This window comes from Triticum aestivum, chromosome 1D (assembly GCF_018294505.1).
Source record: "Triticum aestivum cultivar Chinese Spring chromosome 1D, IWGSC CS RefSeq v2.1, whole genome shotgun sequence".
NCBI lineage: Eukaryota > Viridiplantae > Streptophyta > Magnoliopsida > Poales > Poaceae > Triticum > Triticum aestivum.
Window position 1 is genome coordinate 485,345,656 of NC_057796.1, and position 72,089 is coordinate 485,417,744.

A 72,089-nucleotide genomic window follows, 5' to 3' on the forward strand; every position below is an offset into this window, starting at 1 on the left:
CCCGCTGCCATGGGAGGGTAGGACAAAAGATGTCATGCAAGTTCTTTTCCATAAGCACGTATGACTATATTCGGAATACATGCCTACATTACATTGATGAATTGGAGCTAGTTCTGTGTCACCCTATGTTATAACTATTGCATGAGGAATCGCATCCGACATAATTATCCATCACTGTTCCAATGCCTACGAGCTTTTCACATATTGATCCTGGCTTAGTTACTTTTTCGTTGCCACTGTTACCATTACTACAAAACTGCTACTGTTACCTTTGCCACCGTTCTCGTTACTTCCATACTACTTTGCTACTAAATACTTTGCTGCAGATATTAAGTTATCTAGGTGTGGTTGAATTGACAACTCAACTGCTAATACTTGAGAATATTCTTTGCCTCCCCTTGTGTCGAATCAATAAATTTGGGTTAAATACTCTAGCCTCGAAAACTGTTGCGATCCCCTATACTTGTTGGTTATCACAAATCCTAATCTCGATCTATGCCAACTCAACAAACACCATCGGAGACACCTGTAGAGCATCTTTATAATCACCCAGTTACGTTGTGACGTTTGATAGCACATTAAGTGTTCCTCCGATATTCGGGAGTTGCATAATCTCATAGTCATAGGAACATGTATAAGTCATGAAGAAAGCAATAGCAATAAAACTTAACGATCATTATGCTAAGCTAATGGATGGGTATTGTCCATCACATCATTCTCTAATGATGTGATCCCGTTCATCAAATGACAACACATGTCTATGGTTAGGAAACATAACCATCTTTGATTAACAAGCTAGTCAGGTAGAGGCATACTAGGGACACTCTGTTTTGTCTATGTATTCACACATGTACTAAGTTTCCGGTTAATACAATTTTATCATGAATAATAAATTTATCTTGATATAAGGAAATATAAATAACAACTTTATTATTGCCTCTAGGGCATATTTCCTTCAACACCTTCTATCACAGATCCGAAGGCAAAATATTCGTTGCTAAGAATGGATCCTTTCTAGAGGAGTTTCTCTCGAAAGAAGTGGGTGGGAGGAAAGTAGAACTTGATGAGGTAATTGTACCTTCTCCCGAATTGGAAAGTAGTTTATTGCAGAAATCAGTTCCAGTGATTCCAACACCAATTAGTGAGGAAGCTCATGATGATGATCATGACACTTCAGATCAAGTTACTACAGAACCACGTAGGTCTTCCAGAATACGGTTCGCACCAGAGTGGTACGGTAATCCTGTTCTAGAAGTCATGTTACTATACCATGGTGAACCTGCGAACTATGAGGAAGCGATGATGAGCCCGGATTCCGTGAAATGGCTTGAGGCCATGAAATCTGAGATGGGATCCATGTATGAGAACAAAGTGTGGACTTTGGTGGATTTGCCCGATGATCGGCAAGCCATAGAAAATAAATGGATCTTCAAGAAGAAGACCGACGGTGACAGTAATGTTACTGTCTACAAAGCTCGACTTGTTGCAAAAGGTTTTCGACAAGTTCAAGGAGTTGACTACGATGAGACTTTCTCACCCGTAGCAATGCTTAAGTCTGTCTGAATCATGTTAGCAATTGCCTCATTTTATGATTATGAAATTTGGCAAATGGATGTCAAAACTGCATTCCTGGATGGATTTCTGGAAGAAGAGTTGTATATGATGCAACTAGAAGGTTTTGTCGATCCAAAGGGTGCTAACAAAGTGTGCAAGCTCCAACGAACCATTTATGGACCGGTGCAAGCCTCTCAGAGTTGGAATAAACGTTTTGATAGTGTGATCAAAGCATATGGTTTTATACAGACTTTTGGAGAAGCCTCTATTTACAAGAAAGTGAGTGGGAGCTCTGTAGCATTTCTAATGTTATATGTGGATGACATATTGTTGATTGGAAATGATATAGAATTTCTGGATAGCATAAAGGGATACTTGAATAAAAAAATTCTATGAAAGACCTCGGTGAAGTTGCTTACATATTGGGCATCAAGATCTATAGAGATAGATCAAGACGCTTAATTGGACTTTCACAAAGCACATACCTTGATAAAGTTTTGAAAAAGTTCAAAATGGATCAGTCAAAGAAAGGGTTCTGGCCTGTGTTACAAGGTGTGAAGTTGAGTCAGACTCAATGCCCGGCCACTGCAGAAGATAGAGAGAAAATGAAAGTCATTCCCTATGCTTCAGCCATAGGTTCTATCATGTATGCAATGTTGTGTACCAGACCTGATGTCTGCCTTGCTATAAGTATAGCAAGGAGGTACCAAAGTAATCCCGGAGTGGAGCACTAGACAGCGGTCAAGAACATCCTGAAATACCTGAAAAGGACTAAGGATATGTTTCTTGTTTATGGAGGTGACAAAGATCTCATCGTAAACGGTTACGTCGATGCAAGCTTTGACACTGATCTGGATGACTCTAAGTCACAATCCGGATAAGCATTTTTATTGAATGATGGAGCTGTCAGTTGGTGCAGTTCCAAGCAAAGCGTCGTGGCGGGATCTACATGTGAAGCGGAGTACATAGCTGCTTCGGAAGCAGCAAATGAAGGAGTCTGGATGAAGGAGTTCATATCCGATCTAGGTGTCATACCTAGTGCATCGGGTCCAATGAAAATCTTTTGTGAAAATAATGGTGCAATTGCCTTGGCAAAGGAATCCAGATTTCACAAGAGAACCAAGCACATCAAGAGACGCTTCAATTCCATCCGTCATCAAGTGTCGGAAGGAGACATAGAGATTTGCAAGATACATATGGATCTGAATGTTGTAGACCCGTTGACTAAGCCTCCTCCACGAGCAAAACATGATCAGCACCAAAACTCCATGGGTGTTAGTATCATTACTTTGTAATCTAGATTATTGACTCTAGTGCAAGTGGGAGACTGAAGGAAATATGCCCTAGAGGCAATAATAAAGTTATTATTTATTTCCTTATTTCATGATAAATGTTTATTATTCATGCTAGAATTGTATTAACCGGAAACTTAGTACATGTGTGAATATATGGACAAAACAAAGTGTCCCTAGTATGCCTCTACTTGACTAGCTCGTTTATCAAAGATGGTTATGTTTCATAACCATAGACATGTGTTGTCATTTGATGAACGAGATCACATCATTAGGAGAATGATGTGATGGACAAGACCCATTCGTTAGCTTAGCATTATGATTGTTACAGTTTCATTGCTACTGCTTTCTTCATGACTTATACATGTTCCTCAGACTATGAGATTATGCAAATCCCGAATACCGAAGGAACACTTTGTGTGCTATCAAACATCACAACGTAAATGGGTGATTATAAAGATGCTCTACAGGTGTCTCCGAAGGTATTTGTTGCGTTGGCATAGATCGAGATTAGGATTTGTCACTCCGTGTTTCGGAGAGGTATCTCTGGGCCCTCTCGGTAATGCTCATCACTATAAGCCTTGCAAGCAATGTGACTAATGAGTTAGTTGCGGGATGAAGTATTACGGAATGACTAAAGAAACTTGCGGTAACAAGATTTAACTAGGTATGATGATTGAGGGGGTCCTGGATTAGGGGGTCCCCGGGCGTGCGGGCTATGTAACATGGGCCGGACTGGTGGGCCATGAAGATACAAGACAAAGGCCTTCCCCATGTCCGGATGGGACTCTCCTTTGCATGAATGTCAAGCTTGGCGTTCAATATGAAGATTACTTTCTCTGTAAACCGACTCTGTACAACCCTAGGCCCCTCAAGTGTCTATATAAACCGGAGGGTTTAGTCTGTAGAGGCAATGATAATCATACAGGCTAGACATCTAAGGTTTAGCCATTACGATCTCGAGGTAGATGAACTCTTGTAACCCCTATACTCATGAAAGTCAATCAAGCAGGAAGTAGGGTATTACCTCCATTAAGAGGGCCCGAACCTGGGTAAACATCATGTCCCCTGCCTCCTGTTACCCTCGATCCTCAGACGCACAGTTCGGGACCCCCTACCCGAGATCTGTCGGTTTTGACACCGACATTGGTGCTTTCATTGAGAGTTCCACTATGCTGTTGTTAGAAGGCTCGATGGCTCCATCGATCGTCTACAACAAGGCCGCCTTGAAGGAGATTTTTCTCCCTGGCCAAATTTTCGTATTCGGCGGCTTCGCACTGCGGGCCAACTCGACTGGCCACCTAGAGCAGATCGACAACTACGCCCCTGGTCATCAAGTCAGTTTCGAATATCTGAAGTACGTCGCTGACATCCGAGGAGACTTGATCTTCGAGGGGTTCGCGACGCTGACCGTCGCCCTGGCCTTAAATCCGGAGCAAATTGCTAGGTCCGAAGATGGGAGTTTGGAACCCACCGGACTCTCCACTATTAAGGAGCTCGCTACCACAGATCCAGATAGGACCGTGTCATCGGCAGGAGTGGAGCCTAGCCGCACTCCCCTCGTCATTGAAGGGCCGGACTCGTCCCCAGATCCTAACTTTGGATTCTCTTGGTCTGCGGTAGGCAGGCATGACCCAGAGGCCTTTTCCTCACTTAGCGCCAAAATTCTGGTCTCCCCGTCCAATCCTCGCCTTTAAGCGAGGCCCTGGACCTAATGCGATCCCTCGCCATTGTGGATGAATCACTGCTGAACTACGCCAAGCCCATGTTAGGGGCTGAGAGCGGGGAATTCTACGTCCCACCCACCACCCACTTCATCGCCACTGTCGATGATTTAACCGACATGCTCGACTATGCCTCCGAAGACATCGATGGTATGGAAGACGACGCCGGAGATGAGCAAGGCCAAAACCCGCCGTTCACCGGATGCTAGATGGCCGCTTCCTCATATGATGTGTACATGGTGGACACACCCAAAGAAGATGACGGCGATGGTGAGAAGGATCCAGTCGAGGACAAACCTTCCGAGATACCACCAAAGCATTGACGTCAGCGGCACCACTCTAAATCGCGTCGTGAAAAAGATAGCAATACCGGCACCGGAGACAATAATACTCCGGAGAACACCGAAGACCAAGAAGCCCCCGCTGAACCAGCATCCGAGCAGGATGATTGGGAGGAAGGGCAAGTTAACCCTGACGAACCGGTAGGGAACGAGGACTCGGAGGATAGCAACTATCTACCACTCTCTGAAGATGATGTGAGCCTCAGCGACGAAGATTTCATCGTGCCAGAGGAACCCCTCGAACAAGAATGCTTTAACCGTCAGCTAATAGCCACTACAAGATGCCTAAAAAGAAGCAGCAGCAGCTTCAAGCTGATCAGGATTTGCTCAATGACAGATGGACTAATGTCCTAGCAGCCGAGGAATACGGTCTCGAACGCCCAACTAAGATTTACCCGAAGAGCAAGCTGCTACCCCAATTCGACGATGAGGCCCTAGAGCCCATACCGCCAACGCGTAACGCTGCTGACGGACCTGACCGACCACCACATGGCCAAGACAGAGCGGCAACTCAAGCCGAACACCAGCCTGCACTGCCCCGCCGTAGAGGTAGAGAGACAACGGCTGCAGGACACACGTATGACCTACAACAGGAACTGGACAATAGAGCCGGTCAGAACAGATCAATCTATGGATCAAGGGGGCGTGCCCCAGCGCGAGAAGATGGCCATCATGCCTGGCGTGACAAGCACAACCTCACCCGGGCCAAAAACTGCATACGGATCTCATCCGAACAGCGTCGTAACGTTGCCCGATACAAAGGCGCCGCACACCCCCTATGCTTCACCGATGAGGTGATGGAGCACCAGTTCCCAGAAGGGTTTAAACCTGTGAACATTGAGTCATATGATGGCACAACAGATCCCGCAGTATTGATTGAAGATTTTCTTCTCCACATTCACATGGCTCACGGTGATGACCTACATGCCATCAAATACTCCCCTCCCTTAAAACTTAAGGGACCAGCACGGCACTGGCTGAACAGCCTCCCAGAAAACTCTATTGGTAGCTGGGAAGAATTGGAGGACGCATTCAGAGACAACTTCCAAGGTACCTATGTTCGGCCGCCATACGTCGATGACCTTAGTCACATAATCCAGCAACCCGGAGAATCAGCCCAGAAGATCTGGACCAGGTTCTAAATAAAAAAGAACCAGAATGTGGATTGTCCGGACGCCAAAGCCCTCACGGCCTTCAAACACAGCGTCCGAGATGAGTGGCTCGCCTGACACATCAGCCAAGAAAAGCCGAAGTCCATGGCAGCCCTTACCGCACTTATGACCCGCTTTTGCGCGGGAGAAGATAGTTGGATAGGCCTAGCACCTCCGAAGCCAGGGACGGCAATGGCAAGCCGCAACGCAACAAGCACAAGCATTGAAACAGTAGCGAAGGCACCGAAGACACGGCGGTCAACGCTGAATTCAGTCGCTCCAAATCCGGCCAATGGAAGAAGCCATTCAAAGGAAATAGAGATGGTCCATCTAGTTTGGACAAAATACTTGATCGGCCTTGCCAGCTTCATGGCACCCCCAATAAACCTGCCAACCATACCAACAGAAACTGTTGGGTCCTTAAACAGGCTGGCAAGCTCAACGTCGAACACAAGGGGAAAGGGCCGCCCAGCAAGGACGACGATGAGGAGCCTCGCCCACCGAACACAGGGGGACAGAAGAAATCCCCCCCCCCCCGAGGTCAAAACGGTGAACATGATCTACATCACTCATATCCCTAAGCGAGAGCGCAAGCGCGCATTAAGGAACGTCTACACCGTAGAGCCGGTTGCCCCAAAATTCAACCCATGGTCGGCTGGTCCGATCACCTTCTATCGAAAGGACCACCCGACTAGTATCCATCACGGAGGTTCGGCAGCTTTGGTCCTTGATCCAATAATCGACGAATTCCGCCTCACGCGAGTCCTAATGGGCGGCGGCAGTAGTCTTAACCAGCTTTATCAGGACACTATCCGCAAAATGGGTATTGATCCATCAAGAATCAAGCCCACTAAAACTACCTTTAAAGGAGTAATACCTGGTGTAGAGGCCCGCTGCTTGGGCTCAATAACATTGGAAGTCGTCTTCGGCTCGCCAGATAACTTCCGCAGCGAAGACCTGATTTTCGATATCGTCCCCGTTCGCAGTGATTATCACGCACTGCTCGGACGGACCGCTTTCGTTCGATTAAACGCGGTCCCACACTATGCCTGTTTAAAGCTAAATATGCCTGGTCCATGTGGTGTCATAACGATCAATGGAAATACGGAACGCTCCCACCGTACTGAAGAGCACACCGCGTCCCTACCAGCCGAAGTATAGAGCGGCCCTATCAAGCCGCACACCTCATCGGCCTTCAAGCCGCCGGACATTGTTAAACGAATCCGGGCAGTTCCACATACTGACAGCCCGGTAACTCCAGAGCTGGACTAGCAGTTTCGCCTCCGTCGATCGCCGCACACATCCGCGAAATTCGTACCACGCGTGCATAATTATGCACTCAAAATACCTTGGGCGTCAATGGAGGCACAATATGGACAGGTCTATAGTACGGTTTGACCCTGTATGACCTTCCACCTCTTTTTTCTTCAATTATTTTTATTTTTTACCACAGGTGCATTACAACCTATCAAACCTATGGACTCACAAGGACTCTCTTCGAGCCCTGTTTCGTACGGATAGCTGAAGACCATTCCCCTTAAGGAATTGACGGTGTCCTGGACTAGGGGGTGCTCACCATGTCGTCTCCCGATCTGGTGGATTGGGCCGAGGATCCCCATGGCCGCTTGCTCATGGGCCAGTTCAGACAGCCGATGTATACACGAGGAAGATTCCACAAGACTTGGTGATCAAGACAAGGACTCCTCTCCACCGGCGTATTCGACTAGGACTCTTGCTATCCTAGGCCTCTGGTACATTATATAAGCCGAGGCCAGGCTAGTCGACAGGGGATCATGACATTGCTCATCATACCTCTAGGGTTTAGACCACAACATATAATCTCGAGGTAGATCAACTCTTGTAATCTTTATATTCATCAAGATCAATGAAGCGGGAAGTAGGGTATTACGTCCATTAAGAGGGCCCGAAGCTGGGTAAACATCATGTCCCCTGTCTCCTTTTACCCATCGATCCATGATCCACAGCTTGGGACCCCCTACCCCGAGATCTACCGGTTTTGACACTGACAATGGTGCTTTCATTGAGAGTTCCGCTATGTAGTCGGCAAAAGGATCAATGGCTCGCCTGCAGATCAACTGCGACGTCGGTGTCTACGTCACCACCTCGACTGGTCACCTTGGCTTGACCGAGGACTGTGCCCTACCTCCAATCATTATGTTTGGACGAGGGCCTTCATCAACATCAACTCCGATCTCTATCAAGATCATGGAGGAATCATCCATGGAGCTCGGGGGCTCAACGTCAACATTGCCCTCGGGCGTCAGTGCTGTTTTTTCGAACAGCGAACTTGTATCCACTACCACCACCTCCTTGAGCATCGCTTTGATGATTCCTTTGGTGGAATTGTGCGGAATTGAGTCTACAACAACACTGTAAAATTTTGTCGCGCTCCGATGGAGCAATCTTCGCCGGTCTCCGATTTACTGGAGCCCCATCGAATCTGGACGGGAATCTGGACGAGTTTGGAGCGTGGTGTCCAGAACTAGCTCGGACGTCCGTTGGAAGATCCGACCGTTGATCGGCTGCGGAATTCCTATATCTAACACCCCTCAAAATTTCAGCTCGATCCGACCATCCAAACTCCGGGAACCTTCCGATTAGTCCATCACTTTTCAGATCTGTTTTCTGCGCGAGAACGAATCCGACCCGAGTTCATCTTTTTATGATGTTGATCAATCCCTTCACGGTCACTCACAAAAGTGAGATCTAATGAAGATAGTAAAGTAAATTTTTTTGGTATTTTTGTTGTATAGATTGGAAAGTAAAGATTGCAAAATAAAAAGAACGGCGACATAAATTGGCAAGTTGACGTGAAACTAATATGATGTAAAATAGACCCGGGGGCCATAGGTTTCAGTAGAGGCTTCAATCAAGATAGCATGTATTACGGTGGGTGAACAAGTTACTGCCGAGCAATTGAAAGAAAAGTGCATAGTTATGAGAATATCTAAGGCAATGATCATGAATATAGGCATCACGTCTGTGTGAAGTAGACCGAAACGATTCTGCATCTACTATTATTGCTCGGCACATCGATCGCTATCCAGCATGCATCTAGAGTATTAAGTTCATAAGAACAGAGTAATGCATTAAGCAAGATGACATGATGTAGAGGGATAAACTCAAGCAATATGATATAAACCCCATTTTTTTATCCTCGATGGCAACAATACAATACGTCCCTTGCTGCCCCTACTGTCACTGGGAAGCACACCGCAAGATTGAACCCAAAGCTAAGCACTTCTCCCATTGCAAGAAATATCAATCTGGTAGGCCAAACTAAACCGATAATTCGAAGAAACTTGCAAAGATATGAAATCATGCATATAAGAATTCAGAGAAGAACCAAATAATATTCATATATAATCTTGTTCATAAATCCACAATTCATCGGATCTCGGCAAACACACCGCGAAAGAGTATTACATCGAATAGATCTCCAAGAACATCAAGGAGAACTTTGTATTGAGAATCAAAGAGAGAGAAGAAGCCATCTAGTTAATAACTATGGACCCGAAGGTCTGTGGTAAACTACTCACGCTTCATCGGAGAGGCTATGGTGTTGATGTAGAAGCCCTCCGTGATCGATTCTCCCTCCGGCAGATCGCCGGAAAAGGTCCCAAGATGGGATCTCACAGGTACAGAAGGTTGCGGTGGTGGAAAAGTTGTTTCGTGGCTCTCCCTTATCAATCTAGGGTATAAGAGTATATATAGGCAAAAGAAGTACGTCGATGGAGCTTCAAGGGGCCCACGAGGGTGGGGGCGCACCTACCCCCCTGGGCGCGCCCTCCTGCCTCGTGTCCGCCTCACGGAGTTCCAGACTTCCACTCCAAGTTTTCTGGATTGCTTTCGTTCCCAGAAAGATCATCGCGAAGGTTTCATTCCGTTTGGACTCCGTTTGATATTCCTCTTCCGTGAAACTCTAAAACAGGCAAAAAATTAGAAACTGGCACTGGGCCTTCGGTTAATAGGTTAGTCCCAAAAATAATTCATAAGAGCATATTAAAGCCCATTAAACATCCAAAACAGATAATATAATTGCATGGAACAATCAAAAATTATAGATACGTTGGAGACATTTCAGATACATCGTCATTGAAGCCTGGTTCAGGGGCTACTGAGGGAGTCATGGATTAGGGGGTCCCCGGGCATCCAGGCTATGTGACATGGGCCGGACTGGTGAGCCGTGAACATACAAGACAGAAGGCCTTCCCCCGTGTCCGGATGGGACTCTCACCTTTGCGTGGATGGCAAGCTTGGCGTTCAATATGAAGATTCCTTTCTCTGTACAACCCTAGGCCCCTCCGGTGTTTATATAAATCGTAGGGTTTAGTCCGTAGAGGCAATGATAATCATACAGGCTAGACATCTAGAGTTTAGCCATTACGATCTCGAGGTAGATCAACTCTTGTAACCCCTATACTCATCAAAGTCAATCAAGCAGGAAGTAGGGTATTACCTCCATTAAGAGGGCCTGAACCTGCGTAAACATCGTGTCCCCTTCCTCCCGTTACTCTCGATCCTCAGATGCACAGTTCGGGACCCCCTACACGAGATATGCCAGTTTTGACACCAACAATGATACCGACGATCGAATCTCGGGCAAGTAACATACCGATGACAAAGGGAACAACGTATGTGGTTATGCGGTTTAACCGATAAAGATCTTTGTAGAATATGTTGGAGCCAATATGAGAATCCAGGTTCCGCTATTGGTTATTGACCGGAGATGTGTCTCGGTCATGTCTACATAGTTCTCGAACCCGTAGGGTCCGCACGCTTAACGTTCGATGACGATTTGTATTATGAGTTATGTGTTTTGATGACCAAAGTTTGTTCGGAGTCCCGGATGAGATCATGGACGTGACGAGGAGTCTCGAATTAGTCAAGACATAAGGATTAATATATTGGACCATGTTATTCGGACACCGGAAGTGTTCCGGATGGTTTCAGGTAAAAACGGAGTGCCGGAGGGGTTACCGGAACCCCCTGGGGAAGCAATGTGCCATCATGGGCCATAGGGGAGAGAGAGAGAGAGGACAGCCCACATAGGGGAGGCGCCCCCCCATGGGGAGTCCGAATAGGACTAGGGGAGGGGGCGCGGCCCCCTTTCCCTCTCGCTCTCGCTCTCCCTTCCTTCCCCCTTCCACCAAGTGGAATCCTACTAGGACATGGAGTCCTAGTAGGACTCCCTCTCCTTGGGCGCGCCACTAGGGCCGGCCGACCTCCTCCTCCCTCCTTTATATACGGGGGCAAGGGGGCACCCTAGAACACACACATTGATCTTTTAGCCGTGTGCGGTGCCCCCCTCCACAGTTACGCACCTCGATCATATCGCCGTAGTGCTTAGGCGAAGCCCTGCACCGGTAACATCATCATCACCGTCGCCACGCCATCGTGCTGACGGAACTCACCCTCGTCCTCAACTAGATCAAGAGCACAAGGGACGTCATCGAGCTGAACGTGTGTTGAACGCGGAGGTGACGTACGTTCGGTACTTGGATCGGTTGGATCACGAAGAAGTTCGACTACATCAACCGCGTTACTAAACGCTTCCGCTTTCGGTCTACGAGGGTACGTGGACGTTGTGGCACCCCGGCTCAGAGCAACCGGTTTACCCTGCATTGCCAGCCCAGAGGTCGAGTCTTCTGGCAATACACAACAACATGGTACAGAAACAACCGCTTTATTGATGCTAGCGGATTACATAGGTCTGATATTACATCGAGATACGAGGCCAAGCGGCACACCCGGTGCTGCTGGACAGTATGTACATTATTTAATGAACATGACGGGGCCTCGATCACACGAACTATGCGGCAGCGGAAGAACGATGAAGTGGCACTCCATAGCACAGGGACACCGACGTGGACACGGCCTAGACACGAGATGCGCTCTGATGCGAACCGACTTGCTTGAAAGCTGGCATAACATGCCAGGTTAGTACATTGAATGTACTTGCAAGCTCACAACAAACATAAGCAAGATGACAGAAAATATCATGATATTTAAACAGGTTAATGCAATGCAAAGACTACTACTGATGGAAAACCAACGATACATGCAATGAGTCCCACGAACTCGCTTACAAGACGGTTACCTCGTATCCAAACGGTGACCATACCTGGGTCACACCTGAGACCAATCACTCATGAACACCTCAAGGGTTCATGTTTCACCACGAACCAATGCAACACAACAATCACTTAGTTTGCAAGATTTATTAGAAAAGTTGATCCATGGTGTGACTTACTCACGAGTTATGCCCATAACCGAGCACGCGACCATCCATAGATTAAATACACTTTGCAGAGATAGCGCACTTTACCCACACTACGGAACACCTGGCCTCGCATTCCCATTTGGGTGGACCAAAGCACTCCGACGAAACCCTCCCTTTGTCATGCACTCTCCCCGGCCACTCCGACCAACTCCCTCTCAGGGCTAGGTCTTGGGTGGCCCCGTGTCTACCAAAGACACCAACGGCCACCGTCGTGGCAAAACGGTCCCAAACGGGGACAAGGTACCATAAAAACAAAAACGAGCACACAAGGTTATGTCTGCCTACCGGGCCAGGGTATGCACGCCCATAACCTTCCCTCGCGGGAGGCACTGGTGGGAGCCACAACAAAGTACCGAATCAAGACCTTCCCACAAGGTAAATGTGGTCGCACTGAATTAAAAACCCGATTTAGTGGCACCATGATGTGATCAACATCATATTCAAGTTGAACTTAATCAAGTTTAGCTTTGATAAAAACTTTTTATGAACAACATGATATAATGCCACAATCATGCAACTACCCGTCATGCAATGCAAACAACTCATAGTCATGGCTCTAACTTAACAACCTAAACATCTAGCAATACTTAGAACCAAAACTTCTCTGGTTATAACTCATTTTATTTATCAAGCAATATTTTTATTAGTTCTTTATTTAAATGAAACTATCACTTAGTAAAATAACCACAATTAATTTCCATAGTAATATGCATAGTGCAAAATCATACTCTACCTAGCCAAACAAGTTCATGCATCCAACCAGTAACTAAAACAAGCATATCAAGCCTGGTAAAGTAACTAGAATTTAACTAAATTTATTTATCAAATTTTAAATGCAAATAAACACTCATATTCAAGTAGAAAATCATAGATATTTAAATAACACCATCCAAATGCTGGTGTGGCTTGCCTTAGTGTAGAGGAGGATCACACCCCTCTTGGTTTGCTTCAAGACAAGCTTCTCCTTCTGAAAAAGAAGTTAAAACCAAAAAAATAATTGTCAAAGCACATTCTGAAAATCACCAGAAATTCCAGACAGCAAGGAAAAATCCACCCTTTGGTGTGCTGCTAGAGATTTCAGAAACAAAGACAATGCAAAAAGAATCAAATCATTTGCACTTATGGTTTAGAAATGGTGACTGGTCAAAGTTTGGTCAAATTTCTGAATAATATTTGAATTAAACAGAAATCCTGGGGGGTGACGTCCAAGGCGTAAAATAGAAATACGCCTCCACTCGTACCTCTTCGGGCGCGAGTGGTGAGACCGACGGGTGGGTCCCGCGCGTCAGGAGAGAGAGGGGCGAGCGAGATGAAAGAGAGGCGGAGCTTTGCCGGAACTTACGCTGGCGACGAGGGGGTTTGGGGCTAGGCTAGAGGGATAGGATTGAAGCAGGGCTCGAGGCGCACCTGCCCGTACCCGTGGCTTGGCGAGAGGTTGACGGAGCTGCTCGTGGTTGAGCTCGCAAGCTACGGTGGCAGACGGGTTTTGCCGGAGAGGTTGAAGACGACGGCTAGGGGCGGCTCCGAGGGCTTGGCGGCGTCCAGGCAGCACCAACGGACCACCAAGGCCCCGCCCAAGCAGCTGCTTGAGCTCGAGAGGCCCTGGAGAGCGGCGGCTGGCCTGCTGGGATCGCTGGAGTCCTCTGGTCGGGGTGACGGCCAGAGGCCTGCCCGACCGAGCTGCGGTCGCTCTACGTGTTCATGGGGGTGGTGTGGATTGGTGCTTGGCCAGGAGCAAACGGCGTGGGAGGGGAACGTGTCGCCGTCGGAGCCCTCTGGACACGCGGCAAACGGAGACGAGAAGCTCCAAGGCGAGGGGGCAAAGGCTCAGCGTCAACGCAGGAGCTTGCCCATGCTCGCGGACGAGCACAGGAGGCGGTTGGGGAAGTGGAAAAGCGCACGTGCACACTGTGGCGTTTTGGCCGCGACGCGCCCCTGCTTGCTGCGGCGGCTCCGGCATCGGCGAGCGCCAGGGAGCGGTCAAGGGTGATGGGTCGGGGCTTGTGGCGTGGTGCGGCAGTCGGCGGCGAGCGCTGGAACGAGTACGCTCAAAACAGAGAGGAAAGCACCAGCCAGAGGGCGTCGAGACGATGCCACGCGTCGTGTCCTCGCGCGGTCACCAAGCTGGCATGGTCAAAACGACGCCCAGGAGCGGCCAAACCTTGTCTACGCGCTCGACCATGCAGTGTTTAGTCTAGGAGAGGTGATGGTTCATGCCCAGGCCGACCAGACTTGACTCTACTAAGCTGACAAGTTTCTGTCCAGAAACTTGGTCGCCAAGTTTGGCCACCTTCTAGAAGGCCATTAGGGCTGATCTCCTGGGTTTTAGGGTTTCTTAGGAGGGTGTTTAAGCTCAAGAAAGATCAAGGCTAAAAGCTCAAGGAAAAATGTACTTGCTGTACAAACTGGAAGTTTGGTCCAGAATAGAAATGATTTTCTACAGCAAAAATATTCCAAAAAGTGGTGCAATATTTTTGCATGGGAAGGTGTACCAAGGTTCTAAGAATATTCATGAATTATCTCAGATTTTTCTGAGCAAGAAAAATTGGGGTTGCTTTGGAGCACAAGTTTCTGAAGTGAGTTTCAGAGTGAAAAATGAATATTTTTCTTTTATGGAAAATATTCATTTGATTATTTTGACGATTTATCAGAGGAATAAAGTAGATAGGTTACTTGGGTGAAAGTCAAGGATATGCCCAAGTGACAAGTCCATTTGAAATGATTCAAAATCCAAATCAAGTCAGGGCAAAAACCACGATAAAAACCAAGTCCGGCAAAGAGAGAGAAACGAAGTCCGGAAAAATAAGAGAAGGCAAAATCCAGGCTGTCACAGACACACTCTCCCCTCTTGTTTCTATGCATCTCCTAGATAGATCTTGCGTGATCGTAGGAATTTTTTTTGAAATTACTGCGTTCCCCAACACAAATACCTTCGTCCAATATATCAATCCTTACCTCTCGACCATTTCGAGACTCCTCGTCATGTCCGTGATCTCATCCGGGACTCCCAACAAACTTCGGTCATCAAAACACAGAACTCATAATACAAATCATCATCGAACGTTAAGCGTGTGGACCCTACGTGTCGTGGAATTGTCACGGCAGATGTCCTAGTGAGAGGACTTAGTCGTGAGGCCAACACATCTATGTGGTAGCTTGAGAGGGGTTGGTCGGAATCGAGAGACGCAACACAAGGCAAGAGTTTAGAAAGCTTTGGGCCCCGGGAAACATCATCCAGTAATAACCCTACATGCTGTTTGTGGCTAGGTCTCATTATGCTCATGAGGGAGTCGCCATATAAGCCGTGTCCCCTTTGTTGTATCTAGCCTTAGAGATTATTTTCTTTTGTCCCTCTTGGGGTGCCCTGCCCCTCCTTATATATGTTGAAGGGGCAGGTTACATGACTAGTCCTAGTAGGATTAGGATTACTCTATTACAAGTGGAGTCCTAGTCTTGGTTCCTTTGTAGGAGAATATTCCTTATGCCTTTCCTCTTAAGCCGGCCGACCATAACATGAGCCGGCCTTCTGGGCCTTGGGCCTAGTCCTCTATCTGACCCGCCGTCGAGGCCATCAGTGAGTCGTTAGACCAGTAAGCCGCCAGACTCGTGAGTCACCAATCCTCAGGCGGGTTACCAATGAAACGACAAGTCCCAGCCGGGTCATATATCCGGCCGGGTCATACCGCGGGGTATATCCCCGACATTAGCCCCCAGTTTAATTTGGATTTATCCATGTTAAACTGATCCTGTAAAACAAAACACAAGAATAAATTTGACAGATTGTGCTCCGGGTTAAGAATTCTTGTAAGCCAGCACCTGATCATCCTTAATTCCAATTGTCATTTCCTTCTTCTAGAAAATCGGGTCAATAGGCCAGCTTCATACTCAATTTGCTGGCGTTGGTTTCTCATAGAAATATTGTGAAGAATAATTCATTTGATTCAGCTCCCAATGCTTAAAAAATATTGGTCTTGAAATACTCATCAGTTTTTCCGCCGACTTGAAGATGCAGATCTTGCCAATTTATGATTACCAAAATTGTCGGGTTATAAACAGATGATGCCGAGTCATAATTGTTGCCGACGCCCGGGTCATATTTATTGGTGACGCCGGGTCATGATTGTTGCAGACACCGGGTCAATCTGGTTTGCTCAAAACCGAGAATTTGAAGATATTTCTAACTTATATCCGTACAACCTGTAGCCCCCAAGTCTTGAGCAGAGCAAAGTGATGACTTAAGACTTGCTTCAATATGAATACTACCACTATAAAGAAATCCATGTTGTTAATCTCAGTCACTAGTAAAAACTGAATATTCCATATATGTAGCCCCCAGGTGCCGGGTTGTCATGCTTGCAGCAACCTGCGACTTGAAATTGCCTTATGCTCATAAAAACTTCAACCAGTGTAGCCCACAAGGGCCGGGTCATTATGTAATAATGAGCAGGGACTTTGTAGATATGTAAACTTGAACAACAACGTGTAGCCCCCAAGGGCTGGCTCAGCAAGATAATACTGAACTAGGACTTTATATATACTTCATTGAAAATAACATCATATGATGTAACCGTCACCATGGGGCTTGAACCCACGTCCACAAGGTTAAGAGCCTTGTGCTCTACCAACTGAGCAATGGACCCTTCAATATGATGGATCAAGGCTTGTGTACTTTGAATTTTTGACAGGAGCAATTGGTAACCCCCAAGGGCCGGCTCATTACAATGTGATGAGTCGGGTCTTTAATAAGGTGAGCAAAAAATGACTTTGCATTAGCCCCCAACTGTCATGGTGCATGCTGGCAGTGACATGGAACTTGCATATTTGATGTAATCTCAACTTGAATAATGTAGCCCCCAAGTGCCGGGTTGTAAGCCTGCAGTGACTCGGGACTATTCCTTTCATTGTAGAATAAATCATATCCATTGATAAATACTAGCCATTGCGCTGAAGCGACTTTGAAAACCTTAATCATAATACTGGTTATTGATAACCATAATAAAATTCCAGCCATGTTGGCTATTAAAGATTTGAATAATATAACCCGTCCTGAAAACCGATTCCTGCCATATAATGATGATGCAGTGTATGATGCAATATATGATGATGTAATGATGATGCAATGTATGATGCAATATATGATGATGTAATGATGATGCAATGTATGATGCAATATATGATGATGTAATGATGATGCAATGTATGGTGCAATATATGATGATGTATGTGTATGATAACAGAATACTTCAATGAAACTAGCATGATAGCCACTGGAGTATCCTCGCTTTCTGTAAGACGGCTCTGACATGACCCAATCAATGTTTTAACCTAGATAAGTTCAGATATGACTTATCGAGAGTACACGAGGTCGGAGTAGCATCAAGCAAACACACAGGTTTAACCAAGTTTCAATGAAGGCGGCTTAGTAGCCTGGGTTCATCCTCGCTATCTGTAAGCCATGCCCTCACATGACAATCCAGCGTTTTAACCCTAACGATTTCAGATATGACTGTTAAGAGTTCGGTGGGTCAATCAGGATTACCTGATGGAGAAGTAGCTGACCTATAGGCAGGATGACCCGGAAGGGTTATGTCCTCTTTGGTGAATACACCTATGTTTGAACAGGAAGCCCCCAAGTGACATATTCGAAGTGTGGCGTTGAGCCGATCAAGAGGGATATTCACAGCTATGCTCGATGAGCAGGAAGCCCCCAAGTGACCATTGGAAGTGTGGCATTGAGCCGATCAAGAGGGATATTCACAGCTTTGCTCGATGAGCAGGAAGCCCCCAAGTGACCAATAAGATGAGCCAATAAGGCAGGATACCCATGTTTGAACCACGCATCATGGCAGCAAGTGTTCTTTGGCAACCTTTATTTTTTTCTGAGAACTCGAACTTGCGAGAGATGACTTCTTTTTTAACCAGAATTTCAAACCGGATATTGAGAGCTTCAATGCTTTGTGGGAGACAGATTTCCCTTGAACCGAATTTTAAACCGGAATTTTCATTTAGAGCTGGAAATTTTCTGACGGCCTATAAATTTTCATCAATATGTCAGCAGCCTCCAAGACAGGGTTATCTTCCCCTTCAACGTCCTGGGGTTCTTGAATTTGCTGAAACTGGCAAGATTTGTTGAGTCATGTCATTGTAGCCCCCGAGTCTTAAGGCGGCTCGAGGAATTGGCTTGAGATTCTCCATATTTGACTGTGATATAAACCGGTATGAGTCATTCAATAGCTCAGTGATATAAAAATCCCTTTTGCATTAGACAACTTGTCTTGCATTGAAACACTTGCAAGCCAGAGTCAGTGCTCTTTTAAAGAAAGCCATATATAATATAAAAATGTAAAGGATGGATTTCACCTGATATGTTAGGCAGAAAATATCCACCACAGAGTTGATGACCACCACGGTGAAGCTGAAATCAATCATGGGCGAGTCGACCGTAGTAGCAGGCAGATGAGTCGGCAGCGGTGTTGTAAGCCGGTGCAGACGGACGAATCAATCGCAGGCGCAGTAAGCCGCACGAATGGTGAGTTAATCGCAGGCGCGGCCCAGCGAGTTAATATAGACTGGGCCGCGGGGGCGCGGCACACACAGATGTCCGTTTAAAAAAGTGAGATATAGATGAATCGCCAATGCATAATATTGCCAGCGCATGCTCCATATCTGTGGTATAAACTACATTTGTAGTGAATAATTGTCCTGCGTGCAACAAATATAGCAGGGAAGAGTAGTTGTTTGTCGAAGGAAATCAACATGTACTTAACAAAATATATAGGATAAATATCACCTGATTTATTTAGGCGACAGCTCCATATGCAGACCCGGCGCCTCATAGTATTTGACCAGATTTGTTGAGCGCCGCTGTGTTTGTTTTTTATCTGCAACTGCTGGAGCGTGGTCCGTGTACCCGCCTTCTAGCCTGATGCGGACGGATGATGTTGAAGTTTTGTAGAATCACTGGCATTTTGCACTTATGGAGTCACGGATTGAACCGTACAAGGCATGCAGCCCCCTGCCATGCACGTAGGAAGCACTCATGCATAATTCCATCTTGAGGATTGACCCTCAACGGGCCGGCAGCGTATGGTAGAGGGGAGAAAATTCCCTGATATGGCTATGTTGGTCTTGGCCAGAAGCTGCCGGCGGCTCAACGTTGGGCGGCTTGGCGCACCTGCCAGGGGAGCAGTAGTGGTCGTAAAAGTAAGGTGAAATGCCCTGCACCGCACGAGGCAGGTCGACAAGGGCGGCGATTTGCAGATACGACGTCGGCTCGTCACACGGTCGAGGTGGTCCAGCGTAGACCGGCGGCTTGTGCATGGCCGTGGCCGCAGCAACTAAGGATGGAGGCTCGAGGCACGAAGAGGCACAACTGTAGTGAGAGGCGATTCAGAAGTGATGGCGGAGACAGTTTGGAAGTCCCCCAGCTACGGGCGGCTCGCAACACAGGAGCAAGGCGGAAACGTGACCCAAGACCGGCCACAGCTTGGAAACAGCTCGGGGCCGAGGCGACTTGGCAACTGTGACCGGCGTCTCAGAACGCGACTGGGCGTGTTCGAAAACGAACCAGGACGGCTCGACATAATACATGCGATGTGGGTGCCGGCTCAAGGATGAGGCAGCTGCGGCTGGTCCCCCGGCCGAACGGCTGCACCGGTGTTGTGGCTCGGCGCGCCGGCCACGACGGACATGGGCTGAGGCAGCCAGCGACTTGAGGAGGAGTGACGGGGCGGACCGCCAGCGGGGGCAACTCCAAGGCAGGCGGCTCACAGGCGTGGCTGTAACACACCGGTGGAGCCCGAGGCAGCCTGCAACAGCGGAACCCGGCGGAGGCCGAGACGGCTTAGAACGCTGGTGAGCCCAGGCGGTGCGGACGGGTAGCAAGCTGCTGACGAGCGGCGGGGGCGGCTCAACCGTAGGAGGAAGGTCGGCTTGCTGGTGCTCGGAGGCGGGTCGAACGGCGACTTGTTGTATCGGCTCCCTGATGAGGTCCGGCCGCAGGGGCACCCAAGCAAGGGCGACTCGAAGCAGCGGGTCCACAACCGGTAATTCCGGGGAGGCCGGTGGCTCGCAGACGAGGCCACAACGGCTCGGGCAGTTTGACGTAGACAGCGGTGAAGGCCATCGGGCGTCTGCAACGGCTCGAGAGCAACGGAGGCGGCGATGGTGACTCGAGGACAGCTGGCATCGGCGGCCCGATGGCAACGTTACCCAAGGGCAACCTGAAGCGGAGGCAGTGGCGGCTCATGGTGGCAACTGATTTAGCCACGGCAGCTCGAAAGCAGAAATCCAAGGCAAAAACATGGCAGCGGCGACGTGAGGCCATCCGTCCCAGAGGCGGAGGCGAGGGTGGCTCGACAGTAGAAACCGAGCGCGTGTTCCAATCCGGTTCCGGGTTGTGGGCTGTTTTCCCACTTTTTTCTTTCTTTTTGAGCAGATCGGATCAAGAAAATTACAACTGGCCGCCGACTGAAGTAGTGTTTTTTCCTTCGATCTTCGCTCCCTGCTCGTGGAAGTAGCAGCAACAGTGTGTCCCGATGATTACGCGTGCGGGTTTATGCCATGGATGCCGATAACTGCCACACGTGTGGGCGTTAAGGAATCTGCCCACACGTTCTGTGTGGTGCCTAAGAGGACCAGCCCACACGTCTGTGTGTGGGCAAAACAACTAGCGCCCACGCGCCTCTTTTTTTTCCCTCCCGGTCCCTCTTACACGCGTGCGTGTGGGCGAAATAGATAACGCCCACACGCCCGGTATGTCAGGCCTCGTACCTCGTGGTCCCGCACGCCCCACGTGACACTTTACCGCGTGCCCCACAGTTGCCATGGGCCGGACCCTTGTCCATGTTCGTTTAAGCGCAGTTGCCATGTCGCTGAACTACGGTTCCCATGTCGGACAACTACAGTTGCCATGTTTGCTCAACTGCAGTTGCCATCTCAGGTCACAGTTCCAGATTGCTATTTTTTGGACAACTACAGATGTTGCCATGTGTGGTCTGGTCTACTGCAGTTGCCATGATTTCAAAACTTTAGGAGTTGTCACCTACTAACACTAGGCAGTTGCCATGTAGCGCTACAAAAAAAGGCATGGCAAAAAACATGTTCGGGTAAAAGAGAGAGTTGCCATGTGCTCACAAGCACGCTAGGGCAGTTGCCATTTAAAAACAAAGAGTTGTCATCTGCTTACGTGCACGCTAGTGCAGTTTGCCATGTACCATGCAAAACATATGGCAATAGACATGTTCGGGTAAAAAAAATAGAGAGTTGCTATCTGCTTGCAATCACGCTAGGGTAGTTGCCATGTACACTGCAAAACGCATGGCAACTGGCAGCTTGGGTGTGGGAGAGGAGGCGGGTGTGTGGGCGAGATGGCAAACGCCCACACACCAGCCCTTGTGCGTGACTGAAAACTGGTGTATGGGCGAACGGCTAAACGCCCACACACCGGCCCCTCCGTGTGGTAAAACGGATGTGTGGGCGACCTCTCTCACACATCACCACTACAAAAAAATACACTTCCGTGATGATACGTGTTTGTCAAAGTAGGTCGCATTTTCTGTCATGCATGTACATCCATGACGATTTTTTGACAGAATCAAGATAGTCATACCTGTGCTGTCGTAGAAGTGTTCCATGACATTAACAAAATTATCATCACGGAAGTGTCCACTTCCATGACGATAAATCCCGCGTCACAGAAGTGTTTTCGTCAAGGGTGGCCGACACGTGGCATCCACCGTAACGGAACGCCGTTAAGCTATCGGGTCGGGTTTTGGATCCGATAAATCGTTAACAGCCCCGACCAATGGGGATTTTCCACGTGTGAAATAATCATTGGCTGGAGGAAACACGTGTTGGCTCATCGTTGGGACAGATCACTACAAGAAACAGGTAATTTGCCATCTGTGGATCACAGACGGCAAAGACCTAAATCCATACGGCAAAGACTTTGCCGTCAGGAAGCAGACGGCAAACTCAGACGGCAAAGATAAGTCGGCAAAGAATAATTTGCCGTCAGCTTTTTATCGGGAAGACGGCAAAGACTTTACCGTCTGCCAATCCCAATAACACACGGCAAAGCAATATCTTTGTTGTCAACCGAAACACAATCTTTGCCGTCAGCTGATCTAATTTACGGACGGCAAAGATTTTTTTAATTTAAAAAAAATCACAGGACTTTTTTTTTGAGGGAACACAGGACATTTTCTAAAACATTTCTCATGGCATTCTTCATAGATCAATTTACATAAGTCTATTACAATCGGTTCGCAAAACACCTGGCCATAAAAAATTGGCAGCTACAACATTGTTTGTATATACATTTACAAAACTCAACATCAATATTTTCAATAATCTATACATTCATGATACAGAGAAAAAGGGACAAGCAACTCTGTCGCCCTACTGCAGACCGCACCGGGCACGGGGCAGCGCCTGTCGGCAGCCACTCGGTGTCTTGCACCCGATAGAGACGAGCAGCAGCGGCCCTCCGCGCCCGGCGCTGCTCCATGCGACGGCCGGTGAGGCGAGTGAGGCGGGCTCCGGCAGTCGGACAGCACGGGCGGAGGCGGGCACACGCGGGCAGAGGCGGGCGGCGCTCAGTGGCGCGGGAGGAGGCAAGCTCCGACAGGCTGCGTTCGGTGGCGCGGGCGGAGGCAAGCTCCGGCAGGATGCACCCGGTGGCGCGGGCGGAGGCCAGCTCCGGCGGGCGGACACAGGCGGAGGCGGACGCGGGGGCGCTCTACCTCCTTGTCCTCCTGGCTGTCGACGTCGTCGTTGGCGCTGTCGTTGGAGAGCGCCGCTCCCGGTTGGCCTTGGCTAGCGCGGCGTCGAGGAGCGCCCTCATTCCGGCGAGGGGACGCCGCGGGGTCCGGCGAGGGGACGAGGCGGGGTCCGCCGCGGGTTTCGGCGAGGGGACGCCGCGGGGTCCGGCGAGGGGACGAGGCGGGGTCCGGCGAGGGGAAAGTGGATGGGGCCGGCGGCGAGGTGGTGGCTGGCGAGACGAAGCGAGGTGGTTGCGGGCGTTGCCCTTCTCGATTTGGATCGAACAGAGAGAGAAACGAGAGAGAGAGAGAGAGATCGTGGTGGGGGTGTGCCGCTCGGGTGGATAAGGACATAGCAGTAGCGCGTTGCGTGGGGCGTGGGGGCACGTGAGGATGTGTGGCTCAGATCCTGCCATCTCATCGATCCATGTGATCGATCCGTGTATTGTGTTTCTTCTTTGCCGTCTGCGTTTTTTAATATAGACGGCAAACAACATACTTTGCCGTCTATAATAAAAAAACGCAGACGGCAAAGATCTTTGCCGTCTGTGTTTTTTATTATAGACGGCAAATAGCATACTTTGCCGTCTGTAATAAAAAACGCAGATGGCAAAGAGTTTTGCCGTCTGTGTTTTGTATTACATACAGCAAAGAATGCTCTTTGCCGTCTGTATTTTTTTTCGCAGACGGCAAACTCTTTTTTGCCGTTAGTTTTTCTTTGCCGTCTTCTGATGACGGCAAATCCACTCTTTGCCGTCTGCTCGACGAAAAGGTGACGGCAAAGACGCCTCCTGACGGCAAATTAGAAGTTTCCTGCAGTGGATGTCATCCACTCATTGGACAGAAGGCGCCTATGATACGTCAACACGTGGCACAGCCCAACAGAGGCCCATTCCTGTGAAAAGGCCGGCCCATTTGACTTGGTCAAAAGGTGGCGGGCCGGCCCATGTAAAGCATGTTAACGGCTTGTTCGCATATAGCCCATTTACAGCCCACTAACCCAAGGCCCGTTACGCCCTATCCGAATTAGGCCCAGTAGCGTCATCTGGGCCACCCAATATGATTCCAGCCCGTTTTCACTTCTGGCCCATGTATGGCCCATGACGTCTTTTGGCCCATATGAGGCCCTATGTAAATCTTGGCCTATTAACGGCCCGTGGTGAAACTGGCCCGTAATGAACAGTGTATCACTTTACACCCATTAACGGCCCGTGGTGAAACTGGCCCGTAATGAACAGTGTGTCACTTTATACCCATTAACGACCCATTATTCCGTTGGGTTGTTTCCAGCCCATGTTATCTTTTGGCCTTCTCAGAGCCCATTTATTCTTGGGCTCATTTCCAGCATTCGTTTACTTACGGCCCGTTACTGTCATTTTCTGCTTGTGGGCCAAATTCAGCCCATGGTTACAGTCGGCCCGTTTGTGGTCCGTTAATACATTGGGCCATTTTCATAGCGTCATCAAATACGGCCTATTAACGATGGCCCGTTATGGTCGGCCCATGAAAAGACGATTCCAACTCTAGCCCGTTTACGGCCATAATGCGGCCTGTTATTGGCCCATGTTTGGCCAATCGATCATACTGCCCGTGTAAGTCCCATTGATGATACGGCCCGTAGAAGGCCCATTGTTTCTACGGCCCATAGAAGGCCCACTGTGTCTACGGCCCGTAGAAGGCCCACTATTTCTACGGCCCGTAGGAGGCCCAGTGTCACTACAGTAAATATTAGCCCATGGTTATTGTGGCCTAGTTTTAAAAAATAGGTTATTGCAGCCACTAGCAAACCGCAGAAAAAGAACTGCAATGACTACAAGCAAACAAATAAACAAGATAACAAGGAAATAAATAAGCAAGCAACTTACGCTAGGCTATCACGGCTATCACACATATTACATCCACTGGGCATCAAAGTTCGCCACCAGTGCAAATAAACGCGCCGACAAAAGAATATACAAAACTAAGAGCACTTCAGAAGGCACTAGGCCTGGCCATGTCGGGCCCCCCAAACAGCTGAAGAAGCTGAGTAGACCTCAGTTGTGTCAACGATAGATGCATCAACACTAGATTTAAGGCATGATGGTGCGCACGGCAGTCCTCTGACATCTTCATTGCATCTTTGACTTCAAGTCGGAGCTGAGCTGAAGCAAGCCTTTCCGCTTTAAGTTGAGACTGAAGAAGTCGAACTGATTGAGGCAGCGACTGCACAGAGGTTGTCTCACACCTGCTGGTGAGTAGCTTCAACTCACTGTCTTCATCAAGACAGGACCTTGGGGTCATCTCGCTGTCCTCAAGATGGTTTGGCTCACTATCTTCCCTAAAGTTCTGCCTGGCGTAAGAGATACGAGTCTGAAAGAGAAACAAGGAGACACGTAACAGGTTTCACAATTATATAAGCAAATAAATGGATCTGTTCTGCATAAGGAACATGTTTTTACAACTACAATTTGAAACTGGTAGTTGTTGCAAACATCCAATCAGATGTAAACAGCAAAGCAAACAGCAGTGGAGGAAATGATGCCTATCCAAATCTATACTAGAACAAAGTTTGAAGGCTTGAGAAGGATGAACTTACATTACATGTTAACACGGGCTGGACAAAGCCCTTCTCCATGTTGATGGAAGGATAATTCAATAAATTCCCCAAAGAAAATTCTTTATAAGCGTTGCCATTATTCTACATTTTGCAAAGAGTAAATATAGATCAAATAATATTGGAAGAAACAGAGGATAATGAAGCTCAGGTGCAGACTGATGATACATAATCAAATAGCAATTAATTAAGTACAGCGTTACAAGGCAAAAGGGAGAGAGGTACTGACAAGAGCAATGCAGAGCCCATTATTGTTTTGAGATCGTATGATCCTTTGAGCAAGGAGATTCATCTGAAATTAGTTTTCATACAAGAGAGAAGGTAAGGCACAAGCAGAAATTTAGGAGTTCAAATTTTGAATTGATATCATAGACAGTACCTGACGCTGGGCTCCCAGCAGTTCTAATAGGGGTTTGGCCACTGGAGTAGGGGTAAAGTGTGGTACAGTTGGGCCTGTGTTTTCTGTGGCTGCTGATCTATCTGATTTAACAGGTATCACTACCTTTTCCAAATACCTAGTTTGTACTCCTTGAGGATCTGCACTCACCCTCTTCCTTTTGGACATCTATTACGAAAGAACAACATTTGACTGGAAAAACATAGTGTGACGACACATGGAATAGGTACAGAAAATGGATAGGTATGGCATATACTCATATATGATGCTTAAACTAAGCAGATGGTGTAACAAAGTAGAAGTAATGCAAGAGGTCAGATGCAAAATATGTGCGACCAATACAACTTTGCAAAGTTAGAGCAAGCACCTTGATGGGTGAATAAGATAGGCCATCCTCCACCATGCCAAGTTTGTTAGCCAGTGGATCGTTCCGCAATATTCCTCTCGTGCGCCCATTCTCATATTCATTTTGATAATGTTCAATATCTGACATGCATGAAAACATAAAAACAAGTGAGATTTTCTTTGTAATGCAGAAGTGATTCTAATCCAATACTGCCTCCCTGTAAACCCCTTTGTGCTATCTCTGCAATTCTTTTAAAAGATGCCATGCATGCTGTAATTTGTTGTGTGCATTAATATAATGTGGCCTACTACTCAAAATATGAGAGCTCCAGAAGTGATGACACTTCGCAGATGATAGCTTCAACATATAGTAAAGAAGAACAAGTCGACCTGACCTGACAGATTCAAAATATACTAAGGGAGAACAACTCGACCTGACCAGTCGACCGCAAGAGAAGAGTATCATCTTAAAGAAGAGCAGAAGAGCAAGCAGATTGAAGATATTACAAGTCTTTCAATACAATGTCGGTTGGCCACCCATGATGAACCAGAGCGCACAGAGAAATACTATTCTTTCCGGTCTCTCCATATGTGGCTCACATGCATTTCGAAACTAAAGTAGGAACATTTAGCTAACCAATTAAACATCTCTCAGTTTTACTAATATCAGCAATAATATCAGATATGAATTTGTACAACTAAGCTTGTTTAGCTCGATGGGTGGAGCAGTGCTATTACGACACGAACCACGTAGGCTGATTGTGGTCATCATAAAATGGGGAAAACATAAGCATGATGAGTACAGTGTTGACCGTGGCAGTGGGATGGCAGATCTGAAGCTGCAAACCGCGCAAAGGGTAGTTAGCAACCGATGTTTGCTTTGAAATAACAACTAAGATTTGGTATGGACAAGAAAGTACGGTCAACAAGTGACAAAGAAATGCAATTATGCTGTCTCTCTATATGTCGCGACATGCATTTGGAAACTCAAGTGGGACCTTTAGCTAACCAATTAAATGTGTCGGTTAACTAATATCAGTATCATATCACAATCATATTTGAACAACTAAGCTTTCGAATTCTGAGTGTTGTGTTGTTTAGCTTGAAGGGTGGAGTAATGCTAGTACGACAGAAAGCACCTACGCAGATCATAGTAGAGTAGATAAAAGGGGAAAACCCTAAGCATCAAGAGAAAAATCAGGAAAGTGGAACTAGCTGGACCAGTGGGTGGCGCACATGCTTTTCGAAACGAATATAGGAACATTAGGTGACCAATTAAACGTTCTCTGTTTTAGTGATATGAGCATCATATCAGATTCGTATTTCAACACGTAAGCTTTGGGTTGAGGTCTTGAGGAGCAGTGCTAGCACGACACGAAGCACCTACGATGATGGTAGTGAATATAAAGCGGGGAAACCATAAGCTTTACGAGTATAGTGCCCGTGCCATGGCGGATCTGAAGGTGCAAACCGGACAAAGCTACTTCGCAACCAATGTTTGCTTTCAACTAGCCACTACGATTTGGTACGGACAAGAAAAGTACAGTAAACAAATTATGATCTATTTTCCGGGTGAGATCAATAACTTAAGCACATATGGAAGAGTACAACCTCTCTTGCGACGCCGTGTAGGCCTATGCTAATACGTTGAGGGTGCTGCGGGTGCGATTGTTGTCGGTGGCGGGGAAGAAGACTTTTGACGGCTGACGGCCGGGTCGGGGGATATATCCTGTTGCCGTGGACGAGGCGGTCGTAGGAGCGGCAACGGCAAGGTGGACGACGGCGCCGATGAAGCGAGAGGAGGCGATGAAAGGATCCTGGTCCAGCGCCGTGGATGAGAGACGTCCATCTCTTGCAGTGGACGACGGGGTAGGGGTAGCGGCTCCGGCAAGGTGGAGGATAGAGTGGCGGACGGAGGAGGCTGGCCGCAGTGCGGAGGTTGTCGTGCCGCCGACGGTGTATGAATGGGGAAATGGAGGGGAGGGGGGATCTCAAACTTTGGGACACGCTTCTCTGAAATAGGCGAAAGTTACGAACTTATCCCCCGTTTAAAATTTCGGACATCGCGTTGGTTGGGGATAGGACGGTAATCTCGCATCTCCCAAATATTTGCCGGTAACTATTTCGGGCGAGGAGAGGGTGGTTTGCCGCCTACGGTTGGCGCCCACGGTGTATGAACGGGGAAATGGAGGAAGAGACACATCTTCCCCTATTTAAAATATTAGCCTACATCAATTTCGGACGAGGAGAGTTTGTTTTGCCGCCCACCGTGTATGAATGGGGAAATGGAGGAAGAGACACATGTCTTTCGGACGAGCTTGAATCAAATGTGTTTTGCCGCCCACGTTTGGCGCCCACCGTGTCTGAATGGGCTCAGAGGCCGTCGTGTCACGTCTGATTGAAGTTACTAGTCTATCCCTATCGTCAGCAGTGTAAATCCGGTCGATAAGGATGTCAAGTGTCAGGGGTAGACAGTAATTTCCATCTCGCAAACACTTGCTTCGGGCAGCCCACAAATTATAGTGGGTGTTTAGCCGCTTCGTTCAAAACTTGGGAGAATTAGCATTCACGTTTGTCCTGGGACCTGGCAAACTAAATTCAAATCCAATTTGTATTCGATTACGAATATCCACAAATAATTATACGTTTTGTTATTTATTTCTTCAAAACCACAAGATTTATTCCACCTTTATATATGATTATGATTTAGAAATGCCGTGATCTTCGAATTCAGTAGGTTGGATACACTCTGAGTCAAACAGTTATTTCATCCAATACAATATGCTCACACGAAAAACAGTTCACCTTATGTCAATCATACAAGTACTGAGGATTACCTCGCCTAAAAAATTCGGATCATTACAACACATGGACAACATAGGGGGTCTTGCAACATAATCCATTCAGAGACATGACACAACATGCAAGTACAATAATCTAATGAGAATTTCAACTGGTATCTAAAGAAGAACCGGGATTACCTTGGGCTTCAGATAGCAGAAACAGCAGGACCTCCTCCGTCTTCAAATGCAACATTCTTACTTCCTCCAATTCTTGGGTTGCTTGCATAATGCGTGCCGCTAATTCCGTAATTTCCAGCCTCAAGATAAAGATTACCTCATTCATGGCAGCCACACCATCTCTTTCTGCCTCTAGTAGAGCCTCAAGCACTATAATATCTGTGCTCAGACTGCTCTCCGGCGGTGTTGCCTCTGAACTGCTACCATCTGGTAACATGGATGGCGCACTGCTTCCACAAATAGATTCTGGGGTTGTACATTGTGTCCTAGTGTGAACGGCATCCTGAAAGGTTTCTGCTGGACATCAGTAAGAGATAGTTATCGTATGATCCAGGCAGTAAGCTTACATGGTAAACGACGGACGAATTATTGCCGAGCATGGCAAACTATATTTAAATGGTTCGAAGCAGCATCAGCCGAAAAGAAATTAAAATGGTAAGATGAAACTAGGGATGTAAGTGGCAAATAAACGACATCCGCCAGTCCCATCTAGTTAGTTTTTGCTACCTCCCTAGTTCATTTTCCTCAAAAAACAAAAACTCTTTTGAACTATCATACCACTAGTGGACTTTAATCGGGATTAAACGGGACCCAGTTGACATCCCTAGTTGAAAGGGAGTGTACAACCGCTATATTTAAGTTGCCAAGGCATCTAAGCAGTTGAAATAATCTGAGAAAGCACTTAACAGTGTGGCCTCATATAAACTACGAAGACAGTCTTGTGATGAAGTTGAGAGGAAAAGTTAAGGACTCAAATGAAATAGGCATGCATTTCTTTACGATAGTACAGCAGGCACTGCTGACATATTGGCCAACTCAGGTATAGCGTAACAACAAATAAGCATTCGAATCAAGCAATACAGCAAAGCAGACAACTGAACTATTTGTAATTCGGTAGGATTACACGTTGAGGGCACAAGCCAAGAAAGCAGCCCACTCGCATTACATTTCACATGTACTAAAACACACTGGCTTACCATATGTTGCTGTGAAGCCTAGCTGCTGTTGCAATGTTCTTTGAAGATATCGTCAGCATCCCGTGGTTGCAAATCTAGTTGTTGTAGTTTATTCTGCACCATCTATTTAGGTAAAATTAATTTTAATCGCATGCACTGGTCCGAATTGATCATCAATGGTTCATCTAAACTAATGAAAGAAGGGTGTGTGCATACACGACAATATATCTGCTTCCCTCTATTTTTATGCTTGTTCGAGGTGCCAGCCCCAAAAGAACAAATATTTTGCTTGATGGGGTTGGCAGCTCCATAATTAATAGAAGCATCAAATTAGTCATGCAACCTGGGAAGATCAAGAACACACAAACAAGTAATGAACAAAGGCTCGGAGCAGTGATGTAATAGCTAGCATCAGAAAATGTAGGGTAAAACGAACAAAAAGCAGCGGAACCACATGCTAGTTTGCTGATGTGTAATTAAGCATAGAGAACTTTAAGCAGTCTGATGGAACCAACAGGTGGCATCAGAACAAAACTAAATCATATTAACTATATGTGCACTGGTATGTAATTTAGCACATGTAACATGTTCACTCCCAGAAGTATGGCCCTACAGGTGCAAGCAGAATAACGCGTCTCATGAAAAACTGAATGATGCCCTGAAGAAATTCAAAGGTGTGGTGCTTATGCTAGGAAAGTGAACGTAGGCGCCGGCCGTTGGATAATAGTACCTGATTCTCGGTGGCGTATGGGTATCGTTGTCATACTTGATAGCTAAGGATCGTCGATGGTGCTCATGTTGTGCTTGAGTTTGGGCCGGCTGTCACCGTCGCTGAAGCGGCTCCGGTGCTACGGTTGCGGTGCCTGTCGACATACAAGAAAGCTCATCTATTGTAAGTGAACAGTTGCACAATAAAGAGAAAAACCGAAGGAGTACAAATCGAAATAACCTGATGAGGCTGCGGCGTCCGTAAAGCAGGGCCGGTTGAGTTGAATATGGCGTCCGTGGAGCGGGTCCGGTGCAGTGGACGAAGGCTTCGGCGGGCGCGTTGTACAGTGCTTTCGGTGAGGCGGATCTGTTGCAGCGGACGAGGGCTTGTATGAAGGGGCAGCGAAGGGGCGGACGAGGGAGTCAGTGAAGGGCCTACACTGTGGTGGACGAGGGTGCCGGTTAAGCAGATCTGGTGCGGTGGACCATGATGGCGGTCAAGGAGATCTGGAGCGGTGGACAAGCCAGTCACTGAAGCGGCTCCGGTGAAGTGGTGAGTTGGCAGTTGGGGGTTCCAAGGTGTGGAAGGTTGATCCGGCGGGGTGTGAGGTCCACCGCTGCGGCGGAGGACTAGATTCGGCGGCTTGCCGTGGTTGGGGGGTCGGGGAGGGGAAGGGGAGGGCTCTGGGGAAGAATGTTGGGGGCAAAGAGGGGAAAACAATGGAGTTACCAAAGCAGCCCTTTTCCGTTCATGTGGCAGGGGTAAAACAGGAATATCGCAGGGCTAAACTTTCGGGCACGTGATATTTCGATGTGAGCGGGAAGTTTGAAAGCTTTTGGCGCCTAAAATTATAAGTATTCTGCTCTCGCACGGCCGACTATGATATCATGGCGACAATTTGTTTGTTTTGCACACAAAAAAATGTGCAAGTTTTGAAAATCAATGTCTCCAACTCGAAACTTAGATTGTCCATTCAATTCAAATATGGATCATTGAGCTACTACAAGCAAATACCATCATACGGTCCAATTCAAATGAAATTCCAAATGTGTTTATCCTAAATATGATGACAAAAGCAAAAATGTGTATGTGTATGAATAAAGTGGATGATTATAAAGTTTGAACATGCCCGTATGTGTATATCTCTAGGTTTGATATATGAATTTGAAATCATGAAATCCCGGCTTAAAAATGTACCTCCGCTTAACTGAATTACAAAAGCTAATGATGGAGTCGAATTCCAAAATTCCAATCTTAGGTTTGTAGTTCTGGTACATCAAGGTATATCACGCATGTTCAAAAGTATCGTTATCTCATAGTACAAACTGTGAAACAAATTGATCAACCATGAGTGCACAATATCTCAATTACGCTAAAGTCCCTCAAATATAGACACCTCACTATTTATCTGAAGTCAACCCCCCCCCCACCACCACACACACACATACATAGAGAAGTCGTTCTCTCCCCCAAACACCAACACACGAGCACATTAACACCCCTCTCTCTTGTAAAGTCCGGACCCCAACATAGGTCTCTATCACTTTGTCTCTCGGCCATGCACACATCTCTTCCCTCACTCTCTAGGTCTCCCGCTATCTCTCTTACCCAAGCACACGCACTATGCAGAGTGTATATTTCCCATACAGACAAAACGTCGCCCCCAAACGTCTATCTCCCTATTCATGTGGTTCTCGCGCACTCACCTCACACACCACCCCCACTGCAAACAAGCACACTTTGTCTCCTTGTGCACCACTCTCCTCTTTCTATCTCTCCCACATGCGGACCCCGGCCAGCTCCTTCCCTGTATACATATATGTCGTGACTCTTTGCATAGCTCCCTAATGTATAATCGTTCTCGATTTCGCACATTGTTCTCTACACCATCTATTCTAGATCTCTCATGAAGTCCCTATCACACACACGATGACTCGCTTCCCTTGCGTCTCTGTTCATAGGCCAATTTCGGATAACATCAACATTGTCTCCCTATCTATACGCCATTTATGGACAAAAACGACCCCTCTCGCCCCCTCTCTTCCTCTCTCTCTCTCTCTCTCTCTCTCTCTCTCTCTCTCTCTCTCTTCGTCGCTAGCACTCTCTTTCTCTCGCTCTCACACCCCTCTCCCAAACACACACTCGATGTCTCTTCCAAATAGTCTGCTCCCCCCGCCCGCACCCGTGATATCTCGCTACTACACATGTCACACCATTCCCCCTTCCCTTATACTAGGTTTACATCATCAGTGGTCTCTCTACTCCACATACACTCTCTCCCTCTCACACACAAACGCGTGCACAAACACGCACAAACACCCATTTATCTGGATCCTCATCTCTCCTCATGTCCGCATGTGTATCTCACACACTCACTCTCTAATTATGTATATGTGTCTCCACGTTAGACAACACAAAGCCCCATGTACATGTCTCTCTCTATCCTCCACACACATAGACACAAAGTATCTGTTATCATTGCCTCAGTCTCTAACATATCACACACGCACAATGTCTCTCTCTCTCGCAAACACGCTCAACAAGGGTTTCCCCGTGAATAACTTACCATCTATTCATCAACAGTCGTGGCAGTACGGCGAACACGAGACGTGAAAAAGAATAAATCTACACGTTCTTAGACCACCTAGTATGACTACTAGGACTAGAGCAAGCCAAAAAGCGCGCCGCCGTCGCCCCCTCCTTGTCGGCGATGGGAAAATCTTTGTTTTACACAGTCGAGAAGTCATTGTGCTAAGGCCCCACATGCCAAGGCATTGAATAGAATGTAGATGCTAGTTTACGGAAGCAAGTATCGATAATACGTTTGTATCTCCATACTTATATTTCTTCTCTTATAAAAAACCGAGTTGGTGATGATGGTACGTGTGCCATCTTGCAATATAGACTGTCCGATCTATATCTGACGGATGGAAATTAAACTAAAAGATACCCGCACCCCTCTCCACATTTGCAGACAAGGCCTTCCCTGGTTCATCCTTATCTCCAACAAACCTCAATGTTGAGCAATTAAGAAAGGAAGCCTCTGGAACAAACTGGCCTGGTGGCCGCTGCCGGCGTCGTCAATCCCCATGCCTCCGCTCAGTCCGACCACCAACCACCACCACACCCCACTCCTCTTCACCTTATCTCATATTTCTCGAGATATCATTAGTTTTTACACATCGGATTACTCCCGCAAGGGTCAATCACAACAAGTGTTTTATAAAAAAATGCATCTTGATGTTCCATGCAATGCACAGATCTTGCTAGTACTCCTACACAAGACTAAGTTGGTGATGCTGGTGTGTCTGTCATTCGACGTTTCTGACCATTAGATCTACATCTAACGATTGTGAGGTAAGTTGTTGCCTTTTCTCACAAACATCCCACTTGTATCTTAAAACCCATAATTAGTATCTTAAAACCAACCACATCCCTCCCTGACCTCACCAAAACAGCCCAAGCAATATATTCTAATTGAAACATAATATATCTCTAGTGACATATGTATATCAAAATTAGAGTGTTTTGTACCAAGTTTGTGAATAAGTATTATTCTAATTATGATTCGTTGCAACGGACATGAACATTGCTAGTATTTCCAACCATGCATTTTTTTCCTAGTATTCCATAGTTTCGAGTTTTCCATCAAGATATTAGTCACTCATGGTTGATATTTACTTTCAATCATGTACACATATGCACTATGTAACTAGCCTTGCTTATTGGCTTCCAAAGCTTAACTTTCACTCCTACTTACAATATGTAGAGTATTTAACAAAAAACTACCACTTTCAACCAGCCCTAGGAAGAATCTATTGTACAAAAATAGCAAAAACATACCCAAAATTTCTTAATCCACGCCAAAAACTACCTAGTACTCCTACCGATTAGGTTCGTTTAAACCCATTTATGACAGGGTTGGCCCACACGTCCGTGCTGAGAGGCAGCTTAAACCAACACATTTTGTTTGACCGATGACACGAGGGACCCACATCTGACCTTCTATCCTGTTATTCCCCTCAAATCATTATTTTTCCTGAACATTACTTCAAACAGTACTGATGCGTGTTCGTCGGTGGCGCCGGTGATGAGCAAGTTGGCCGCCGCTCCGCCGGACGGGCCGGACGCCGCGCTGGCCTCCGTACGGGTTGGCAGGCTGGCCCGAGCGTGACTCACGAGCGAGCAAGCCGCCACGCTGGCCTTCGCTCGAGCCAGATGGCTAGCCTTAGCGCGGCGCCCGCGAGCAAGCCGCCGCGCTGCCGTGCCAATCTAGCTAGCAAACCTTGCAGACAAGCAGCTGGACGGAGCTATCTTGGCTAGCTAGCGGCCGCGAGCGCCGGACGGAGCTGGCATCCGGGCTGCCGCAACATGGGCTCCGCACCGCCGGCGGTTTTGACCTCGCCTTCTGCCGGCAGCGGTAGCTGCGTCCCATGGCCGAGGATGACTAGGTGGACGGGCCGGAGGTAGGAGGTCACTCGAGGATTTTTGTTGGTAAGAGCATGTACAATGGTTGATAAGGTAGTCTTATCTTAAGTCTGCCACGTATGCAAGTGGTAGTAGTTTCTTGGCATTTTAGTGGTTTCTTGCATTATTAGAGCAAGTACAATAGAGCTGGGTCGGCGGGCTATAAGAAATAAACTAGTATATTTCTGCTTAGTTGAGGAAAGAGAAGAGGGGAGAGAAGGTAAGTGGGCTCTTCGTGAAGAGACAGCTCTAGCACGTGCTCCTAGGCACTTTGTGAGAATGAGAAGTGGGCCACATAATAAAAAAGTAGTACACTCTTTTGATCTATTATTGTACATGTTGGCTATAAGATGGGCTGTAGATGACATGGCACTGGCTTATAGCCAGCAGCTGGCTATACTATTAACCATTAGGGGTTTCTTGTAAGGAACAATGTACGTACTACTAGCGACAAAAGGCGATTCCAGGTTGCGTTGTACTCCAACGAGTACTAATAGTGGTCGCGGGAGTGCATACCTCGTTTTGTGGGTTCGATCCCGACCGAACGCACGGCGGCCTCTTTTTAAAAAATAGTACTACTACACTTCGCTGCGAGCCAATATTTTACACGGGCAGTTTGAGTTTTGAAGTCAAACGGACGTGCGGCCCCACAATCTGGGTGCACTGGACAACCTAGCCACGTGAACGGGTTTTCCTTCCCAGCATCCCGTGGCTCGCGTGCTCGCCCTAGCCGCACCTCGCTTGCAGCTTCCAGCTAGTAGCATATTTAAACTAGCACCTCCCAATTAAGCCCGAGGAGCCGGAAAAGCCTAGTGGGGCATTGGGAACTGTGCAATATGGCTCTGTACGTAAAGTGCTCTACTACTACTCTGTAGCTTCGGGCGTTGCATGCATGGACTTCACTCCATTATTGGCTCTACTATAAAAGAAATTCCTCTTGACGTGTTTTTTTTGAAATGGAGGCAAAAGCTTTGCTTCATCTCATTCATAAAGAAGGAACTACTAACAAAGTTCGACGAGATCCATTACACCTCCACAAATGGAAGCGAAAAGCCTAGTCTCGCTGTATCAAATAACTCAAATGTTCTGCCCCTACAGTAACCGTCGCTGATAAACAGGCTGCTAGTGTGTGCGTGAGAGGAGCGGCTGAGTACGCCAGCTACGTGAGAGGAGCGGCTGAATAGAGCACCGAGAGTACCCACTAGGCCACTACGCAGGTGTACTTCCCCTGCATTGATAGTACAGCGATGGTTCTAGAGAATAGTAGTACCCTCCACTTCCAACTGTAGCTCCTTGGCCCTGAGATTCAAGAGTTCAAAACTGGTGCACTATACTAGACTAGACTAGAAGTGCAGTACATCGCACTACTAGTTGAGAAAAGTACTACTAGTACTGCTACAGTACAAGTACGTACTCCTCCGTCACATAATGTAATACGTTTTTTGACACTAGTTGGCGTGTACAAAAAATGGCAAAAACATACCAAAAATTTCTTAATCCACGCCAAAAAATACTACCTAGTGCCAAAAATTTCTTACTAGTGCTATTATTTACAGTATAATGCAATTTCATAAGGTTCCATAATGCTAGTACTAGTAGTAAATAATAGCCTCACCCCTTCGCTGAGGAACGATCTACAGTTGGAAGGGACGAGGCCCTGCGGTTACTACGCTCTTATCTCCTCCTCGCCAGTTCCCCTCCCCCCGAAGAGAAGGCGGTTCGTCGCTGCACCCATGGATTCGCCAGGCGGTTCTCCTCCTCGTCGGGGCTAGGAGACCTTGGACGACGATCCTCTGGGAGAAATCGCACGCCGCTCCGACGTCCTCACCGCCGCAAGACTCGGTGCTTCCTGCACCAACTTTTTGAAGACGCTGCTTAAACAGGCTTGGGAAAAGGCCATGCTTGTTGGTCTTCCATGCGTCCTCGAGGAGAAGGTTCTTCTATGGGACAATCCTTCGAATAGTCCACCGCTCCCTGGCCATGGTTGCACGTTGACTCTGGTAGAGTTGCCGACGTTGAGTGGTAGTCGGATTTTGTCCGATGAGCAGGTCAGTAATGGAGTTTGATCATGTAGTACTTACTTATTCCATTTCCATCCCGTAATTTCTCCGCTGCCCACCGTCTTATATATAGGTCTAGGTCGGTGCCAACGAAGATTGGCTTGCATACCTCCGGCCGGATACCACCATCATTTTGCACAGCATCCACAGCAGTGCGGCCGTTCCGGTAGACCCCTTCTCCACCATTGGGATCGGCGTTCCGGACTGGCTGGGCTTGAATACGTATGATGATGCCTACATGAGATTGAAGAAGATAGCAATTGCGGACCCGCCGACAAAGCGACGCAGCTACGATGATTACTATCTCATCGCGGTGTTCGACATAAGGATTGCCATCAATGCAAGAGGCAGTAACGGCAGAGGCTGGCGCATGTTGGCGGCGGCAGATTTGCACCCCTACACGTTCGAAGACGCCGTCCACCATCTAGGCCGCATCTTCACGATGACAAGCCAGGGGACTTGTTTCATCTGGTTGCCATCCTACGGTACGGGAGATTACAAACGGAATGCACAAACCATCATTTGCATCCCTAACGGTACTCCATTATTTTGCAGGGACCAGTCATCCCCCGATCAAAATAAGATCGCCGATCCTGGATGTGCATTTGCATCCGCTATTCGGTCTAACCTGGAACCTTGTAGCTGACTTTGGCATATTGGGATCAACTATCTTAGCAGTCGTTACCCATGGTACCACTGATGTGCAACATGGTCACACAATCTACCACGATCGGACCGTCACCATCTACCCAGGTATTCCATTTTTTAAACCTCTCGCCTTCTCTTTCATTGTTGTACTAGTAGTATACTTTGTAGTACTAGTAGGAGTACTTTTTACCTTGGAGGACGCGTATAGCTAGCTAGGCCCTTGAAGACTTGAACCCACTAGCTGCCACCATTTTTGTTTTTCCATGTCTTACTATCTCATCCATGTAGCCAAGAGTGGCTATATATAATAAGCCGGTTATTTTACTTCCTCTATACCGGAGTAGTACTATTTGCTGCACAGTATTACTGACCGCCATATTTGAGCACAACATTATTATGCATGGACCTTGACTATGTACGTCACCATGTGTCCAGATCTGGGATGCCGCGTGTACCAGATGAACGACGCCGAGTTCGACCCCCGTGATGCTACGTTGGTGCCGGAACACTCTTGGAGAGTACTCGCTTTTCATTGGGGACAGCTACCCCATTGTGAAGCGGATGCCACCTTCCGTGCATGACACGGAAGGCCTGCCGTTCATGAAGCATGGTTGTGTCTTCAGTGCGCACCGCCGGATGAACGTCATGCTGGGACACGCTATCCCTGATTTATGCCGCTTCTGCTTGGATGAGTCTCCATCGTGTGGAACCGGACTAGAAAGTTGCGACAATGATTCCCGTTGCCCACCGCTATGGATCATGCCATCCATGAAGAACACCTGGGACTGGAACCAGGAGGAGGACATGTAGCCCATCTATAACGTGTACGTGGAGTACGGTAATTGTGAACGGTGGCGCTGTGAATATATGTAGACTAGTCGTGCACAAATTTATCACATGAATTGGAGATGAACTTGTGTGGCATACTGGCATTTTTCCTTTAGAATTTATTACTAGTAAATGTGTTATGTGTACGTGCAAATTGTGTGGTTGTTGCACGGGCTCCAACACGCTCTTTGAGAAAAAAAGGTGGCACAGCTTTGGATATACGTGATGTGGCAGCATCATACAGTAGCATCGTTCGCTATAGTTGTAGTACACTCCTACTAGGACGACAACTCCTATAAAACCTTGCGCTTGGCTCTTTGCCTCTTCGGGAGGTTCAACAGTTCGTACTCGTGTGAACCTTGCACTTGGCTCTTCGCCTCTTCGGAAGGTCCAACAATGATGATACTACAGTACAATATGCTTCTGGCAATCTGACACCGATTGAACTGCTGCACGTCCACCGCGAGGGCGAGGGCGAGGGAGAGGGAGAGGGAGAGGGAGAGGGCGCTGTCACTACGGGAAACAACTAATTTGCCGTCAGGGGATGTCTTTGCCGTCAGCTTTTCGTCAGGCAGACGGCAAAGAAAGGGTTTGCCATCATCAACAGATGGCAAAGAAAACCTAACGGCAAAATAGACTTTGCCGTCTGCAAAAAAAAGACAGACGGCAAAGAGCTCACTTTGTCGTCTGCTAACAAAAACACAGACGGTAAATATTCTTTGCCGTCTGTATTTGTTTTGGCACACGGCAAAGAATCTTTGCCGTCTGTGTTTGTTTCGGTAGACGGCAAAGTGAGCTCTTTGTCGTCTGTCTTTTTTTCAGACGCCAAAGAGAAAGCACACCACACGGATCGATGACTTGGCAAAATCTGAGACGCACAACCCACAACCATCGGACGCACGCCCGCACCCACCCACTAACCCACAACGCACGCGCCCCCACGACCCTACCAGCCCCCACCCATGACTGTACCTGCCACCACCCACGACTCCCATCTCGTCTCTCCTTCTCCCCCGAGCACCCTCTCTCTCGTACGCATCTCTCTCTCAGTCTCTCGTACGCACCCTCTCTCCCGATCTAGAGCACCCCGGTGCCGTTGACTCGACCTCCACCCGCTTCGCCCCCAGCGCTGGCGGCCCCGGCCCCGCGCCCCTGCAGGCCTCCTAGCCCCAGAGGCCCCGCACGCAGGCGTATGCGCCCCGTCGCCCCCCGGCGCCGCCGGGCTCGGCCCTGGCTCCGTCGCACCCGCACGCAGGCGTCTGCGCCCCGTCGCCCCACGGCGCCGCCGGGCCCGGCCTGGCTCCGTCGCCACCGCAGGCCTCCACCCTCCCCGGACCATTTGATTCGCTTCTGCAGGCATCCGCAGCCCCCTGCACCGCCCGTCCCCTGCCGGCCCCGCCCATCGCCTCGCTGGACCCGACCTCGTCCCCGATCGGCCCCGCGCGCGGCGCATCGTGCCTCAACGGCCTCCGCAGCCCGTGCTGCACCGGCCACCGCTGGCCGCTCCGTGCCGCGCCGGCCACCCACTGTTGGCCGCGCCGGCAATGGCATGGCTCTGTCGTGCCGTGCGGGCACCCGCTGCAATATGTTTTTTTTGACCCCCTCTGTAATCTCTCTGTAATGAAACCTTTTTTATTGTATATACATAAAGATGATTGTAATAAGACTACTAAACCACGGCATAAACGAACGAATATCAGAAGAAAAAAACCTCGCATGTGAGGATTTTTTCTAAGCGTTTGACCATCTGGCATCTGCAATTGGTCTGTTTGTACAGTTTTTTATAAATAAAAAAATATGCTTTGCCGTCTGTGATCTTCCCGGCTCACGGCAAAGATGCATTTTTGGCTGACGGCAAAGACGATTTTCTTCTCCGTCTGTTATTTTTTCGGCTGATGGCAAAGACAGATTGGCTGACGGCAAAATCTTTGTCGTCTGCCCCATAAAAAGCTGACGGCAAAGTGCTCTTTGCCGACTTAGCTTTGCCGTCTGACTTTGCCGTCAGCTTGCAGACGGCAAACTCTTTGCCGTCTGTTTTTTGGTCTTTGCCGTCTGTAGGGCACAGACGGCAAATTATCTGATTCCTGTAGTGTGTAGTCGAAACCCTCTCCTCGTCCTGCGAACCACCGCGCGCGTGGGCGAGGGAGAGGCGTAGTAAGCAAGCTTCTCCTCGTTCGGTGAGTTGACGGGACACATCAAAGCAGTACTAGTACTAGTAGTAGTAGTCCATACTGCATCCTTTCCGATTAATATGGCTTAATTTGAAACGAGAAAAATACACTGGCGGTCAACGTATGTAACAATACGCTCTTTACGGTCACTACATATAGTTTTGTAGCGATTATACGATCACTAGCTCATCGTAGAGCACCATATGGCACCCTACTGACCGGCCACATAGTCGACGTGGCACTTTGTTGACTGGTTAAATTGTCACCTGGTTTCTGGGTCCCACCTGTCAGTTGGCAGAGCAAAGAAATCAGTTAAACAAAACTTTACGCAGGCGCGACACGAGTCCAACCCTTGCGCGCGAACCGCCCTGGCTGTGTATGTGAGTGCATGCACGTGTCCTCCCTCGATCTTCCAACAAAGAGTGTACATCGGCTATAAAACAAAGAGTGTAGTACATGATGTACATCTACACTTCCAATGCATTTAGCCTTTAATCTAAATCGATATTGATTGACTAATGCACCAACTTGTGCTGTAGGTATAGGCTACATGTCTATCCTTAATTACAGCATGCAGCGGCCTTCATTTAATCTTCTTATCTCAATGGTCGCATGCACACATAAGTCTGCTACTTTCGGGCGTTAATTATGCCCTGGTCAATGTGTAAATCTCTAAATGTACAGTCTTTCACGGACGTAGGGAGTAGGTTGAGCACTTGAGCGTGAGCGTGTGTTGCATCGTGTGCTGTGTGCCGCATGGGTGCATGAGTGTTGTGTGCGTCCATGTGTACGTGTGAGTGTTGCATGTTGCATGCATGCATGCATGCATGGGGCTTACTCCCTCCCATTGACATGTTCATATTTCAAGCTTCCTCTGTTCCCTCCATATGGTGATACTCCCTCTGTTCCCAAATAGTACGGAGTAAAAGCCTCCCTCTGTTCCCAAATACGGAGTATTTGTCTTTCTACAGATTTCAACAACTGACTAGGTACGGAGCAAAATGAGTGAAGTGAGCGTAGAGGCATAGGGATACTGTAGAAAGGAAGTCCTCGCGATCCATTATTCCCCATCTCGGTCAGAGAGAACTATTCAACTAGTCTTTGCAGTGAAGTGACAATACACGCTGCAGCAGATGGGACACGTAATTAATAAGCTGAACCAGCGTGTTGGTGTTACTAAGTCAGCCTTACCCAGTACTGCCATCATGTTTGCCAGTAGAGCACGCTTCCGCAAATACGCCTAGGCACCTCTGTCCTCCATTAACTGACATATGGGCCCTGTTGTGGTAGACCCACATGTCATCGGTGTAAATATTTACACTCCGAAGGACGGTATATCCTGGTAGTAGAACTAGTAGAATTGACATTGAATGCACTTTCTTCCCCGTCTTCCACTCTTCTTCCTCCTCTCTTCTTCTTCCTCCTCTCTTCCCCATCGTCGGCCGCACACGATTTACCCCCGCTCACTGCTCGCCCGCCCGCGCCATCTTCCTTGGTAGCTCGCGCGTACCATATCCCCCCGCTCACTGCTCGGCCACACGAGGAGAAGCTTCTTCGTTCGCCCGCCCGAATCCACTTCCCCGCTGGCTCGCAGGCACCGAAAACCCCAATGCCAGAACCGACTGACACGCAGAGCCACGATTGGAATTCCCTCCCCGATGTTCTCTTGGAGCAGATCTATAGTCGTATGGACCTACTCAGCACCGTCCGTCTGGCCGCATGCTCGGTGTCTTTGTACCGTCTACTCGTCTGCAAACGGCCGGCTCTTTTCAAGACAACCTGCTTGCTGATGCCCGATCCTCGCAGGTGGCCCAGACATCGACTTGACGATCCTACGGAGGTTGCCGTGGTTCCCCTCGACATGCTACCACTACCCGTCCACCTGTCCTTCATGCGCGGCCACTACTGGGCGGGCATGAAGGCCAACTGGATCGTCCTCATCCACCACACCGGTAATCCGTGGCGTCTCGCGGATATCTACACCCAGCGAGAGATCACCCTTCCATCGTTGGATACCGCCTCCATCGAGCCTCGCGGCCCGCCGGACACTCCTGCCTACTACGCACGAGACGCGTCAAGCTTTTCGCTCGACCTCTATTTGCAGAAAGTTGTAATCTGCGAAGTGCCCACACCATCAGAAGACTACATGGATTACAAGCTCATTGCCTTGTTCAACATGGGATTATTCTATCTGGAATCCGGTCGCCATACATGGTATGGCTCATCATCAATCTTGTTGAGGCAACATTTCTGTCTGATGCTATAGTGCACGATGGCATCGTTTACGTGGTCGACGCACAGATTGGTTGCCTATACTGGTGGAATCTATCGTCGTGTAATTGTTCTATCTCATCTCATCTTTACCTTATGAATACGACTGCCTGTTCATTTGTTACAAATTTAGAATGCATAGCATGTCTATAACCACATCATTGCTATATGTTCCTCTCATTTCCTAGATTTTTATGACCACACATGTTATTGTTAGAGTTGATATGAGAACAATTGGCATCTAATGATTGTTAGAATACATATTATGAGCATAACATCATGATTGCTATATGTTACTCCGGTTTACAAGATTTTTATAACAACGCATGTTAGTGCTTAGAGTTGATATGAGAACAGTAGTAGTAAGTGCTATGGTAGAATATGAGTAGGCGCTGTCATAGCTATTTTCCTCTCATTGTTACATGATGTTTGAACCATGACATATTGCTAGAATATGAAAGCCATTGGCTTATTTTTTCAACTTGGGGTATGATTATGACCACGGCATTGCAATTATCTGTCTATGATATGTGTCACTGTTATAATAATCTTAATTCCACACATACTCTGAACATGATTGTTTATTTTTGTCCTTTTGGTCTCCAATTTGAATTGTTGCAGCAGACGCAAATGCGCTGGCCTTCATGATTCTAGGACCTGGAATCATACCAGCCGATGGGTGGTGGTTTATCGCTCGTTCAGCTAACGGCGGTCATTTGATGCTCATTCGCACGTACCAAATTGACAAAACCATTACATCAAACCACATGCAGTACAATGCATGGGGCGTTCGTGACATTGATGGCTATGGCTGCTTCGTGTTCGAGAAAGATCCCAGCTCCGTTGGGCCAGGTGTATTCTGCCGTTGTAGCACGACCCTCTTTTGTTGGATATTATGTATTGTTGTTAGTTTGAAGCACTCCTCTGGTTTGAAGGATAGATACCTTCCTGGGATCAAGTGCATCCTAACTCACCTGCGTAGGATGTAATGATAATGATGATGGAGATGCTGTGCAGAAGCCATATATATATATATATATATATATATATATATATATATATATATATATATCAGTTAGGCTTCAAGGGCGTACTTGTTAGTTAAACCTATGTATAAATTGTGACACTAAATACGACTAGTAAGTAGTACAGTAGCAGTACTAGTATACGTCGGTCAAATTATTCATCATGTCCACACATTGAATTGACGTGACAACACGCTGTGCGTGAGGTGACACAAGAATCCCGGCGGCGTGTTCGGGTATTCTGGACTTCAGATTTGGAGTACCACTTATCTGTCGAAATCTTTCATCATTCACTTAAAACAGTCAATTGATCATACATTGAGTACCATATAACTGGAATTACCGATGCAAGTCGAAGAAGGATTGGTCGGTGCTGCCGGCTGGCGTCAAGTTCGATCCCACGGATCAGGAGCTGATCGAGCACCTTGAGGCCAAAGTGAGTGCTGACAGCGCGAGATTTCAGTCTCTCATCGATTTGTTCATAACAACCATCGACAGCGAGCACGGCATATGCTACACCCAACCTGAGAAACTTCCAAGTAAGACACCGATCGGCCGTCTACTTGAACAAACATATTCCTTTGTTTATAGCTATATTTTTCTTTTTAGACATAGACGTGGTGAAGCAATTACAATTTGACAGTTAATAAAAAGTGAAACAAGTGACTGCAACATGCCAAAGATGTTATGAAAATGCCAACTAGGTACACTGAAACCTGTATTCCACAATACTGCAGGTATCACACTGAGTGGCCTAAGGAAGCATTTCTTCCAGCACAATTCCAGGGCGTTCAAAAGGGGCACGTGGACGCGTCGCAAGATACAGTCGGAGTGCGGCATGCACGCAATGTGGCACAAGACCGGCAATACCTTGCCGGTGATGGTCAACGGCCGGCAAGACGGGCAGCAAAAAAAGTTCTGGTGCTGCACACCAACAAGAATTTCGACCAGCAGAGGACCAACTGGGTGATGCACCAGTACCACCTCGGGGACCTGGAGCAAGAGAAGGAGCGGGAGCTGGTCCTCTGCAAGATTTTCTACCAGACGAACACTAGGGCCAGGAGTAAAAAGATTATAAGTTAGTTTGGTATTGATAGTTGTACTACCTTTTTCGTCCGCAAGTTGGTATTGTTGTTAACGATGGTATGAACTTGCATTTGCTTCCAACCATCATGCCGAGGGTCGACGTGGATATAAAGCTGAATCATTTGTTTCGAAATGAATTTTCAGGCACCTGATTTTTCTTTGATGGGTAGCATAAGCACCCGCCGTTCGAATTCCCAGTTCTCCAATTTTTTTGAAACAAGTGCATGCACTTATTATCACGATAAAAAAACAATATCCGTGTTGCATCCCAGTTATCAGTCTGCACTTGCAGAATTGTCTCATTTATTGAGCACGTATATTGTTTTTTCAGGTCGAGCAAGTTTCAACTGGGCTGTAGACTGCCCAGGGTTGGTTTTGTTTTTAACATGCCCAGCCCATGACGACAAAGGGGCACAAAGATCCAGCAGGTATCTACTGGCCTCTGGCCCGCCAGCGTTAGTTATACTTTGTCTTACAACATCCGCAGGCAGTTTTTTTACTGAATCAAACACACAGCCCAGTTCTATTTTCCTCTTGAAACGCATGTCCTACATCCGTTTTCTAATCTCTACCTATAGTTTTACTAGTTCATATACACGTATCATTATATTGAAAACACATAAAATTCCCTTTTCATATTTATATCCTTATTTTTGTTGTTTTTTCCCACCCAGCGCTGATTTTTTTACCACTGGTTTTCCCTTAAACCAACTCAATTGTCCCACGTCTTATTTGCTTACAAAAACAAAACGAGTTTTTGGCAAATCAATAAGTTCTTAAAAAATGTTTATCATTTCGGGATTACAACAGTTCGGACTCCATCGAAATATGTAAAATAAGGTTGAACTTTTGACCGTGGTCCTGGGCAGAAAATGGGCTGTAATAAATTACTTAAGAATTAGCAAATGGGCTGAAAATTATAAAAAATAGCAAATGGGCTTTATGTTGTCTGCCACAGATTTGGAGGCTGACTTGTGGGCCTACTAAGTGCATGTGTACACAAGGTTTCTCAAAAAAGAAACTTAGTCAACAATCGACTCTACCAGCGTCAGACCATTAGATGTCAATCTAACGGCAATCGTGCTTCTTCAGTCTCTGATCTTCCTGCCCCAGCCGCCCAAACCAGCGCCGTCGGAACCGCCTGCTCCCGCCTCCCGTGGCCGGCAGTGCTGCCGGGCAGGCCTCACGGCCCCATCATACTCGCATCCCTGGCCTGTCTATCCCTCTACTCACCCACACCTCCTGTTATTTTCCGGCGACGGCAGCCGAACCAGTCAACCCTCGTACTCTCCACCGCGTGGGCAGCCACTGCCGTGTCTTCCCCGGCTCCGTGTCGTTCCCTTCGTAGGACTCGCCGTCGTCCACCGCCCTGGTGCTCTCGGCGCGGCGTGGTCAACGATGTCCATCCAACGCCCGTAGTGCTTCTTCAACATCTGGTCTTCTTGCCCCAGCCGCCCAAAGCAGCGCCTGTCGTGCCGCATGCTCCTGCCTCCCGTGGCCGGCGGTGCTGCCGCGGAGGCCTCACCGTCCCCATACTACTCCCACCGCTGGCCAGGCCATCCCTCCACTCACCAACTCCCCCTGTTATTCTGTGGCGACGGCAGCCTCACACCGCAGTCGAACCAGTGAACCCTCATACTCCTCTCCGCGTGGGCATCAACTGCCGCGTCTTCCCCGGCTCCGCGTCGTCCCCTTCCTAGGCCTCGCCCTCGTCCACCGCCGTGGTGCTCTCGGCGTGGCGTGGTCAACGACCGACTTCCATCAGAAGAGTACTGTCCGTGGAGAAGCTGAGAGCTGGGTCCACGGCAGCCGCAAGGAAGTGCCTCCTTATTACGCGCAAAATAATTATTCCTCCACCTGACAGTAGGGACCCACCGGGCGGGCCACCAGTATTTCGCGGAAAAAATGTTTCCCCCTGACTGCTGGGACCCACCGGACGGGCCACCATATTTCGCGAAAAAACGTTTGCCCCTGACTGCTGGGACCCACCAGACGGACCACCGTATTTCGTGAAAAAAACGTTCCCCCCGCTGTCAGCTCAGACCCACCGGAAGTGCCTCCTTATTACGCACAGAAAAATGAATACTCCCCCTGCTAGCTGGGACCCACCATGGTGGAAGGCTGACTAGTGGGCCTACTAAGTTGACGGGGACGGAGGGCTTTGTTAACTTAGTCAATATGAACGATTCTAGCTCCAGTGACCGTACGATGTCCATCCAACAGCCGTAGTGCTTCTTCAAGCTCTGGTCTTCTTGCTCCAGCCGCCCAAAACAGCGCCGGTCGTGCCGCATGCTCCTGCCTCCCGTGGCCGGCTGTGCTGCCGCGGAGGCCTCACCGCCCCCTACTATTCCCACCGCTGGCCAGGCCCTGCGGCGACGGCAGCCTCACACCGCAGCCGAACCAGTGAACCCTCTTACTCCTCTCCGCGCGGGCTTCCAGTGCCGCGTCTTCCCGGGCTCCGTGTCGTCCCCTTCCTAGGCCTCGCCGTTGTCCACCGCCGTGGTGCTCTCCGCACGGCGTGGTCAACGTGGTCAAGGAAACGACTTCCATCAGAAGAGTACTGTACGTGGAGAGGCTGACAACCGGGTCCACGGCCACAGCCCAGTTTTTTTGTGATTTGCCAAGTAAGTCGCTTTGTCAGGCCTGTTGGGCTGCAAATCTTTCAAGACGAGGAGAGCTTTCATACGGCTGGCCGAGAAAATGGCCCATCAGTAATGAGAAATGGGCTGTACATTTTTAAAACACATCAAACCGGCAATTAGTTTCAAATATCTTTTTTTTCATTTTGAGATTTTAAATTACATTAATTTTTATGCGTGGAGAATTTGTTGGATTTTATATTGATATACATTTATTTTTAAAATCAGTTTGAATGTGACTCGAAATTTCGGGATTAAAAATAGTTCGGACCGCACCGAAATATGCAAAATTTTGTATAATTTTTTAACCGTGGCTACAATACGGGCTGTAATGCTAACAAAAAGAATATGGGCTCCAAAAAAACCTTAATAATTAGCAAATGGGCTGTAAATTATTAGAAATAATGGCAGATGGGTTGTATGCTGTTTTCCACAGATTTGAGGCTTTCCTAAAAAAAGGTTGACGCACAAGCAGTGACTGTTGGATGGCCATCCAACGGCCGTCGTGCTTCTTCAATCTCTGCTCTTCCTGCTCCAGCCGCTCAAACAAGCGCCGGCGGGACTGCCTGCTCCCTCCTCCCCGCGGCCGGCTCTGCTGCCGCGCAGGCCTCACCGCCCCACCGTACTCCCATCGCTGGCCTAGCCATCCCTCTACTCACCCACACCTGTTGTTATTCTCCGGCGATGGCAGACGAACCAGTAAACCCTCGTACAGTCGTACTCCCCTCCGCGTGGGAAACAACTACCGAGTCTTCCCTGCCTCCGTGTTGTTCCCTTCCTTGGCCTCGCCGTCGTCCACCACCCTGGTGCTCTCAGCGCGGCCTGGTCAACGTGGTCAACGACCGACATGCATCTGAAGTGGACTGTACATGGAGAGGCCGACAGCTGGGTCCACGGCCGCACGCAAGGAAATGCCTCCTTATTACGCGCAAAATAATGATTCCTCCACCTGACATCAGGGACCCACCGAAAGGGCCTCTGTATATCGTGAAAAAAATGTTACCGCCGCTGACAGCTCGGACCCACCAGCTATATCTTCGCACGCAAGGAAGTGCCTCCTTATTATGCAAAAAAAATGAATACTCCCCCTGTTAGCTGGGACCCAGTATAGTGGCAGGCTGACTTGTGGGCCTACTAAGTTGACGGGGACGGAGGGCTTTGTCAACTTAGTCCATATGAACGATTCTAGCTCCAGTTATCGTACGATGTCCATCCAACGGCCGCACTGCTTCTTCAACCTCTGGTCTTCTTGCTCCAGCCGCCCAAAGCAGCGCCGATCATGCCGCATGCTCCTGCCTCCCGTGGCCGGCTGTGCTGCCGCGGAGGCCTCACCGCCCCCTACTATTCCCACCGCTGGCCAGGCCCTGCGGCGACGGCAGCCTCACAACGCAGCCAAACCAGTGAACCCTCGTACTCCTCTCTGCGCGGGCTTCCACTATCGCGTCTTCCCCGGCTCCGCGTCGTCCCCTTCCTAGGCCGCGCCGTCGTCCACCGCCGTGGTGCTCTCCGCGCGGCATGGTCAACGTGGTCAAGGAACAACTTCCATCGGAAGAGTACTGTACGTGGAGAGGCTGACTGCTGGGTCCACGGCCACAACCCAGTTTTTTTATGATTTGCCAAGTAAGTCGCTTTGTCAGGCCTGTTGGGCTGCAAATCTTTCAAGACGAGGAGAGCTTTCATTCGGCTGGCCGAGAAAATGGCCCATCAGTAATGACAAATGGGTTGTACATTTTTAAAACACATCAAACCGGCAATTAGTTTCAAATATCTTTTTTTTTCATTTCAAGATTTTAAATTACATTAATTTTTATACGTGGAGAATTTGTTGGATATTATATTGATATACATTTATTTTTAAAATCAGGTTGAATGTGAGTCGAAATTTCGGGATTAAAAACAGTTCGGACCGCACCGAAATATGCAAAATTTCGTATAATTTTTTAACCGTGGCCACAAGATGGGCTGTAATGCTAACAAAAAGAATATGGGCTCCAAAAAAACCTTAATAATTAGCAAATGGGCTGTAAATTATTAGAAATAATGGCAGATGGGATGTATGCTGTTTTCCACAGATTTGAGGCTTTCCTAAAAAAAGTTGACGCACAAGCAGTGACTGTTGGATGGCCATCCAACGGCCGTCGTGCTTCTTCAATCTCTGCTCTTCCTGCTCCAGCCGCTCAAACAAGCGCCGGCGGGATTGCCTGCTCCCTCCTTCCCGCGGCCGGCTCTGCTGCCGCGCAGGCCTCACCGCCCCACCGTACTCCCATCGCTGGCCTAGCCATCCCTCTACTCACCCACACCTGCTGTTATTCTCCGGCGACGGCAGACGAACCAGCAAACCCTCGTAAAGTCGTACTCCCCTCCGCGTGGGAAACAACTGCCGAGTCTTCCCTGCCTCCGTGTCGTTCCCTTCCTAGGCCTCGCCGTCGTCCACCGCCCTGGTGGTCTCGGCGCGGCCTGGTCAACGTGGTCAACGACCGACATGCATCTGAAGTGGACTGTACGTGGAGAGGCCGACAGCTGGGTCCACGGCCGCACGCAAGGAAATGCCTCCTTATTACGCGCAAAATAATGATTCCTCCACCTGACATCAGGGACCCACCGAAAGGGCCTCTGTATATCGTGAAAAAAATGTTACCGCCGCTGACAGCTCGGACCCACCAGCTATATCTTCGCACGCAAGGAAGTGCCTCCTTATTACGCACAAAAAAATGAATACTCCCCCTGTTAGCTGGGACCCAGTATAGTGGCAGGCTGACTTGTGGGCCTACTAAGTTGATGGGGACGGAGGGCTTTGTCAACTTAGTCAATATGCACGATTCTAGCTCCAATGACCGTACGATGTCCATCCAACGGCCGTAGTGCTTCTTCAACCTCTGGTCTTCTTGCTCCAGCCGCCCAAACCAGCACCGGTCGGGCCTCGTGCTCCTGCCTCCCGTGGCCGGCTGCGATGCGGCGGAGGCCTCACCGCCCCCTACTACTGCCACCGTTGGCCAAGCCATCCCTCTACTCACCCACACCCCCTGTTATTCTGCGGCGACGGCAGCCTCACACCGCAGCGAACCAGTGAACCCTCATACTCCTCTACGCGTGGGCATCCACTGCCGCGTCTTCCCCGGCTCCGCGTCGTCCCCTTCCTAGGCCTTGCCGTCGTCCACCGCCCTAGTGCTCTCGGCGCGGCGTGGTCAACGTGGTCAAGGAACGGCTTCCATCGGACGTGGACTGTACGTGGAGAGGCTGACAGTTGGGTCCACGGCCGCAGCAAGGAAGTGCCTCCTTATTACGTGCAAAATAATTATTCCTCCACCTGACAGCTGGGACCCACCGGACGGGCCACCGTATTTCACGAAAAAATGTTTCCCCCTGACTGTTGGGACCCATCAGCTACAGCTTCGCACGCAAGGAAGTGCGTCCGGGCAAAAAAACAAAACGATTCGCCCCCCTGACTGCTGGGACCAACCAGCTACATCTTCGCACGCAAGGAAGTGCCTGACAGTCGGGACCCACCTGGTCGAAGCGTACGTAGCGTTGTCATTCTGGTCGCGAACGTGTACATACATATATACTGGTGGATGTAGAGGCGCGCACGTGTCGTAGTAGAGGCGCGTACGTGTCGTAGTAGAGTCGCGCACGTAGCATGTACACGTACGTACAGCGGCCAGGGTGCAAGAAAGAAAATTCGGCCACGTATGTGTACATACGGGCGGGGTCTCGAACGCCTACTCGCGCATACATACGGCAAGGGCTCGTGTACATGGCTGGGTCGAAACGGAGAAACAGCGTCGTCGTCGTGTTCATGGGGAGGCAACGTAATGCGTCGTGTTCATGGGGAGGCAACGGAATGCGTCGTGTTCATGGGGAGGCAACGGAATGCGTCGTGTTCATGGGGAGGCAACAGAATGCGTCGTGTTCATCGGGAGGCAACGGAACGCGTGGGAGCCAACCGGCTGGGTCGGAACGGAATGCGTGGTCGTGTTCATCGGGAGGGCTTGGACAGAACAGGCGATGGAAACGAGGCCTGGCGTACCGCAGAACGGGAAACAGACCTCCTACGGTCGAAACGGGGGTCCTGTTGATCGAGGGGGGGTGTGGCGTACCGCAAAACGGAGGAAACGGACCTCCTACGGTCGAAACGGTTGTCCTGTTGATCGGGAGGGGTGTGGCGTACCGCAAAACGGACGAAACAGACCTCCTACGGTCGAAACGGGGGTCCTAGTCATCGGGAGGGGTGTGGCGTACCGCAAAACGGGACTCCACGGGATACTGTTCATCTCCACGGGCTACCGTCGACCTCCTCCAGCCTCCACGGGCTACCGTCGACCTCCTCCAGCCTCCACGGGCTACCGTCGACCTCCTCCAGCCTCCACGGGCTCCTGTTCATCCAGCCTCCACCGCGCGCTACTCCACCGGCTACTGTTCAACCACCCCTCCACCGTCTACTGTTCATCCAACCCTCCACACCACGGGGTCCTGTTCAACCACCCCTCCACCGTCTACTGTTCATCCAGCCCTCCACACCACGGGGTCCGGTTCAACCACCCCTCCACGGGCACCACTCCACCGTCTACTGTTCATCCAGCCCTCCACCACACCACGGGGTCCTGTTCATCCAGAGGCAACGCCACCACTCACTGTTCATCCAAACCCACCCCCCCCGCAACGCTCACTGTTCATCCCAGAGGCAGCATCGATCGGCTTCAGTTAGCAGCAGTAGCGAACGAATCGCTTGATCGGGTTCAGTTAACAGCCATCGATCGATCACTCGGGTTCAGTAACGCGTAGCCTGCAGTGCAATCGCTCGGGTTCAGTTAGAGCCCAACGCCTCGCTCGGGTTCAGTTAGAGCCAACGCCTCGCACACACGCGCGTACGTGTACGAGAGAAACGCGCATCGCTCGGCCCCTGACCTCCCACCGTAACCGGGAACTCCCCGAAATTTTCCTCGCCCTCGCTTCTACCACGGTTTTTTCAGTCATGGACGGCCCAAAGAATGTCATGCCGCTGCGTCTCCGGCCTGCCCAGGACGAAAAGTCCATTTTCTGTCATGATTTTTTGTCATAGAAGTAGGAGCCCACCACATCTATGATGATACCGGGTTTTGTCACAATTATCATCACAGAAGTGTCATATGTATGACAGAAAAAAATTCGTTCGGTCCAAAATGTCACGGATGTGTCTTTTGTAGTGCACACACGCGAGTTGTCCTACGTGGCATACAAAATCAGCTAATTCGTGCCAAGATTCATGCAGAAGTTACTGGACGGTGATGGAGGCGTGTGGGTGAGTTGGCTAACGCCCACACGTGTGGGCGTTACACTTTTCGTATGCCATTGGTCACCAGACGACTTTGATGGATTGGTGCGGCAGAAAATATTGATTTTCTTTTGGTCTTGCTATATACTGCAGATCGCGGCGGCGGTGCATAAACGCAACCCTAGTTTCCCTTGATCTCAAATCTGTATGTGTCGCTTTGACTGCTTGCCGACAATGTTATCTTCTGCACAGCGAGCTTCTCGATCCCTAAAGAAAGATCCCTTCAAGAACTCAACACCACCGTGCGCGTGCCCCACGGTGGGCGCCAACTATCGTGGAATTGTCACGGCAGATGTCCTAGTGAGAGGACTTAGTCGTGGAGCCAACGCATCTATGTGGTAGCTTGAGAGGGGTTGATCGGAATCAAGAGACGCAACACAAGACAAGGGTTTAGACAGCCTCGGGCCCCGGGAAACATCATCCGGTAATAACCCTATATGTTGTTTGTGGCTAGGTCTCATTATGCTCATGAGGGAGTCGTCGTATAAGCCGGCTCCCCTTTGTTGTATCTAGCCATAGAGATTACTTTCTTTTGTCCCTCTTAGGGTGCCCTGCCCCTCCTTATATATGTTGAAGGGGCGGGTTACATGACTAGTCCTAGTAGGATTAGGATTACTCTATTACAAGTGGAGTCCTAGTCTTGCTTCCTTTGTAGGAGAATATTCCTTATGCCTTTCCTCTGAAGCCGGCCCACCATAACATGAGCCGGCCTTCTGACCCGCCATCGAGGCCACCAGTGAGCGTCAGGCTTGCGAGTCGTCAGACCAGTAAGCCATCTCTATCTGACCCACTATCAAGGCATCAGTGAGTCGCCAGGCTCATGAGTCGTCAGACCAGTAAGCCGCCAGACTCGTGAGTCGCCAATCCTCCGGCGGGTTACCAATGAAACGCCGAGTCCTAGCCGGGTCATATCTCCGGCCAGGTCATACTGTGGGATATATCCCTGACATGACCTGGCCGGAGATATGACCCGGCTAGGACTTGGTGTTTCATTGGTAAACCGCCCGAGCCTGGTGACTCATTGGTGACCCGGCAGATTATAAGCCGGCAGATTGTAAGCCGACGGACAGTTATAAGCCGGCAGATTGTAAGCCAGCGGACAGTTATAAGCTGGCAGATTGTAACCCGGTAGACAGTTATAACCCGACAGACAGTTATGACCCGGCAGACAGATCGTAACCCGGCAAGTACTTAGCCATGAAAATGAGTCACCTGGAGTTAAGAAGCCAAAGATGTTAAGAAGCCCATGGTGAGAAGCCCGTGATGAGAAGTCCACGGTGAGACGTTAGAATAGGTTAAGTCCTAATCTGAGTTGGACTCTGCATGTAACCCGCCCCTTCAACTTATATAAGGAGGGGCGGGGCACCCCAAGGGAGAGAGGTTTTTAAACGTCTCAATAGACAGGTCTTAGACAATGTCGATGTAAGAAACTCAATATTCTCTAGGGCTAGACAACTAGAGGAGGGCCGGCTTATGCAGCGACTCCCTCATAAACATATGGAATAAGACCTAGCCACAAACAGCATGTAGGGCTGTTACCGGATGATGTTTCCCGGGGCCCGGAGCTGTCTAAAATCCCGCGTCTCTCGTTGAGGGAGTCCTGGATTAAGGGGTCCCCGGGCGTCCGGCCTATGTGACGTGGGCCGGACTGATGGGCCGTGAAGATGCAAGACAGAAGACTCTCTCCCGTGTCCGGATAGGACTCTCCTTTGCGTGGATGGCAAGCTTGGCGTTCGGATATGAAGATTCCTTTCTCGGTAACCGACTTTGTACAACCTTGGTCCCCTCCGGTATCCATATAAACCAGAGGGTGTAGTCCGTAGAGGCGATCATAATCATACAGGCTAGACATCTAGGGTTTAGCCATTACGATCTCGTGGTTGATTAACTCTTGTAATCCTCATATTCATCAAGATCAATCAAGCAGGAAGTAGGGTATTACCTCCATCAAGAGGGCCCGAACCTGGGTAAACGTCGTGTCTCCTGTCTCCTGTTACCATCGACCTTAGATGCACAGGTCGGGACCCCCTACCCGAGATCCGCCGGTTTTGACACCGACATTGTTGATTTCATTGAGAGTTCCGCTGTGTCGTCACCAGGAGGTTCGATGTGTGACAGCCTGATTTTTGGCCCTTTCTTTTTCATTTGTTTTTCTGAGATTTTTGCTTGAGTTTTCTTTCTCCATGGCTATGTGGTCTGGAAACTGAAGAAGATAACCTCTTTTTTGCTTCCAGAGTGGCTTGTCTACCTCGAATCCTTCCCTAGACCTTCCCATTTTCATCCTAGCCCAAATCCCAATATTCTTTTTATTGGGGGATATTCCTTTTCTATTAAAGGAATAACCCTAATTGCCCTAGGTTTTGAAGCAACCTATATTTCCATCACTCCTAAAATTCCCAAATAATTTTCACAAATTTTTTGGGTCATATCTTCCTCAAATGTGGCAAAATATTTCATTTGCCTTGTTCATCATCATGCTCAAATAATTCATTTCCTATTCTGCCCTAAATGGCACATTGTGAAGCAAGCGCTATTTTCCTTTGCCCAATTGACCTCAAACTTCTTGGACATCTTTTCATGTCCAAATATTTGCCTCATGACAAATTTCAACTTAATTTGCCTAGTAAATATTCCTGAGCAACAAAGTTCCTGTCTGAGGGAATTCGTTGTGAAGGAAGTACTAGCTAGGTTAATCCAATTGAGTTGAATTTTTTTCATGGTCTTTCATTTTATCAAATAAAACCCCTCCTCAAGATTTGAGCTCAGGCAATGCATCCATGTGAGCTGAGCATCAATTCTTTGGTTCTGTCCAAATTTTCAGTTAATGAAGCAATTATATTTTATCTTGCTCCATCATGTTTGAAAATTTTCCTAGGCCTTCTACTACCTAAATAACCTATCTCCACCAAATTTGGGCATATTTTGTTTAGCCATTTTCCCTTAGGAATTTTCATAAGATTCTGTCCAGAGAGGTGCTGTATGAAGGAAGTACCATTTTGGTTTGGCCAAATGGCATGAAATTTTTGCAGCACTCTCATATGCCCAAATAACCCTGCCTTACCAAATTTCAGCTCAAGTGGCTTCTCCATTTGAGTGCACCATCATCATCTCCATTCTGGGTCAATTTATGCAGTTGCAAAGCAACTATATTAAGCATTGGTCCAAATCACGTCAAGCTTCACAGGACTGTAGTCCTTCCTAATCTAAACACCCCAGACAGCTCATTTGGATCCAACCCTTTCCTGTTGATCAGCAGTGCTCGTCCAAATCTGATACAGCAAACTTGTAGCGATGCCACACTCCTCTCCAGGGCTCCTTCTTGTTATATTTTACTTCTGAGATGTCTTGGGGATCAAGGAATAGCCTCCAGACAAACTTTGCCAGCCCTTGGCAGCTTCTCCTTGCCGGTCACAGTGGTGACCACCGTGTTGGCATATCATCCGCGCGCTCCAGCGCCTCTGTCTTCTTCTCCCTCTCTGTGAGCTCGTTCCCTCGGAGCCTAGCCATGTCCAGCGTGCTCCCCGAGCCGTCGCCGTCCCTCTGGAGCTCTTGCCCCCTCCGTTTGCTTCCCCGGCGACCCGTCCCTATCGAGAAACAGAGCGCGTCCACGGGCGCACAGTGCCGACAAGGCATTAATGGCGCCGTGGCTTCTTCCCTCCCTTGTCCCCGAGCCCCTCTCGTCTCCGTGACCCTCGTCAACTTCCCCTTCGTCGCCGTTCAAGCTTCGCCGCGAGCACACGCGTCCGCGGCGCCGGACATGCGTCCGCGGTGGCAACCGAGCTCGAACCGCCTTGCCACGGCTATTTAAGCCGACCTCGAGGTTCCCAGACCTCACCATCGGCCTCACCTCACTCCCAGACCCCTCCTAGCTAGTCTCCTGAGCCCCGGAGCCCCTCCTCGCCGCAGCAGGCCGCCATGGCCGCCGCACGGCCTCGTCTAAATTCGGTCGAAGCCGAGCCTCCCCCTCCCTTCTGTCGCCACCAGAGAACTCTCCGGACCACCACGATACTCCCCGTGCCCTCGCCCCCTCGCCGGGGCCACTCTGGCCACGTGCCCATCTCCACCCGAAGCCCTCCTCCGCCGTGCCCCGTGCTCTTCCCTTCCCCGTGCTCTCCGGCGACCGCTCTGCCCACAGAAGGGTGCGGCTCCCTCCCCTGAGCATGTCGGTAGGTCGAGCGCCACGAGAGGTGGCCGGAGCTGGCCGCAGTCGCCGTCGGGCGCTGGCCGTGCCTCTGCCTCGCGGACGCGAGCGAGGAGGAAGACGACGCCCACGCCCCTCCCTTCGAGCTGGCTAGCAGGCCCCGCACGTCAGTGAGCCAGCCGCTGGCCCCGCGTTAACCCGACTGCCCACGTGGATAAGTGACGGGCCCCGCCCCGCGGGACCCGCACGTCAGCGAGATAAGCCCGGCCCCGCCACTGCCATGTCAGTTAAGTGGAAGCGCAGTTCCCAGAAGACGTTTTCGAATTTGGTAAGCGTATTACGTGTTAACTGCGCTAGAAGTAAGCTTTCCTTCAAATGAAACGTATTCCCTTGAATACGTTTCCGTTTTTCTCTCCAGGCCCTGTTTGAAAATATTTTTCTTGCAGATAGGTCCCTGGCAGAAAACTCCTCCTAACTTTTTATCCGTAACTCCGATCGAGGTGAATCCAACGCCCACATCTTTGTCTCATCGAGCCCGTTCTGTTCCCAAAATTTTCACTATGTTTCAACATTCTGAAAATGACCATTTTGCCCTTGCCCCAATTAGCCCCCTCCGAGAGAGTACCCTTTCCGGCGATTCCTTCCGCGGTCATTCCGCACTTCTTCCCGGAGCCTTCTCCATCCCCAGGCAAGCCACAACCACCATTTGCATGATAGCCATGCAGAAGCATTGGTTTCCAACTTGAATCTTTAATAACTGTTTGATTGTTTTGCTACTGCTGTTGGTATTCCGGTTATGCTTATGGATCGGTGTTTACGGCCATGCTATGTTTTCTTGCGCTCTGTTATTATGCTCTTCATGCTAGTAAAACTTTCTTATGGACCATTTTTGGTAGTAGTACATGTTGGTGATGGTCTTCGGTGCATGACTATAGTCTGTTCCGAGTACCGCCGTTATGCATGTTTCTTTACATCCAGTTAATTAAATACTTGCATGGTAGTTTTATCGTTATTGCATGGTATTGAATGTGGATGCAAGTGTCATGTTATGCTATGAGTAGTGTTCTAGTTGTGATATTCATGCTCGTCAGTATGCCATGCTCATCTGGATAAATGATTAAATGTTGTTGTTATGCTCGTTGATTATATTGCACCTCCATGCTTATTTGATATCATGTTCATGCATTGTAGTTGGATCATGTTATTTTATCATGGCTCAGGATATTGCATTCAAGTTGGATTAAATTGAACTTGAACAACGGTTGGCTGAGTCAAGGTGCCACCATATCGATCTGACCACTGCAACCACGCTTACCCTATGGGGGGGGTCCTAACTGGGTCTATTGTCATGCCTCTCACCGATGCCTCCCGCGAGGGAAGGTTATGTGCGGGCGCTACCTTGGCCAGGTAGGACGGCATAAGCCTTGTGTGCACGTGGTTGGTTTTGAGCTCATGTCCCCGTTTGGGACCGTTTTGCCACAACGGTGGCCGTTGGTGCCTTTGGTAGGCACGGGGCCACCCAGGACATAGCCCAAAGGGGAGTTGGTCAGAGTGGCCGGGAGAGTGTCATGGCAGTAGAACGGTTTTGTCGGAACGCCGTGTCCGCACGTATGGGAGTGCAAGACCATGGGTTCCGTGGTGTGGGTAAAGTATCCTAACCTCTGCAGAGTGTGTGTTTAATCTATCGATAGCCGCGCCCGCGGATAAAGGCCCAGTTCGTGTGGGTCACATGATGGGTCAACAGTAATAATAATAACTTGATTAATAACAACCCTGGTTCGATGATGAAAGAAGTTGGTTCATATTTATGTGATCGTGAGAGGATCACTGTGGTATCGTGAATACCAACTTGTTGGATATTTGGGGATGTTATGCAAGAGACAAGGGTAAAGGTCAAGCTCCTTGTGGTCATAAATGATTATTGCCGTATTGTTAATACCAAGCTTGATTGGATCCTGAGATGATGGTGTGATATCCGTGATGGTAAGTGATACAGGTGATGGTTACGAGGTAACCCGAACAGAGTAAGTTGGTGCATGATAGTTTCATCATGTTGCATGCTACTATCATCATGTTCATATGTTTATGCCATGCTCGTATTGTTCTAGCTGTATCATCTTGTTCATGCTATGATTGATCTGATAGTATCATGTTAATCCTTGTTAACCTGTAATTGCCATGCTATTATTTGTCTTGATTGCTTTGGTTGTTGTGAGCTTGCAAGTACATTCAATGTACTGACCTGGCATGTCATGCCAGTTTGCAGGTCATGCCGGATATGATTGCTTGTTTGCCGTGGATCCCTTGTTTGCGCGCTAGGATAAGTGTTCCAGCCAGAGTCCCTACGGAGTGGAGTTCATCACCGTCGTCGTTGTTCCGTTGCCAGTAGTCATTCCGCTGCGTTGTGTTGTTCTGCTGCTTGCATAGAGCAACCGTGGCAGGCGTAGCGTCGCCGTGCCGATGTAATCCCCTTGTACCCCAATAGATTGCAATAAAGTGCTGATTTGTTCTATGCTAAGCAGTGTCGTATTCCAGAAGACTTCTCCTCGATCTCTGGGCTGGAACACGGGGCATTCCGGTTTCACTGAGCCGGGGTGCCACACGATGGCTCCATGCATCATCTACAACAACGCGGCCCTGGAGGAGGCCTTTCTCCCCCGCCAGATTTTTGTATTCGGCGGCTTCACACCGCGGGCCAACTCGCTTGGCCATCTAGAGCAGATTGACAGCTATGCCCCAGGTCACCAGATTAGTTTTGGAAATCTGGACTATGTCGCTGATATCCGAGGAGACTTGATCTTCCAAGGGTTCACGACCCCAACCTCCGCTCTGGCCTTAGATCCAGAGCGCATCGCCAGGTCCGAAGACAGGATTACTGAGCCCGCCGGACTGTATGCGGCCATTAAGCCCGGCACGGGAGATCCGGAGGGAGTAGTGTCGCTGGCACCCATCATGAAGCCGGACCCCTCCCCGGACACCGACTCCGGACCCTCGGAGTCAGCATCGTGTGAGTTCGACCAAGGAGTTCCCTCCCCGCCGTACTCCACGAACTTTCTTCTCCCTGGCCAAACCTCGCCATTAAGCGAGGCTCTGGACTTGATGCGATCCCTCGTCATTACGGAGGAGCAATGTCCGAACTACGCCCAGCCCGGACTAGGGGCTGAGAGCAGGAAATTTTACGTCCCACCCACCACCCAATTTATAGCCACTGTCGAGGAGTTAACTGACATGCTCGACTATGGCTCCGAAGACATCGACGGTATGGACGACGATGCCAGAGAGGAGCAGGCCGAAAATCCGACGTTCAACGGACGTTGGCCGGCCACCTCTTCGTATGACGTATACATGGTGGATACACCCAAAGCGGGTAACGGCGATGACAAAGAAGATCCAGTCGAGGATAAACCTCCTGAGATACAGCCAAAGCGCCGACGTCAGTGGCGCCGCTCTAAATCACACCATGGAAAAGATAGCGATACCGGCACAGGAGAAAACAATACTCCGGACGATGCCGAAGACAAAGAAGACCCTATAGAGCCAACTTTTGAACAGGACGAACGGGAAGATGGGCAAGTCAGCCCTGATGAACAGGTCGTAAACGAAGACTCGGATGACAGTAATTAACTTCCGCTCTCCGAGGACGAGGTGAGCCTCAGCAACGAGGATTTTATCGTGCCCGAGGAACCTCTCGAGCAGGAGCGCTTTAAGCGCCGGCTAGCCGCCACTGCAAGGAGCCTGAAAAAGAAGCAGCAGCAGCTTCAAGCTGATCAAGATCTGCTCAACGACAGATGAACTAACGTCCTGGCAGCCGAGGAATACTGCCTCGAGCGCCCAACCAAAAGTGACCCGAAGCGTAAACTTCTACCTCAATTCGACGATGAGGCATTGGACCCCGTACCGTCAGCGCGTAACGCAGCTGACCGACCACCACGTGGCCGGGATAAAGCGGCAACTCAAGCCGAACACCGGCCCATACCGCCTCGCCGTAAAGGTAGAGACACAAGAGCTTGGGGATATACATATGACCTGCGGCAGGACCTGGACAATAGAGCAGGTCAGACCAGATCGATCTACGGATCGCGGGGGCACGCCCCGATGCACGACGACGGCTATCCAGCCAGACGCGATAAGCATAATCACGCCCGGGCCGAAAACCGCAGACGGACTCCATCCGACCTACGTCGTGACTTGGCCCGATATAGAGGCGCCGCACACCCCCTCTGCTTCACCGATGAAGTAATGGAGCATGAATTCCCAGAAGGTTTTAAACCCGTGAATATTGAATCATATGATGGGACAATAGACCCCGCGGTGTGGATTGAGGATTTTATTCTCCATATTCATATGGCCCGCGGCGATGATCTATTGGAAATATGCCCTAGAGGCAATAATAAATTGGTTATTATTATATTTCCTTGTTCATGATAATCGTTTGTTATCCATGCTAGAATTGTATTGATAGGAAACTCAGATACATGTGTGGATACATAGACAACACCATGTCCCTAGTAAGCCTCTAGTTGACTAGCTCGTTGATCAATAGATGGTTACGGTTTCCTGACCATGGACATTGGATGTCGTTGATAACGGGATCACATCATTAGGAGAATGATGTGATGGACAAGACCCAATCCTAAGCCTAGCACAAGATCGTGTAGTTCGTTTGCTAAGAGCTTTTCTAATGTCAAGTATCATTTCCTTAGACCATTAGATTGTGCAACTCCCGGATACCGTAGGAATGCTTTGGGTGTACCAAACGTCACAACATAATTGGGTGGCTATAAAGGTGCGCTACAGGTATCTCCGAAAGTGTCTGTTGGGTTGGCACGAATCGAGACTGGGATTTGTCACTCCGTGTAAACGGAGAGGTATCTCTGGGCCCACTCGGTAGGACATCATCATAATGTGCACAATGTGACCAAGGAGTTGATCACGGGATGATGTGTTGCGTAACGAGTAAAGAGACTTGCCGGTAACGAGATTGAACAAGGTATCGGGATACCGACGATCGAATCTCGGGCAAGTAACATGCCGATAGACAAAGGGAATTGAATACGGGATTGATTGAATCCCCGACATCGTGGTTCATCCGATGAGATCATCGTGGAACATGTGGGAGCCAACATGGGTATCCAGATCCCGCTGTTGGTTATTGGCCGGAGAACCTCTCGGCCATGTCTGCATGGTTCCCGAACCCATAGGGTCTACACACTTAAGGTTCGATGACGCTAGGGTTATAGGGAATAGATATACGTGGTTACCGAATGTTGTTCGGAATCCCGGATGAGATCCCGGACGTCACGAGGAGTTCCGGAATGGTCCGGAGGTAAAGATTCATATATGGGAAGTCTTGTTTTGGTCACCGGAAAAGTTTCGGGTGCTATCGGTAACGTACCGGGACCACCGGGAGGGTCCCGGGGGTCCACCAGGTGGGGCCACCGGCCCCAGAGGGCTGCGTGGGCCAAGTGTGGGAAGGGACCAGCCCCTAGGTGGGCTGGTGCGCCTCCCACAAGGGGACCAGGGCGCAGGAAGGGGGGGAAGGGGGAAACCCTAGGCTCAGATGGGCCTAAGGCCCACCTAGTGGTGCGCCCCCCTCTCCCCCCCCTTGGCCGCCCCCCAAGTCCCATCTAGGGCTGGCTGCACCCCTTGGGGGGAACCCTAGATGGGGGCGCAGCCCCTCCCCTTCCCCTATAAATAGTGGGGGTTTTGGGGCTGCCATAGACATGAGACTCTCTCTCTCTTGGCGCAGCCCTACCCCTCTCCCTCCTCCTCCTCTCCCGCGGTGCTTGGCGAAGCCCTGCAGGATTGCCACGCTCCTCCATCACCACCACGCTGTCGTGCTGCTGCTGTACAGAGTCTTCCCCAACCTCTCCCTCTCTCCTTGCTGGATCAAGGCGTGGGAGACGTCACCGGGCTGCACGTGTGTTGAACGCGGAGGCGCCGTGGTTCGGCGCTTAGATCGGAATCAACTACGATCTGAATCGCTACGAGTACGACTCCTTCATCCACATTCTTGCAACGCTTCCGCATCGCGATCTACAAGGGTATGTAGATGCACTCCCCTTCCCCTTGTTGCTAGATTACTCCATAGATTGATCTTGGTGATGCGTAGAAAATTTTGAATTTTTGCTACGTTCTCCAACAGTGGCATCATGAGCTAGGTCTATGCGTAGTTTCTATGCACGAGTAGAACACAAAGTAGTTGTGGGTGTCGATTTTGTCAATTTACTTGCCGTTACTAGTCTTATCTTGATTCGGCGGCATCGTGGGATGAAGCGGCCCGGACCGACCTTACACGTACACTTACGTGAGACAGGTTCCACCGACTGACATGCACTAGTTGCATAAGGTGGCTAGTGGGTGTCTGTCTCTCCCACTTTAGTCGGGTCGGATTCGATGAAAAGGGTCCTTATGAAGGGTAAATAGAAATTGGCATATCACGTTGTGGCTTTTGCGTAGGTAAGAAACGTTCTTGCTAGAATTCCATAGCAGCCACGTAAAACATGCAACAACAATTAGAGGACGTCTAACTTGTTTTTGCAGGGTATGCTATGTGATGTGATATGGCCAAAAGGATGTGATGCATGATATATGTGATGTATGAGATTGATCATGTTCTTGTAATAGGAATCACGACTTGCATGTCGATGAGTATGACAACCGGTAGGAGCCATAGGAGTTGTCTTAATTTATTGTATGACCCGCGTGTCAATGAAAAGCCATGTAATTACTTTACTTTATTGCTAACCGTTAGCCATAGTAGTAGAAGTAATAGTTGGCGAGACAACTTCATAAAGACACGATGATGGAGATCATGATGATGGAGATCATGGTGTCGTGCCGGTGACGAAGGTGATCATGCCGCGCCTCGAAGATGGAGATCAAAAGGCGCAAGATGATATTGGCCATATCACGTCACTTTATGATTTGCATGTGATGTTTTTCATGTTTACATCTTATTTGCTTAGAACGACGGTATCATAAATAAGATGATCCCTCACTAAAATTTCAAGAGACGTGTTCCCCCTAACTGTGCACCGTTGCGAAGGTTCGTTGTTTCGAAGCACCACGTGATGATCGGGTGTGATAGATTCTAACGTTCGCATACAACGGGTGTTGACGAGCCTAGCATGTACAGACATGGCCTCGGAACACATGCGAAACACTTAGGTTGACTTGACAAGCCTAGCATGTACAGACATGGCCTCGGAACACAAGAGACCGAAAGGTCGAACATGAGTCGTATAGTAGATACGATCAACATGGAGACGTTCACCGATGATGACTAGTCCGTCTCACGTGATGATCGGACACGGCCTAGTTTGACTCGGATCATGTATCACTTAGATGACTAGAGGGATGTCCATCTAAGTGGGAGTTCATTAAATAATCAGATGAACTTCATTATCATGAACATAGTCAAAAGGTCTTTGCAAATTATGTCATATCTTACGCTTTAGTTCTACTGTTTAAGATATGTTCCTAGAGAAAATTTAGTTGAAAGTTGGTAGTAGCAATTATGCGGACTGGGTCCGTAAACTGAGGATTGTCCTCATTGCTGCACAGAAGGCTTATGTCCTTAATGCACCGCTCGGTGTGCTGAACCTCAGCGTCGTCTGTAGATGTTGCGAAACATCTGACATACACGTTTTGATGACTACGTGATAGTTCAGTGCGTAATGCTAACGGTTTAGAATTGTGGCACCAAAGACGTTTTGAAATGTCGCAGAACATATGAGATGTTCTGAAGACTGAAATTGGGATTTCAGACTAGTGCCCACGTCAAGAGGTATGAGACCTCTGACAAGTTTCTTAAGCCTGCAAACTAAGGGAGAAAAGCTCAATCGTTGAGCGTGTGCTCAGATTGTCTGAGTGCCACAATCGCTTGAATCGAGTGGGAGTTAATCTTCCAGATGAGATAGTGATGGTTCTCCATAGTCACTGCCACCAAGCTATTAGAGCTTCGTGATGAACTATAACATATCAGGGATAGATATGATGATCCTTGAGCTATTCGCGATGTTTGACACCGCGAAAGTAGAAATCAAATAGGAGCATCAATTGTTGATGGTTAGTAAAACCACTAGTTTCAAGAAGGGCAAGGGCAAAAGGGATACTTCATGAAACAGCAAATCATTTGCTGCTCTAGTGAAGAATCCCAAGGTTAAACCCAAACCCGAGACTAAGTGCTTCTGTAATGAGGGGAATGGTCACTGAAGCAGTACTACCCTAGATACTTGGTAGATGATAAGGCAGGCAAGGTCGACAGAAGTATATTGGATATACATTATATGAATGTGTACTTTACTAGTACTCCTAGCAGCACCAGGGTATTAGATACCGATTCGGTTGCTAAGTGTTAGTAACTCGAAATAAAAGCTGCGGAATAAACGGAGACTAGCTAAAGGTGAGATGACGATATGTGTTGGAAGTGTTTCCAGGGTTGATGTGATCAAGCATCGCATGCTCCCTCTACCATCGAGATTTGGTGTTTGCGTTGAGCATAAACATGATTGGATTATGTTTATCGCAATACGGTTATTCATTTAAGGAGAATAATGGTTACTCTGTTTATTTGAATAATACCTTCAATGGTCTTGCACCTAAAATGAATCTCGTCGCAGTGATACACATGTTCGTGCCAAAAGATATAAATAGTAATGATAGTACCACATACTTGTGGCACTGCCATTTGAGTCATATTGGTATAGAACGCATGAAGAAGCTCCATGTAGATGGATCTTTGGACTCACTCGTTTTTGAAAAGATTGAGACATGCGAACCATGTCTATTGGTATATATGCATGAAGAAACTCCATGCAGATGGATCGTTTGGACTCACTTGATTTTCAATCACTTGAGACATGCAAATCATACCACATGGGCAAGATGACTGAAAGGCCTCGTTTTCAGTAAGGTGGAACAAGAAAGCAACTTGTTGGAAGTAATACATTTTGATGTATGCAGTCCAATGAGTGCTGAGGCATGTAGTGGATATCGTTATGTTCTTACTTCACAGATGATTTGAGTAGATGCTGAGAATATTTACTTGATGAAACACAAGTCTGAATTATTGAAAGGTTCAAGTAATTTCAGAGTGAAGTTGAAGATCGTCGTGACAAGAGGATAAAATGTCTGTGATATGATCATAGAGATGAGTATCTGAGTTACGAGTTTGGCACACAATTAAGACATTGTGGAAAGTGTTTCACAATTAATACCGCCTAGAACACCACAGTGTGATGGTGTGTCCGAACATCATAACTGCACCCTATTGGATATGGTGCATACCATGATGTCTCTTATCGAATTACCACTATCGTTTATGGGTTAGGCATTAGAGATAACCGCATTCACTTTAAAAGGGGCACCGCGCAATTCCGTTGAGACGACACCGTTTAGAGAAACCTAAGTTGTCGTTTCTTAAAAGTTTGGGGCTGCGATGCTTATGTGAAAAAGTTTCAGGCTGATAAGCTCGAACCCAAAGTGGATAAATGCATCTTCATAGAATACCCAAATCAATTGGGTATACCTCCTATTTCAGATCTGGAAACAAAAGTAATTGCTTCTAGAAACGAGTCCTTTCTCGAGGAAAAGTTTCTCTCGAAAGAATTGAGTGGGAGGATGGTGGAGACTTGATAAGGTTATTGAACCGTCACTTCAACTAGTTTGTAGCAGGGCACAGGAAGTTGTTCCTGCGGCACCTACACCAATTGAAGTGGAAGCTGATGATAGTGATCATGAAACTTCGGATCAAGTCACTACCAAACCTCGTAGGTCAACAAGGATATGTACTACTCCTGAGTGGTACAGTAATCCTGTCTTAGATATCATGTTGTTAGACAATACTGAACCTACGAGCTATGGAGAAGCGATGGTTGGCCCATATTCCGACAAATGGTTAGAAGCCATGAAATCCGAGATAGGATCCATGTATCAAAACAAAGCATGGACTTTGGTGAACTTGCCCGATGATCGGCAAGCCATTGAGATAAATGGATCTTTAAGAAGAAGACGGACATGGACGGTAATGCTACCGTCTATGAAGCTCGACTTGTGGCAAAGAGTATTTTCACAAGTTCAAGGAGTTGACTACGATGAGATTTTCTCATCCGTAGAGATGTTTAAGTCCGTCGGAATCATGTTAGCATTAGCTGCATTTATGAAATCTGGCAGATGGATGTCAAAAACAAGTTTCCCTACCAGTTTTCGTAAGGAAAGGTTGTATGTGATACAATCAGAAAGGTTTTGTCGATCCTAAGGATGCTAAAAGGTATGCTAGCTCCAGCGATCCTTCCATGGACTAGAGCAAGCATCTCGTAGTCAGAATATACGCTTTGATGGAGTGATCAAAGTTTTTGGGTTTATACAAAGTTTGTTAGAAACTTGTATTTACAATAAAGTGAGTGGGAGCGCTACAACATTTCTGATAAGTATATGTGAATGACATATTGCTGATCCGAAATGATGTAAAATTTCTGGAAAGCATAAAGGGTTGTTTGAAAGGAGTTTTTCAAAGGAAGACCTGGATAAAGCTGCTTACATATTGGGCATCAAGATCTATAGAGATAGATCAAGACGCCTGATGATACTTTCAAAAACCGCACACCTTGACAAGATTTTGAAAGAGTTCAAAATAGATCAGCAAAGAAGGAGTTCTTGGCTGTGTTACAAGGTGTGAGTATTGAGTAAGACTCAAGACCTGACCACAGCAGAAGAGAGAGAAAGGACGAAGGTCGTCCCCTATGCTTTAGACGTAGGCTCTACAGTATGCTATGCTGTGTACCGCACATGAAGTGTGCCTTGCCATGAGTTGGTCAAGGGGGCACAATAGTGATCCGGGAATGGATCACATGACAGCGGTCGAACTTATCCTTAGTATCTAGTGGACTACGGAATTTTCTCGATTATGGAGGTGAAAAGGAGTTCGTCGTAAAGGGTTACGTCGATCCGAACTTTGACACTAATCCGGATGAATCTGAGTAGTAAACCGGATTCGTATAGTAGAGCAGTTATTTGAAATGGCTCCAAGTAGCGCGTGGTAGCATCCACAAGATGACATAGATATTCGTAAAGCACACACGGATCTGAAAGGTTCAGACCCGTTGACTAATAACCTCTCTCACAAGCATAACATGATCAAACCAGAACTCATTGAGTGTTAATCACATAGTGATGTGAACTAGATTGTTGACTCTAGTAAACTATTTGGATGTTGGTCACATGGTGATGTGACCTGTGAGTGTTAATCACATGGTGATGTGAACTAGATTATTGACTCTAGTGCAAGTGGGAGACTGTTGGAAATATGCCCTAGAGGCAATAATAAATTGGTTATTATTATATTTCCTTGTTCATGATAATCGTTTATTATCCATGCTAGAATTGTATGATAGGAAACTCAGATACATGTGTGGATACATAGACAATACCATGTCCCTAGTAAGCCTCTAGTTGACTAGCTCGTTGATCAATAGATGGTTACGGTTTCCTGACCATGGACATTGGATGTCGTTGATAACGGGATCACATCATTAGGAGAATGATGTGATGGACAAGACCCAATCCTAAGCCTAGCACAAGATCGTGTAGTTCGTTTGCTAAGAGCTTTTCTAATGTCAATTATCATTTCCTTAGACTATGAGATTGTGCAACTCCCGGATACCGTAGGAATGCTTTGGGTGTACCAAACTTCACAACGTAACTGGGTGGCTATAAAGGTGCACTACAGGTATCTCCGAAAGTGTCTGTTGGGTTGGCACGAATCGAGACTAGGATTTGTCACTCCGTGTAAACGGAGAGGTATCTCTGGGCCCACTCGGTAGGACATCATCATAATGTGCACAATGTGACCAAGGAGTTGATCACGGGATGATGTGTTGCGTAACGAGTAAAGAGACTTGCCGGTAACGAGATTGAACAAGGTATCGGGATACCGACGATCGAATCTCGGGCAAGTAACATGCCGATAGACAATGGGAATTGAATACGGGATTGATTGAATCCCCGACATCGTGGTTCATCCGATGAGATCATCGTGGAACATGTGGGAGCCAACATGGGTATCCAGATCCCGCTGTTGGTTATTGGCCGGAGAATGTCTCGGCCATATCTGCATGGTTCCCGAACCCGTAGGGTCTACACACTTAAGGTTCGATGACGCTAGGGTTATAGGGAATAGATATACGTGGTTACCGAATGTTGTTCGGAATCCCGGATGAGATCCCGGACATCACGAGGAGTTCCCGAATGGTCCGGAGGTAAAGATTTATATATGGGAAGTCCTGTTTTGGTCACCGGAAAAGTTTCGGGTGCTATCGGTAACGTACCGGGACCACCGGGAGGGTCCCGGGGGTCCACCAGGTGGGGCCACCGGCCCCAGAGGGCTGTGTGGGCCAAGTGTGGGAAGGGACCAGCCCCTAGGTGGGCTGGTGCGCCTCCCACAAGGGGCCCAGGGCGAAGGAAGGGGGGGAAGGGGGAAACCCTAGGCTCAGATGGGCCTAAGGCCCACCTAGTGGTGCGCCCCCTCTCTCCCCCCCTTGGCCGCCCCCCAAGTCCCATCTAGGGCTGGCCGCACCCCTTGGGGGGGAACCCTAGATGGGGGCGCAGCCCCTCCCCTTCCCCTATAAATAGTGGGGGTTTTGGGGCTGCCATAGACATGAGACTCTCTCTCTCTCTCTTGGCGCAGCCCTACCCCTCTCCCTCCTCCTCCTCTCCCGCGGTGCTTGGCGAAGCCCTGCAGGATTGCCACGCTCCTCCATCACCACCACGCCGTCGTGCTGCTGCTGGACGGAGTCTTCCCCAACCTCTCCCTCTATCCTTGCTGGATCAAGGCGTGGGAGACGTCACCGGGCTGCACGTGTGTTGAACGCGGAGGCGCCATGGTTCGGCGCTTAGATCGGAATCAACCGCGATCTGAATCGCTACGAGTATGACTCCTTCATCCGCGTTCTTTCAACGCTTCCGCATCGCGATCTACAAGGGTATGTAGATGCACTCCCCTTCCCCTCGTTGCTAGATTACTCCATAGATTGATCTTGGTGATGCGTAGAAAATTTTGAATTTCTGCTACGTTCTCCAACATGATCTTCATGCCATCAAATACCTCCCACTAAAACTGAAGGGACCAGCTCAGCACTGGTTGAACAGCGTGCCTGAAAACTCCATTGGCAGCTGGGAGGACCTGGAAGACGCCTTCCACGACAACTTCCAAGGTACATACGTCCTACCTCCGGATGCAGATGACTTAAGTCACATAGTCCAACAACCCGGAGAGTCAGCCAGGAAATTCTGGACTAGGTTCTTAACTAAAAAGAACCGGATCGTCGACTGTCCGGATGACGAAGCCCTAGCGGCCTTTAAGCATAGCATCCGCGACGAATGGCTCGCCCGACACCTCCGCTAGAAAAAGCTGAAGTCCATGGCAGCCCTCACAGCACTCATGACCCACTTTTGCGCGGGCGAAGATAGTTGGCTAGCCCGTAGCAATAATAATGCAAGTGTACCTGGCACCTCTGAAGCCAAGAATAGCAACGTCAAGCCCCAGCGCAACAGGCATAAGTGTCAAAACAATGGTGACAATACGGATGACACGGTGGTCAACGCCGGATTCAGTGGTCCAAGTCCGGTCAGCGGAAGAAGCCATACAAAAGGAACAATCCAGGCTCTTCCAGCTTGGACCGCGTACTCGATCGTCCATGTTAGATCCACGGCACCCCTAATAAACCAGCCAATCATACCCACCGGAGTTGTTGGGTCTTTAAACAGGCCGACAAGTTAAATGCAGAGGATAAGGAGAAGGGGTCGCAAAGTGAGAATGACGACGAAGAGCCCCGTCCGCCGAACACAGGGGGACAGAAGAAGTTTCCCCCTATGTTAAAACGGTGAACATGATATACGCTACCCATATCCCCAAGAGAGAGCGCAAACGCGCGCTCAGGGACGTCTATGCGATAGAGCCAGTCGCCCCAAAATTCAACCCATGGTCATCTTGTCCGATCACCTTCGATCGCAGTGATCATCTGACCAGTATCCTTCATGGAGGTTCAGCCGCACTGGTCCTCGACCCAATCATTGATGGATTCCACTTCACGCGAGTCCTCATGGACGGGGGAAGCAGCCTTAACCTGCTCTATCAAGATACAGTGCGCAAAATGGGCATCGATCCATCAAGGATCAAGCCCAGAAAAACTACCTTTAAAGGAGTTATAACAGGTGTAGAGGCCCGCTGCATGGGCTCAATAACATTGGAGGTCGTCTTCGGATCTCCGCACAACTTCCGAAGTGAAGACTT